The sequence below is a fragment of the Lissotriton helveticus genome, chromosome 7 (genome assembly GCF_964261635.1).
Source record: "Lissotriton helveticus chromosome 7, aLisHel1.1, whole genome shotgun sequence".
Lineage (NCBI taxonomy): Eukaryota > Metazoa > Chordata > Amphibia > Caudata > Salamandridae > Lissotriton > Lissotriton helveticus.
Window position 1 is genome coordinate 1,720,008,885 of NC_136068.1, and position 72,089 is coordinate 1,720,080,973.

The 72,089-nt window shown below is 44.8% G+C and overlaps 1 protein-coding gene across 1 annotated transcript; it reads left to right on the plus strand.

Moving 5' to 3' along the window:
- The first annotated feature begins 21,549 nt into the window (after positions 1–21,549).
- LOC144770698 (neural cell adhesion molecule 1-like) lies at positions 21,550–56,265 on the plus strand. Its single transcript, XM_078655428.1, has 9 exons — positions 21,550–22,001; positions 37,239–37,325; positions 39,252–39,470; positions 40,814–40,960; positions 44,245–44,379; positions 47,511–47,628; positions 48,428–48,591; positions 50,666–50,864; positions 53,808–56,265. The coding sequence occupies exons 1-9, from the start codon at positions 21,950–21,952 to the stop codon at positions 53,866–53,868; spliced, it is 1,182 nt and encodes a 393-aa protein (XP_078511554.1). The 5' UTR covers positions 21,550–21,949; the 3' UTR covers positions 53,869–56,265.
- The last annotated feature ends 15,824 nt before the right edge of the window (positions 56,266–72,089 follow it).

A 72,089-nucleotide genomic window follows, 5' to 3' on the forward strand; every position in this document is an offset into this window, starting at 1 on the left:
GAGAGAGAGTCAGTCAGTGAGAGAGAGTCAGTCAGTGAGAGAGAGTCAGTCAGTGAGAGAGAGTCAGTCAGTGAGAGAGAGTCAGTCAGTGAGAGAGAGTCAGTCAGTGAGAGAGAGTCAGTCAGTGAGAGAGAGTCAGTCAGTGAGAGAGAGTCAGTCAGTGAGAGAGAGTCAGTCAGTGAGAGAGAGTCAGTCAGTGAGAGAGAGTCAGTCAGTGAGAGAGAGTCAGTCAGTGAGAGTCAGTCAGTGAGAGAGTCAGTCAGTGAGAGAGTCAGTCAGTGAGAGAGTCAGTCAGTGAGAGAGTCAGTCAGTGAGAGAGTCAGTCAGTGAGAGAGTCAGTCAGTGAGAGAGTCAGTCAGTGAGAGAGTCAGTCAGTGAGTCAGTCAGAGTGAGTGAGTCAGTCAGAGTGAGTGAGTCAGTCAGAGTGAGTGAGTCAGTCAGAGTGAGTGAGTCAGTCAGAGTGAGTGAGTCAGTCAGAGTGAGTGAGTGAGTCAGAGTGAGTGAGTGAGTCAGAGTGAGTGAGTCAGTCAGAGTGAGTGAGTCAGTCAGAGTGAGTGAGTCAGTCAGAGTGAGTGAGTCAGTCAGAGTGAGTGAGTCAGTCAGAGTGAGTGAGTCAGTCAGAGTGAGTGAGTCAGTCAGAGTGAGTGAGTGAGTCAGAGTGAGTGAGTCAGTCAGAGTGAGTGAGTCAGTCAGAGTGAGTGAGTCAGTCAGAGTGAGTGAGTGAGTCAGTCAGAGTGAGTGAGTCAGTCAGAGTGAGTGAGTCAGTCAGAGTGAGTGAGTCAGTCAGAGTGAGTGAGTCAGTCGGTGAGAGAGTGGGAGAGTTAAGTCAATCAATGAGAAGGAGAGAGTCTGTCAGTAAGAATCTGTCAGTGGGAGTGAGTGAGTCAGTCAGTGAGAGTGGGAGAGTCAGTCAGTGAGAGAGTCAGTCAGTGAGAGAGTGGGAGAGTCAGTCAGTGAGAGAGTCAGTCAGTGAGAGAGTGGGAGAGTCAGTCAGTGAGAGTGGGAGAGTCAGTCAGTGAGAGAGAGTGGGAGAGTCAGTCAGTGAGAGAGAGTGGGAGAGTCAGTCAGTGAGAGAGAGTGGGAGAGTCAGTCAGTGAGAGAGAATGAATGAGTTAGTCAGTGAGAGTGAATGAATGAGTCAGTCAGTGAGAGTGAATGAATGAGTCAGTCAGTGAGAGTGAATGAATGAGTCAGTCAGTGAGAGTGAATGAATGAGTCAGTCAGTGAGAGTGAATGAATGAGTCAGTCAGTGAGAGAGAGTGGGAGAGTCAGTGAGAGTGAGTCCATCAGTCAGTGAGAGAGAGTGGGAGAGTCAGTCAGCGAGAGAGAGACAATCAGTCAGTGAGAGAGTATGTCAGCGAGTGAGAGAGTGTGAGAGTGAGTCAGTCAGTGAGAGAGAGTGAGTCAGTGAGAGAGAGTGAGTCAGTGAGAGAGAGTGAGTCAGTCAGTGAGAGAGTCAGTGAGAGTGAGTGAGTCAGTGAGAGTGAGTGAGTCAGTGAGAGTGAGTGAGTCAGTGAGAGTGAGTGAGTCAGTGAGAGTGAGTGAGTCAGTGAGAGTGAGTGAGTCAGTGAGAGTGAGTGAGTCAGTGAGAGTGAGTGAGTCAGTGAGAGTGAGTGAGTGAGTGAGTCAGTGAGAGTGAGTGAGTCAGTGAGAGTGAGTCAGTCAGTGAGAGTGAGTCAGTCAGTGAGAGTGAGTCAGTCAGTGAGAGTGAGTCAGTCAGTGAGAGTGAGTGAGTCAGTCAGTGAGAGTGAGTGAGTCAGTCAGTGAGAGTGAGTGAGTCAGTCAGTGAGAGTGAGTGAGTCAGTCAGTGAGAGTGAGTGAGTCAGTCAGTGAGAGTGAGTGAGTGAGTCAGTGAGAGTGAGTGAGTCAGTCAGTGAGAGTGAGTGAGTCAGTCAGTGAGAGTGAGTGAGTCAGTCAGTGAGAGTGAGTGAGTCAGTCAGTGAGAGTGAGTGAGTCAGTCAGTGAGAGTGAGTGAGTGAGTCAGTGAGAGTGAGTGAGTCAGTCAGTGAGAGTGAGTCAGTCAGTCAGTGAGAGTGAGTCAGTCACTGTGTCGTCCAGACATTCTGCAATACCTGGCCGAAGAACCCTAAATTGGACAAAACCGGTCCTGGGTTGCTTGTGTTCCGGTTAAGGGGGGGCCCTGGCTTGGTAGTTCAGGCTCAACTGTTCCCACTAGTACAGGGTCAAGACTGATTTGCATATCGCTGGACCTGAGGTGCAATGGTGTGGAAAAGGAAGATGGATTGGGGTGCGGCCCGAGTAATTACCAGTGGCTGAGATTAATTTAAGCATTCCATCTATCACTTTTTGCATACTTGATTATTACGTGGAACTGACAGCTGTCTTAGAGTCTGCATCTGGAGGACATGTTACTGTGTCAGAAACGTGAAGATATATCATCCATCGTAGGACAAGGTAAGATAGTCAGTGAATCTGGCTGCTGGCACTAGTGAGTTAGCCCAGGTAATAGATACTTTGCAGTGGAGCTTTTTGATGTGTAATGGAAAGAAGCATACAGAAGGTATTGAAGAAAGCAACAACCTTGCATGTCTAAAGGCTACCGAAAAAGGTATGGCGACACTGGAGTTCTCATTCACAGTCAAGGCCCAGCCGAATGACACTTACCCTGAAAAGACACAGGACATGTCTTCTAGCCACCGTTTTACCTGTGCTCTCCAACATCCAGCAGCACCTGGTCTCTTCGGACAACATATTTGAATTTTGTAATGGAAGCCTTTTCTTCTTTCGAAACACTGCTTTAACTTTGTATTGAAAAGTGTGGGAGGTGGAGAGTATTTTAATTGCAGCCAGAAACCTTTTTTTCTACAAATAATCATAAGGCCCACAAACAATTGTAATGACTTTAATGATTCTATAGGCCATCCTGTCACATACCCCTTTCATCCCTCTGTCAACTACATCACTGGCTATGTGCTACTTTTGCCCATTCCCTAATCAGTTACTGCTCTCTAGTGCCAGTAATTCTGCTAAGTTGAGATCACTCGCTCCACTCTTACCGCAGTCTCTCCCTTCGTCGAAAAAGCGCTTAGATGCCTTATCAGGGGTAATAATCGCTATATAAATCAATTACAATACAATACAGTGCATGAACTATCATTGTATTAATGTATAAGGCATGTATTGCAACGTGTAAACTTTCTGATGTGGGGGTAGGAAGGAAGAGTGGCAAAGGAAGGAAGCAGACAGATGGAAGTCATGAAAGATGTGCAAGAAGGAAAAACAAAAGGAAGAATGTAAATGGAGAAGAGATTGATGCAAAGGCACACAAAGAATTTGAAGAGAACTTGGGAAAGCAGAGATAGGGAGTACAAGATTGGAGTGGAACATGGTGAAAGTGAAAAGAGGAGAAGAAATGAGTGAGAGGCAACGGAAGAAGAGCAGTCCTAGAGGAAAGAGCGTGAATAGAGAGAATGAGGAAAAGAAACTGAAAAATGAAAAGCAGTGAGAATAGGGGCAACAGAGAGAAAGGGGAAACTCGCAAACAGAGAAGAGCATGAGGGGGAGAAGGATAGAAGAGAGGTGAGAAAGAAAAGCCGAGTGTAGGAAAAATTTAGCTATGCATTATTAAACAGATGTATGGTTGAGGGATGACACGGTAGTAGCATACTTGGCATGCTGCAATAGTGGCTAGTTGTGCTGTTCAATACACGCAATAGTAATTATTTAAGTGGGTTAAGGTCTGCTGAATTTAAAATATATTTCTGTAGCATCACCATAGTTGCGCCTGATGCGAGATAATAAAGTGCCAGTAATGCCATCGGGATCAAACTTTGGTGGAGATCGGGTTCTGAATATTGAAAGAGTTATATTACATGATTAGGCTAGAAAACACATAATTCTACTGCCATCTCTTTCAAAATGAAGTCATTCGGACAGGCTTCCACGTGCACCTTAGAAATAATTAAGCACAAAACTATAACCCACCTGAGTCTGCTCCACGGTTGTGTTGAGATGTGAACAAACATTACCCCCCCTCCCCCCCACACACACATTTGCTGCAGTGTCTTAAAGTGCCAAGCACATCTATGCAATCTATTCCTGGTTCCATTCGCACATTTTGAAGATCGACAAAGTAATGAAAGCACAGAGGAGCAGTGGACTCCTGCTTCCACCACCGCTCCCAAACAAAGCGCTACATTTTATCGCCGAATATTAAAGAGTAGCGGGTTCCCGCCATTTGAAGGACAAAGGGCAGCGTTTTCCGAGGAACCCAAAGTGCGAGAAGACGTGGCAAAAATCTAACCCATCTTACTTGCTGCCTCTTCCCCCTGCCCCACAGCTAAAATACCGAAAAAACAGACGAAATATCTCTTCTTTGCCTCTCCAGTACGGTCTCCCCGAATCTGTACACGGTGACGAAGAAGAACTTTCTCTGCTCCCAGTCGGTTCCTGCAGCCTGCGCCTCAACTTCCGCTTCCGTCCGATGCAGAGGAGGCACTACTGTGTAGTTCAGGAAATAGAGAAAGGACTACAAATCGGTATTACGGGTGTGTAGTCATCAAGCACTGGCAATGACAACTGTGTTTCAGCTGACAGAGCTAGGTATTGTGTAACGTGCTAATTCTTCGGGCCATAGTCAGAGTGGCATGCAGGGGCTCTAGAAGGGGTGAAAAACCAAGAAAGCCCCATTAACAAGCGAATGGTCTTTTAAAGACCCGTGAAGTAATGGGGGGGGGGGGGGGGGGGGCGGCTGTATGTGCCCGGGAAGCTGTTTCAGCCTGGGCTGCCGCACAACACTTGCATCGCACCCTCTCTCTGCCTGCCATTGCGATGCTTCTGAAAGGGAAGAATAACACGTGCATGCGTTTCATATGTCCGATCCCGCAGCAGCCACTTCCAAAGCCCATACATGACAGTAACCAGATTCAAGACCCCACTGCCCATTTGCTGCGGACGAACCGCCTGCCATATGCTGCAAGTGACAATATGAAGAGGCTGCTCCCATTGAAGTCTAGGGTATCCTCATGATATTCAGGGCTGCAGTTTCCGGTTGCAGCGCTGCTATAATGAAAACATTATTGGGTGGCTGAGAAAAAAAAATACATGCGGCTTCCGATTACTGGCAAAATCCTTCCCCGTAGCAACGTAATTCTAAAAGCTGGCAGAAATTAAAACATAAAAGAAGGAATTACCATAGCCTTCCCTTTCAAAACAACCGGGCGCCGACTGATCATTATAATGCTCCGCAAACGGCACGGAATACTGAAGTAACTTTTGGCACTACCGGATGTGCGCTGTGTTTCACCGATGGGATCACGCTTCATATTGTGGGCCAGCAGCCGTTATGCAAGCTGGTGACACTGTGGAGTGTCCCGTCAGTTTCTTGTAACCTCTGCCCTCACCTTTGGGCTTCCATTCTCACTATCTGCGATGCCGAAGAACTCGTTCTAAACCACCGCCCCTCTCTCTCTCCAAAGGAGTATCTTAATCCAGTTTTCAGTGCAATAAAGAGACCAGCTCTGCAGCTCCCTGAGCTACCTCTGCGGCGATGTCTGTCATCCATACAGTATTTTACCTAGCTGGAGTTATTGTCCACTTTCACTTAACCGCAGCCAAGTTGCACTCCTGAGCCAGCAGCGCTCAACATCGTGTAAATATTCACTCGTACACATTGAAATGTCACTCAAAATTTCACTGAAAATATGAAAATGTCACTCGTAGTAATCTGAAACCTTGGCAGCTATGTCCTTTCATTGAATAGCGCTATCGCGCCGTAACATCAGTGGTGCAAGTTCAAAAATTACTTTCAGCGCGGCCACGGGCGGACGTAAGTTTTTCAGGTACTAGTATATCAAATCAAATGGGCATAATTTCACCCATTCTGTGCTGAATTTAGCAGTTCCTCCAGCTCAAATGAGATTGTATTTTTCCACCCAATCTCTAATCAGCAGCGTAATTAATTTCTATGGGAGTTTAAAATTGCTGCATTTCTACTTGTGGTCTGGGGTAAGACATTGAAGTCCAGCCATGTCGAGTGCCCGGAGGCAGGCTTCCGCAACCAGATGCATGCAGCTGCACAGACAACACTGGTACCAGAATCTCAGTTTTCATGTACCAATTAAATAGTTTCTTTTAACATTCTGGTAATTTCCTCGACAAAGCAGGCCCCAAAGGATTTGCTGCTGCCGGTCGGCGCTCTGGCCGAGTTAAATTACAGGAAGACCGACGCCTATGTTCGACCTACTGACCTTGACACACAAGTGGAGGTTAGGGTCCCTCCATTTCTGGTGCTTTGCAACACTTTTAAATTCTTTTAGGGGTTATGTTGATCAAATGCGTGTAATTATATTTATATAAATATTTCCCTCATCTTCATTGCTTGATTTTACTAATAAGAAAGTGCCACTCATAGTCATTGTCATTGATATGTCACTCTTAATTACACTGAAATTGTAAAAATGTCACACATAGCAATCTGAAACCTTGGCTGACCAGAGTTACGGGTTGGCTCGGGCTGTAAAAGCTGGTGCATGAGCACAATTAGAAAATATTTTGTGTCAGCATACAACAAATATCATGTTACATTAAAATACGGTGTCTTTACAGTTCAAATAAATATATCTCTTTTATATGCTGAATTGTGGTAAATCATATTATTTGTTATCTTTTAAACGTAAAAGTATACTGAGAAACATTGAGTTGTCATAAATGTACAATGTTTAATAAATACTCAATTTCAGTAAGGCAGCATACTACACTCTACTTCCTGGTGCGTGAAGACCCCATTAGTATGAAGCAACATTTATTTGTATGTAAATGAAAACTTGTGCATTAGCTAAACGGCGTTCATTGTTCACTAATCAACAAGTAATTCTTAAATTATTATTAAGGGTAGAAAGGCTCTTCAAGTAATAAGCAAGCCCTCCTCAAACCATCAGGGCCAGTTTAATTTGGTGAGTGCCTCTGAAGTAAACAGATAGTCATCTTAAAAGCATCCTGAAATCATCAGGAACCATCTCATCTTGAGACGTCATCGACTGCTAATCCTCTGATTATAAGAAACAATCACACCTTGTGGCGTCATCAGATACTCATTTTCAACTCATCCTCAAATCATCAGGTTCACTTTCCTAAGGTCTGCTGATGACCTCAAGAGCTTGATGATGTCTGACGATGTGAAAATGACTTCTAGAGTAGTTGGATAATCATTCAATGACTCTGGGATGGCTTCTAAAGTAATCCTGTTTGACCTGGGAGGGCGGGAGAGGTATAAGTACCTCGCCCCCTCATCCCCCCCCCCCGCCCGGAAGTGACGGCACAGGGGGACCCACTCGGGTCCCCAAACACTACACTGCTGGCAAATGTGCCATCCTGTGGCACTAAGGGTGGCCGCCCTCTTAGGGGGGCCCCCTTTGTGGGCCCGGAGTAGCCTGGCAGTCTAGTAGGTGAGACCTGAAAAAGGAGGCAGTAGGTACAGATACTTCCAATGGCGTCGGACTTCAGCACTTACATGTGCTGTTGCCTTATAGTTTTCTGATCGTGACCTGAATAAATTAGTCATTCTTTTTAGTGTAAACAACTGTCTGCTGCACAAGAGGCCTTTTCCTCATATCTTGCAGGTTTCTTTGCATGTAGAAGTGATCCGGAAGCTGGACCCAGCGGTGCGAGGAGAGCTGGTGATGGGTGTGTGTGTGGAGTGCGGATTGGCGCTGGCCTGAAAGGCTATTCGTTTAAGTATTACCAGAAGCAGCGCTAAGACGTCTCTTTGCACCCGACCTTCAAGGCGCTGGCCGACCGGCATAGTTTACACAATTCTGAGACAATTTCCCTGCCCCTGGTCTGCACACAGACAATGCAGGTCACTGTGCATATAATAATACCGCCATTTGTGCACATTTCGGATCTTTCTGGATTCATTAACAGTTTTCATTTCCACACACAAAGCGCTCCATGACAAAAGACCCGAATACCTCAACGACCGCCTCTCGTTCTACACCCCCACCCGCCAGCTCTGCTCAGCCAGCCTCGCCCTCGCCACTGTTCCACGGACCCACAGAACCACCGCTGGAGGAAGATCGTTCTCCTACCTGGCTGCAAAGTCATGGAACTCACTCCCCGCACACCTTCGACTGACCCAGGACCATCTCACCTTCAGGAAGCACCTCAAGACCTGGCTATTTGAGCAATGACAGCGCCCCTCCCTTTAGCGCCTTGAGACCCTCACGGGTGAGTAGCACGCTTTACAAATGTATTGATTGAGTGATTGAGAGAGTTTATTCTATGCATTAATTGTCTTTCTGCACAAACATATTTTCTGATATTACTCACCCTGTTTTAAGGGGGTTGAAAAAGGTAGAAGGTGAGTGTGGGGCTCATTAAAGGCACAGCTTAAACTCATTCAATGCATGGCTAACATAACTTAAGATGTGGCCCAGTAGGTAGACCCCCAAAATCGGATATATTAATACCCAGATCTATGTCTCAAAGTGAAAATAACCGAACTCAGCAAGCAGCTGGGGCAACCCAGAGTTAGCCAGCTCTATTATGGTACTACTGAATTCTGTTGTATTTGGTATCAAAACTGTGCTTTTTCATCTCTGCCATGATTTTCATGTCAAGGGTGATCCTTAGAGGTTTCCACTGAGATGCGTCAGTCTCCTTGTGCCTTGGGGGTCTTGTCGAGCCAATTGCCACCAAGACAGCAGTCTGACCTCCTGCTGGGAAGTGCTGTCATTCCCAGAGATAAAAGGCCTGGGCAGGAAGGAAGTCACACCTCCAGCCTTCCAGGATGGCTATTGAATGGCACATCAAGGCAGTGAGCCCCAAAGGCTACACCGCCTCTGATATGCTAGGGACTTGTCCCCGAGCTGAGGACAATGACGGCACTTCCTCCAGGCATTCGTGCTGCGAGCAGGCGGGAAATTAGCTAGCCAGGAGGCATACACCCCCAAAAGTCTAGCCACACCTGTGGGATGAGCTGCCTGGACTGTACAGCTTAAGATGGGTTATCCCATCTTGAGAAGTTCCAAGAATAGTGGGTTCTGGGTAGTAAGGTGACATACACCCCTGGATGTGGCCACCTCACCCACGGATTAGCTGCAGGACCATTAGTCCATTGGCTACTGCCCCTCACTCTTCTCAACCCCTCTAAATATAGGATTTAGGAGGCACCCCTGACAACAGAACTCCAGATCTGCTCTGACGAAGAAAAGGACAAAGGAGAGACACATATCTGCACAAGGCAGGGCTAAATAAAGATAAGGCGCACAGTTCTGCACCTGTGGCAACCTTCTTGCAACCAGTGGACTACGACTCATCACAGACTAGAGACCGGTTCTAAAAGGAAGGTGATCCCCTCTGCATCAGAATGACATCACCAGAACTCCCTAGGGCTAGGGGTACTAGTCTCCTGCAGTTGGCAGGCACAAACTGCCCTTTCAAGACCAAAGAAGGACTGTCCACCGGGCTCCGCTGAGGACCAGTCTGAAAGTAACCAGACAGGTGCCTTGTCGGAGGCATAGTCCTGATCCTCACCGACTCTCAACCCTCTATTGCGTTCCCAGGACTTCTGGAAGAAGATTTGTTAAATTGCTGCATTTAGCGTGGCCAAGGTTTGTTGGTGGGCTGACTGACTACTTTACTCAATGCTCCAATAAGAGGGAATCATCCTGCAACTACAACCCTTCACCTCTGTGGCGCAGTTGTCAAGTGTTTGCATCTCATTTCTGCCTGCATTGGTACACTTGGTAAAATGAACCTCTGCAGCTCCCTTTCAGCACCAAGGATAGCCTGGTGCTCCTCTCCACCCAAGACGCCAGAGCTAGGTAGAACTGTTCTGCCTGGTGATTCCTGGTATAGGGGCCCCTCCAAGCTTTACCTTCAAGAGGCTCCTCTGAACTCAACTTGCAAGTCACCCAGAGTCACAAATACTGTTTTTCAGCAACCGCAGCTCCAGCTTTTCAGCACCAACAACAGCCCAGTCACCTCTGCGCCCTGACTCCCTGGGCAAGGTAAAATTGTTCTGACTGTCGAAGCTTGGTCTGGGGACCCGTAAGACCTTAACTCCAAGTGGGTTCCTTGAACTCACCCAAAAAGTAATCGAGTGTCCCATAGTGTTTTCTCTATTGACCACAATGGTAATCTATGACAGCTTTGCAAACTATTGATTTAATTCTCACTGTAAAATCTATAACTCCGGTTATACGAATAGTATTCACTTTGTTTTGGTGTCTAAATTTATATAAAAATAAGCTCTATTGTTATAAATTGGTGTCAGACTTCTTTTGAGTTGTGTCAATTACTTATCATCCATGCTGGTACTCTAAAATGCTTAACTCATGTTCCTTTAAGTAAGCCTGACTTCTCTTTGCCACACTACTAGGACTGAGCTAAGGATTACTAGTGCAAATCTGAGGTCCATATTTGGGTATTGTGTTAATATTACATGGTAAGGCCTCTCACCCATACAACGTAATATTTCCACCTTGCAACAATGATTAAATAATGTAAAGCACACGCAGGATACGACTTCTTTTTAGGTCTTGCCTACTACTGTCTTCTGTAAGACGTATTGTTACCATTCCAGGGGCTTAGAGCTTATACATTTCTTACCATTGATTGGCTTCATCATCACTCTTATTTGCTTTATTTTTATTTGTTAGCGTGTGTGGGCTTTCCCTCGTTTTCATGTGTGTTGTCCCTCCACTGGAGCAGGGTCACACTACTGTCTCCTTACACTGCTCACTTTTTCAGTCTCCAGTTTTTTCTTTTTCCACTCCGCAAGAGTGCATGTGTTCCCTGCTGTCTCCCTAGTATGCTTCTCTTCCCCTCTCCATGCTGCTCTCCCATGCATTTCTCCCATGCACTCCATTGTAATGCGCTTGCCCTTGGGTTCTCCCCCACCACTTGTGCTGTTTTCTAGTCTGTGTGCTTTAATCCCCTCCCAATTCATAATTGTCTCTTTGCCATTTGCTATCTTCTCTACCCCACTGGATCACTCAGTTTAGGGTCCCATAGGTTTAAAGAAGCCTAGAGTAGCTAACATTGTTTTCTTTGTCAATGGGAGTCTGAGCAGATGGGCATTGCTGTATCAGCATCCAGGGAATTAATGATCTGGGAACCAGCATACATTGATTCAAGTGCATGCATATTGACCGTGGCTACCAAGACCTCTTCCATAATTATTCCATCTGTTCCTTTCCTGGGAAGGTTTCATGCACCCTAAGCCACCATAACTTTGAAATGGAAGTCAGGCTTAGGAGGTAAAGTTGCCAGACTCTTCCAAAATAGCATTGTCTCATATCGGGGAAGTCTTTGTGGCTCTTTAATTCTTGAAAGACCCCCCCACTGAAAGAAACACGTGTCCCACTCATTGCATCATCAGCAGGGTAGGTGTGGCAATCTTTATTTGCTGGGTCTGACACTCTTCACAAAAAACTGAAATTGATTATACTTTTTGCTTCCTTACATTTCTTCAGTATCCACGGGTAGCACCACACCAAAATACAAAGGGTCGCCGAAGTGACATCCTACACCATGCCATCTTGTGGCATCACTTAGTGGGTCTCTTGTCCCCTACTTAGGCCATTGGTAGACTCCTATTCTCTGCCAAGGGGATAGGGAAAGGTGGACATGGCTTTGCACGTTCTATTTACTTCCTGTTTCTGTATTCATGCCTTTTGAGACAATGTGCAGTGACAGGAATAACAAAGGACAAGCCCGGGTTTTTAGGTACAACCCCTGGCACCATTCGTTGCCAGTCATGGCAGAATCCTGTGGGTAATGCCATTGCTAAACATATCACTCTCTAGCTCCCCATTTCAGGGCCAGAACGGCAAATGTGAGAGCAAAATGCTGGGATATTACTTTGTAAGAATATCAGATGCTCAGATAGGAGGATCAGGGGCTACTCAAACCTTAGAATTTGTTTTGCAGTTTTATATAGCAGAAATTTGGTCAGAGAGCATCAGAATGCTTTACAAGAGAACCAGATGGTACATATTTTTAGGCATATGGAGATTAAGTGATTTGCCCAGAATAAGATGTTGAGCCGAGGCTTGAATTCGACCTAGTTCCAGAGGTAGCAGCAACAGCCACTTGGCTACATTATCTCCCTATCTCTTCCCCTTTCACGGTTAGATAGGCTACGCTAGGCTAGGCAGAGTACCACACCCCATAATTTTGGGTGAAGATTTTAGTTTTTTGTGATAAGGATAGATGGCACAGCCTTCGCACTCCTCAAGTCCTTCCTGTCAAACCGGGAACAATTTGTTGAAGTGGAGGGTATCAAGTCTCACTACTTTAGGCTCCCATGTGGGGTGCCACAGGTTTCGTCCCTTAGTCCAACCCTATTTAATGTATCTGTTACACCTTTGGCCAGGTTGATTAAATCTTACGACTTCGAGTTGGTGTCATACGCAGATGACACCCTCTCCATCTCGAGTAAAAACCACGATGTGGCTCTGAACTTCAATGAGTGTATATGACATTTGAGCAGATGGATGTCAGAGAACTGCCTCAAGCTAAAGACAAATAAAACCGAAGTTTTATAATTTGACAGAGACACATCTTTCTGATCCACAGACTGCCCCCAGCCCGCCTGAGACTCGTATTCACATACTGTACCTTAACACTCGGTCTCTCCCTCAACATCACATCGACATCTTCCTTCTGCTCACGGCCGAGAACCCAGACATTTTGCTGCTCACCGAGACCTGGCTGTCTGATCTTTCTCTCCCTGACATTCTGGCTGCCCTACCCCCCAATTATTACCTACTGAACGCCAATCGGGCGAATGGCCGCCGTGGCGGTGGGGTGGCAGCAGTCATACGTAAAGACTTACCTTTCATCACGTCTTCGTCACTATGTCTCTCTGACGTCGAGAACCTTGTGATCAGCCTACCAACTGAAGCCGGTGCCCTGACCCTCATTGTCCTGTACCGTCCCCCCACCCCTATGCCCTTGTTTCCTGCTGCTCTCTGCGAGCAGCTCTCCGTATTAATGACCTCCTCAGCCCGTATTGCCATGTTTGGAGACTTCAACTACTGGTTTAACCATGCTGATGCTGGCCCCCATGCTTCCGAACTGTTCGAGGCTCTTCTTAGCCTCAACTTGACTCAGCATGTCACTTCCCCCACTCACGTCGGGGGTAACATCTTAGACCACATCTGGACACAGGGGGTGTCACTTTCTGGCCTGACTATCTCCCCCTGCGTTTGGTCCGATCATTTAATGATCGAATCTTCCATCCTCGTAAAGGGACTGGTCAGGCCCTCTTCACGGCACGGAGGAGCCGCTCGGAAATGGAAGACTCTTGATTCATCTGCCTTCCTTTCCTCTCTTGCCGAGACCCAGCCTTCAACTCTTGACACCCTAGATGTCAACACCATGGATGCCAACATCTCCCACTGGCTCACGATGGCTAGCGACCTATTCGCACCCCTATCCTGCTTTCCTCGAACACGTCCTAACAACTCCCATAAATGGTACAATCCTGCCCTGAAACAGCAACATCTCGAACTGCGCCAATTGGAGCGCAGATGGCGGCGCCATTATCTCAGCTCTGACAGGGAAGCGTATGTGTTCGCGCGGATAGCCTACAAAAAAGCCATCATCACAGCTAAGTCGGCTTTCATTTCTGACAGAATCTTAACTGCCCCCAACAAACCTAAAGAGATCTTTAAGGTCCTCGGCGAATTAACATCAGACGCCAGGACACTTCCGATTTTGCCTCCTTCCTCAGAGTCATGTAGTGCCCTAAATGCCTTTTTCATAGACAAGATCATCACAATTAAAAATTCCATCCCCCATTCCTCCCCCCAAGTTACTACAGTACCCTCTCCTGCCAATACCTCCACCCTGTCCCGGTTCCCTACACTCGACCCGGAATCTCTCGCTAAGCTGTCTAGCCGCGTGAAATCTGGTTCCCCTAAGGACTGCTGCCCCCCTTCTGTGCTTCGCGATATTTGTCATACTCTTCCACATTGCATTCTTCCTTTACTCAATTCCTCCCTTGCCTCTGGTATAGTCCCCAGGTCATTCAAGGAGGCCGTACTGGTACCCCTGCTGAAGAAACACGGTGCAGACCCAGCGGTTCTGGCTAACTACCGCCCCATCTCCCTCTTGCCCTTCCTGTCCAAAATCTTGGAGGCTCATGTCACGACTTGCCTCTCGCAATTCATCGAGGAGTCCAATTTTCTAGCGACCAACCAAGCCGTCTTTAGACCCGCCCACTCCACCGAGGCTGTGATTGTGGCTGTGCTGGACAACCTCAGAAGCAATGCTGACAAAGGACTACCCCAGGCACTAGTCCTACTTGACCTCTCGGCGGCATTCGACACGGTGGACCATAACATCTTAATCCATCGTGTCGGATCCGCCGGTGTCTGTGGGGCCGCTCTGTCCTGGATTAAATCCTTCCTAGAGGAGAGGTCTCAGGCAGTCAGCCTGGGTCCTTTCAGCGCTACCAGTGTCCCGTCATCTTGCGGGGTCCCTCAAGGTTCCTCCTTGTCACCCCTCCTTTTTAATTTGTACCTCCAACCCCTCCTTCACTCCTTAGGCAGGTGGGACGTCACCGTGTTTAATTACGCGGATGATCTGCAAATTATTTTCCCCCTCACCTCCCCTGATGCTGTTACCAACTTTCGGACGGCCATGACGCACATCCAGCACTGGATGAATCAAAACCAACTAAAGCTCAACCCAGGCAAAACTGAGCTCCTACTTCCTGGGAATAGTGCCCCTTATTGGGGCCCCCAGTACTGGCCCATCGAGCTCGGCACACCTCCCTCTCCTGCTGGCTGTGTAAAGAGCCTTGGGATTATCATCGACTCTGGGCTCACCCTTAAGTTCCAGGTGAGTGCTGTAACATCCTCCTGTATGTTCCAGCTATACAGGATACGGAAAGTCGCCCACCTCCTGACGCCCGAAGCCTTGCTGCAAGTCTTAATCGCCTTGGTGATGTCTCGGCTGGACTTCTCCAACTCAATATACCACGGCATCCCCAAATCCCAGCTGTCTAGGCTACAGATTGTCCAGAACCAGGCTGCTAGGCTGGCCTTTAACATCCCCAGATGGCAGTCGGCCAAACCCCTTTTACGTCAACTCCACTGGCTACCAGTCAGTGAAAGAATAGTCTTAAAGGTCCACTGCCTGGTATTCAAGGCTCTTACTGGTCCCTCTCCTGCTTTTCTTAAATCCCTCATCACTCCTTACTGTCCCTCTCGCACCTTGAGGTCCACCCACCTTCGGCTCTTAGTTGTCCGCCGCTTCAAACTCACCAGATCTGGGGGTCGCAGTTTCTCTTGTCTGGCTCCTAAGCTCTGGAACTCCCTCCCACTTTCACTTAAGTCCTCCTGCTCCCTTCTTTCTTTCAGGAAATCCCTAAAAACACTACTCTTTTCCCATCTGCATTAATTCTTCTTCTTCAACCTTAGGATCCGATTAGCGCCAGGAAACTTAGGGTGACAGTGCGCTCAAGAAATACTATATAACATAACATAACATAACAGACTGGTGGCCAGGGGAGCTAGGTCCTTTTCCCATTCCAGCCACAAAGGCTAAAAACCTAGTTGTCATTTTTTACACTACTCTGTCCTTCTCCCACCAGGTGAACGAGCTCACCTCATCCACCTTTTTCACTCTGAACATTTTTAGAAAATCTTTCTGTTTATACCAACACATTTTCAGAAATCAGTGGTGGCAGCACTGGTTCTATCTAAGCTGGATTACTGTAATGGGCTTCTGGTTGGGGTAAACAAGGCACTACTGGTGAAACTGCAGGTTCTTCAAAACTCTGCAGCCCGGTTGCTTTTCGGCATATCCAAATATTCATCCACCAAACATGCCCTGAATACTCTTCACTGGCTACCTATGGAAAAACGAATCAATTCCAAGGCATTGTGCATCGCCTTTAAGGCACTACATAATCTAGGCTCCGCTTATCTGTTGGTTCATTTCCAATTAAATATTTCATCTCAAACTCTTCGGTCCGCTTCTTTGAAACTGGTGAAGGTACCGAACTTCCGACTCCAAAGATGAGGCCTTAAAAGCTTTATAGGCATCACAACCAGACCGTGGAACAAGCTGCCAATAAAGCAAAAAAACTCACCTGACCTGCTCTCCTTCAGAAAAGGCCTAAAGACCTGGCTATATACCTTACAGTCTCTAACCTTGTCCTAGAGCCTTCAGTCAAACCATTAGTATGTTCATGTGATTAGTCCCCAAGCGCCTGGACGCCTCAGGGTATTAGTTGCGCTATATAAATATATTAATAAATACATAAATTGGCATAACCAAGACAACAGGAGTGATTTCTCATGAACCTCCCACAATACAAGAACACTATGATGTCTCTTTGGCATTCATATATTTTGGAGATATAGAGCATTCTGTGCTGCAGGAGCAACTACAGGCTTTGCGATTGGCTGGGCTGCCTGCATCATGCTTCGGGAAAAGATTTTAGCATCAGCGTAACATTAATCAAACATCTTGTGGTATTTGTATTCATGTGGCAGATACAGAGATTGTTTGAAGGACTATCAATGCACATTACTGTCAAATGAAGTTCTGCTCCATCCCTTATGGACATGAGAAAATGTTTTAAATTGGGCCAAGGTTCTGCAAACATACAGAACAAAGCCTTTGTTGGCCCAGCAGAGGAAAGAAGAGATCCTTGACCTAGGTTTTCGTGCAATAATTCATTGCATTCATGGATGTGTTGCCCTTTGGTTGCTTAATTGGATTAGCCCACATTATACCAATGATCAGTAAAAGAAGAGACCATCCTTAAGGAAACTCTTGACCCACAGTATCCTATGACAATCCTTAGCTCATTCTCAACAAAACGATTGGTTTGTCAATACAAACGCAAAGATTTGGTGGGAGAAACTCCCATGTACCAGGCTCAACTCACTGGAACTATGTACCTCTCACCTCGATGCTTTCAAGAAAAGGTACCTACACAACAGTGATTAAAACAATGGTGTGTTTTGGCTTCGCACTTATTTAATCTGGTTTTCATGGATTTACCACAGGCACTTGACGCAGTTTACTCTTACCCACTCAAGCTAGATTGCCAACAAATTTTCAATTTGTTATATGCGGATGATGTCATACTGATAATCCAAACACAGGTTGGCCTGCAGTGTCTCATTGAAGAACTCTCAAGATATGCAAGTGCACGGCTATCAATCACAAAAAAACATGATAATGGTGATGAAAAAGAGAAAAAGGGATAAATCACATGGATACATACACGATCAGCAGCTGGAACACGCATGAGAATGTAAATATGTAGGTGACCTATTTGATGATAAAAGTGTAACTTTCTACCTCACAAGCAGGAGCTACTATGAAAAGTTAATGCCTTAACTGGTGCTTTCCAAATCTTAAAAAGATCTATGGTTGGCCTGAGAAACCCTCAACTAAAGTTTTTTGTTTTATATAGCGCAAAGGCATCAGACCGCTTAACATGAGAGCCACTAGCGTTACAGACAGACACGTTCATTTTGTTAGGCATGGGGAGATTGTCATTTGCTCAGAATCACAGGATGTTGAGCGTCCCAGCCAAGCCTTGAACCCGGTTACCCAGCTTCGAGGTCGACCCTCTAGTGGTTAGGCCACATCCTTGTGGCAAGGTTGTCGTTGCTAAACTGTTACCAACTTTAACATATGGCAGCAAAGCCCTCCAGAGGCGGGACTCGCAGTCCTCAATACATTCATTCCAAAAACCAATCAGCACCTTTTCCCGCTAGTGCTTCTCCTGCCCACATTCGGCTGATAACACAGTCAATTGCAAGGAAGGGGGTTTATCTCAAAACCTGGAAGAAATGGATGACCTCCATTGACAATACTTAAACAATACTCTGTGGCTAGAACTTCGAGAAGCCAAAGGGCCCCAGCCAGGATGTATCTAGAATCTGCCATCAGTACCCTGGGGGTAGGATCTCTATGTGATCTTAATGTCTCTCCTACAGTCTTTAAAAATGTAATCAATCTCTCAATGAGGAAGCTCTCTGCAATTGAAGCAAAGCCTGTCAGCAAAAAGATCACCCAGTGTGGGTTTTAAATGACTATAACATCCTGATGCCACAGAACCACCTGACAGCAGGCTGCGCTCTGCAGCGATAGAGGAAATTCATGGGATTTCTTTTTGGCCACTTACCCGCTCTCTCTCACACTTTACCGACTACCGTCAGGAGTTCAAAGCGGCCGCCACTTGGGTAGGTCAGATGTGGATGACACGGTCAATCTATTGTGTATCTGTCCCAAGGGCCTATCGGACAGGAGGGCCCTCTTAAGACTGCCTTTTCACAATAGAGGTGTGTGCTCCTGCAGACAGGCTGTCAGTGCTTTCTTCAATTCCCTCGATACCATCTAAATTGCCGTTTTACCAAATTTTTAACAAAAGTGGATCAAAATGTAAGGCCTCAGAAGCTCATTTTACTACTTGACTTTTAATGTTTTACTGGAATTCTACCTTTTTACGAACCATCGGCCAGATTCATTAATGTCCCATTTTGCGAGTCCTTAATAGCGATTATTAAGGAATCGCTATTAAAGACTCGCAAAACGGGATTCATGTAGAAATCGCAAAAAAATTGCGAATCCTACAGCTTCCTTATTTGCGATTAGCAAATTGCTAATCGCAAATAAGGAATACCTCCCCATTCATTCCTATGGGCCTAAAGGCCTATAGGAATGAATGGGGAGGTATTCCTTATTTGCGATTAGCAATTTGCTAATCGCAAATAAGGATGCGATTTCAAGGGTGCCAGGGTGTCCAAAGGACACCCTGTAGCACTCCTGAAATGTCAATGTAGACTGATGTTGCGCACACACATGTCCAAAGGACATGTGTGTGTGTAACATACAACTTAGAAAAATGCACTAATGTGCATTTTTCTAAGTTTTCGCTATTTACCACAAAGTCAGACTTCGCGGTAAATAGCGGATAAAAATAGCGAAATCGCTATTTTTCAAAGGTTCATTAATAGCGTTTAAGGAATCTCTAATTGAGATTCCTTAAATTCGATCGCAATTTGAGAAATTGCAATTATTTGTGATTTTTCAAATTGCAAGTTCATGACCCATTGATGAATTCCAAATGCCATTTTTGCGGGCGCAAACGGCCGAATTTTGCGATTCGCACCGTTTGCGCTCGCAAAAATGCTTGATGAATCTACCTGCATATCCTTTATTTTTAATTGCCATCTATTGTGAGATCAATTGCTTTTTATATGCAAATATTTTAATTATTTATGCCTAGCAATAAGATCATTCAATCAATCTCTTCTTAAGGCTCAAAGAGAAGGTCCTACGATTCAGCTAATAATCGAATACCCAGCACTTCGGCTCAGTTTACAACTTGATGAGCATGAATGAAACTCCAACCCTTCTGTATCGCTCCTTCTCCATTGACGCTTCTTGTTGTAACCTGATCCATACACCGATTGTTCCCCTGAGCATCATTCGGGGCTTTTCCACGCAAACGGTAAAAACAGGATTGCAAGGAGAGGCAAAGAACTAAAAGGTGATTGACGGGCTGCTTCCTCCTGAGGTCATAATGTCATTTCCTCTACTCATAAACTTATTAATAAATGAACATACTGCTTGAATCTCTTCCAGAGAGATTTGGGTGGGTGGGTGTGTTGGGCGGGCTGACGGACGGACATGGATTGCTAGATAGAGAGATTTGGGTTGATGGATAGACAGACAGACAGACATGGATTGTTAGAGAGATTTCGGTGGATGGACAGACAGACAGATAGGCATGGGTTGCTAGCTAGAGAGATTTGTATGGATGGACAGACAGGCAGACATGGGTTGCTAGATAGACAGATTTGGTGGATGGATAGATAGACAGACAGACATGGATTGCTAGATAGAGAGATTTGGGTGTATGGACAGACAGACATGGATGGCTAGATAGAGAGATTTAGGTGGATGGACAGACATGGGTTGCTAGATAGAGAGATTTAGGTCGATGGACAGCCAGGCATGGGTTGCTAAATAGAGAGATTTGGGTGTATGGATAGACAGACAGAAATGGATTGCTAAATAGAGAGAATTTGGTGGATGGACAGACGAACATAAATGGATTGCTAGACAGAGATAATTGGGTGGATGGACAGACAAGCAGATGTGGATTGCTAGAGAGAGAGATTTAGGTGGATAGACAGACAGACAGACATGGGTTGCTAGATAGAGAGATTTGGGTGGATAGACAGACAGACAGACATGGGTTGCTAGATATAGAGATGTGGGTGGATGGATAGACAGACACACATGGATGGCTAGATAAAGAGATTTGGATGTATGGATAGACAGACAGACATGGATTGCTAGATAGAAAGAATTAGGTGGATGGACAGACAGACATACACGGATTGCTGGACAGAGAGATTTCGGTGGATGGACAGACAGACAGACATGGATTGCTAGATAAAGAGATTTTGATTGGATGTATAGACAGACATACATGGATTGCTAGATAGAGAGTTTTGGGTGGATGGACAGACAGACAGACATGGGTAGCTAGATGGAGGGATTTTAATAGATGGAAAGACAGACATGGATTGCTAGATAGAGAGATTTGGGTGGGTGGACAGACAGACATGGATTGCTATACAGCGAGATTTGGGTGGTTGGACAGACAGACAGTCATGTATGGCTAGATAGAGACATTTGGGTGGATGGGCAGACAGACATGGATGGCTAGTTAGAGTGATTTGGATGGATAGACAGACAGACAGACATGAATTGCTCGATAGCGAGATTTGGGTGGATGGACAGACAGACAGACATGGATTGCTAGATAGAGAGATTGGGTGGATGGAGGCAGATAGATAGATATATTTAGGCGGATAGGTAGAGATAGATAGTTTGATAGGCGGATAGATAGAGATAAATATATAGATACATAGATAAATAGATAGACAGATTTAGGCGGATATAGATAGATAGGTTTAGGCGGATAGATAGATATAGACGGATTGATAGATAGAGATAGATAGATAGCTTTAGGTGGATAGATAGATAGCTAGAAATAGATAGATAGATAGATAGATAGATTTAGGTAGATAGATAGATAGATAGATAGATAGATAGATAGATAGATAGATAGATAGATAGATAGATAGATAGATAGATAGATAGATAGATAGATAGATAGATAGATAGATAGATAGATAGATAGATAGATAGATAGATAGATAGATAGACAGATAGATAGATAGATAGATAGATAGATAGACAGACAGACAGACAGACCTACGGAGGGACAGAGGAGAGGCAGACACAGAGCTGGATCTAAAAATACATACCATTGGGATGGAAATATATTTAGATGCAGATAGTTTGTTCCTGTCCATAGATAAAAGGTCGTGGCCGCGCGCCAGAAGAGCCCTCCCCCGTCTGCTCTCACCTCCTCCTCCTCGCCTGGCCCCGGAGGTGGTGCATGGGGTGGGGGGCCTCGATGGCGCCAGGGGGGCTGCTGCTGCTGGAGTGGTGCACGTGCCGAGATCTGGGTCCGATAAGAGGGGCAGGAAGGGGCCGTGGGGCAGGGCTCGGGGTCAGGGTATAAAGTTGTGTCCGTGGAGGCAGCAGGGTCCACAGCTCAGAGCACCCCCAGACTCGGGCAAAGACCCCCTCACCTGCCCGTGGCCCTCGCATCTCAGGAGCGACCATCTCACCGGAGAGAACCTCATCCCACAGCGGGGACCAGGGACCACCTCACCGCACGGAGACCCCCACGAAGAGACTCGCATCTCCAGAGAGAGAGAGAGCATTGCCGCGGAAAGAACACTTCACAGTGACCACCTTGGCGATCAGACACCCCACATCTCCGGACAGAGACCTCCCGGCCGGCTCGCACCCCACACCTCCGGACACCCTTGAAAGACTGAGACCCTCCCCCTCGCTAGAGAGCGCCGGCCGCCCCCTGCCTTCGCCTCAGACCCTCACACCGACCCTTGCCCCGGAGACGACCATGGCACCGGCAGCAATGGCACTCCTGGCCTTCCTCATCATGTCTTCCTCAGGTAAGGAGGGCACCTCCAGCGCTGACCACTGCACTAGGGGCAAGAAGGGGGGCACCTCCAGCGCAGACCACTGCACTAGGGGCAAGAAGGGGGGCACCTCCAGCGCAGACCACTGCACTAGGGGCAAGAAGAGGGGCACTCCAGTGCTGACCACTGCACTGGGGAGAAGAAGAGGGGCACCTCCAGCGCTGACCACTGCACTAGGGGCAAGAAGAGGGGCACCTCCAGCGCTGACCACTGCACTAGGGGCAAGAAGAGGGGCACCTCCAGCGCAGACCACTGCACTAGGGACAAGAAGAGGGGCACCTCCAGCGCAGACCACTGCACTAGGGGCAAGAAGAGGGGCACCTCCAGCGCAGACCACTGCACTAGGGGCAAGAAGAGGGGCATCTCCAGCGCAGACCACTGCACTAGGGGCAAGAAGAGGGGCACCTCCAGTGCAGACCACTGCACTCGATACGAGGAGTGGGCACCTCCAGTGCTGACCACTACACTGGACAGGGCACCTCCAGTGTTCACCTCTGCACTGGAGCTAAGGGGGGCCACCTACAGTACTGACCACTGCACTGGGAGCAAGAAGAGGGGCACCTCCAGTGGTGGCCACTGCACTGGACACAAGGGGAGGTCCACTTCCAGTGCTGACCACTGCACTCGATAAGAGGAGTGGGCACCGTCAGTGCTGACCACTGCACTGGACAGGGCACCTCCAGTGTTCACCTCTGCACTGGAGCTAAGGGGGACCATCTACAGTACTGACCACTGCACTGGGAGCAAGAAGAGGGGCACCTCCAGTGGTGGCCACTGCACTGGACAGGGCACCTCCAGTGTTTACCTCTGCACTAGAGCTATGAGGGGGGCACCTACAGTGCTGACCACTGCACTCGATAGGAGGAGTGGGCACCTCCAGCACTGAGCACTGCACCGGACACAAGGGGAGGGGCACCTCCAGTGTTCACCTCTGCACTGGAGCTGGGGGGGGGGGGTAAATCCAGTACTGACCACTACAGTGAAGATAGGATGAACACAAGCACTGGTGACCTCAGCAGTGGAGACAGTTGCAGCCTCGTCTCGACTGCTGACCTCTGCACTGGTGATAGGAGGCACTGGAGAGCGTGGAGGGCTTCAGTGCGGGGCTCTTGTCCACATTGCAGTGCTGGTAAACCAGTGCTGACAGCAGAGCTATAGATTAAGGGCCACCTCCAGTGCTCATCAATGCACTGTAGACCAGGGGCACTGCATTGCAGACAAAAGACACCATCACTATTGACCTTTACAGTAAAACCTGATGTGCACCTTCTGTCCGCGCCCCTGCAGTGGCGAGAAGAGAGCATTCCCAGTGCGTATACTGCACTGCACAGAAGGGTCAACTCCAGTGCTAACCAGTGCACCAGAGAAAGAGGAGACCTTCCAGATAAATTAATTGTAGAAAATACAGGCGACACTTCCAGGGGTCACCTCTGTCATGCTGATAGGGCAGAGAATGCAGCCCACTGCACTGCAACGAGGGGGACACCCCTGCGCTGGCCACTGCATTGGAAGAAGGCGCCTCTCCAGTTCCACTCACTAGGCTGGGGATAAGAGACGCCCAACCGACTGAGATAACTCCTGAGGAGTACTGCAGTGCTAGACACTTCACTGGAGACGGGGTGCATTGCACTGCACACAATTGCAGACAAGGGGACTACTGCAGCCCTGTCCACTGCACTGCAGGCGAGGGGCATCCTCTGTGCTGACTACCACACTGCGCACAAAGGCAAATCAAAGCTGACAGGTGCAGTATGGACAAAGCACACCTGCAGGTGGACTGTTGCACTGCTGAACAGCGACCACTTTCTTGGCCGTCTGCATCCAGTGCTGATCACTGTCCTGCAGACAAGAGACCCCTCCAGTGCTGACTACCACACTGCACACAAAGGCGAATCAAAGCTGACAGACAGGTGCAGTGTGGGCAAAGCACACCTGCAGGTGGACTGTTGCACTGGTGAACAGCGAGCACTTCCATGGCTGTCTGCATCCAGTGCTGATCACTGTCCTGCAGACAAGAGACCCCTCCGGTGCTGACTACCACACTGCACACAAAGGCGAATCAAAGCTGACAGACAGGTGCAGTGTGGGCAAAGTACACCTGCAGGTAGACTGTTGCACTGGTGAACAGCGAGCACTTCTATGGCTGTCTGCATCCAGTGCTGATCACTGTCCTGCAGACAAGAGACCCCTCCAGTGCTGACTGCCACACTGCACACAAAGGCGAATCAAAGCTGACAGACAGGTGCAGTGTGGGCAAAGCACACCTGCAGGTAGACTGTTGCACTGGTGAACAGCGACCACTTCCATGGCTGTCTGCATCCAGTGCTGATCACTGTCCTGCAGACAAGAGACCCCTCCAGTGCTGACCACCACACTGCACACAAAAGACGAATCAAAGCTGACAGACAGGTGCAGTGTGGGCAAAGCACACCTGCAGGTAGACTGTTGCACTGGTGAACAGCGACCACTTCTATGGCTGTCTGCATCCAGTGCTGATCGCTGTCCTGCAGACAAGAGACCCCTCCAGTGCTGACTGCCACACTACACACAAAGGCGAATCCAAAGCTGACAGGTGCTGACCGTTGACCTCAGTGCTGACTGCATCCCTGTAGACTAAGGTCTTACACACTACAGCTGCACCGAGGGGACGGAGCTGCAAGGCTGTCCTTTTAAGATCATGGTTTAGGGCGGGTGTCCACCGCAGGTCCAGGAGGGCCGTGTCCATGTCAGATTTTCAGGGAATGGCTGGCTATCTCCACCGTTGTATTTTTATTTGATGCCCCGTAAATCTTAAAATGACTCCAGCTGTTCTGAAGCTGCCTTGAACAGGCCTGGGGTATGGCATCTGCCACTCACTCACCGTGTGCCCGTGGTCAACCACACAAGCACTTCTCCGGTCACTGACTATATGCTAATGTCAGCTACAGTCTTACGGTTTGATTTTCTGGACACTTCTAGTATTAAAACTCTGCTGTGGTTTCTGCCAAGGGCTACATTTTGTTGATTCTATAGTTGAGGAGTGCCTATGCAGAATTTTGTTCTCTAACCCCATTTAGTCATATCAATAAAACTAGACCACTTTAAATGAAATAAACGTATTTTAGTGCAGTCAAGCCCAGGAGTGGCTGAGCAGAGATTGCATCACACACATACCCTCTCCACTCTAGGAGAAGTCCACACAGCGGCATATCCAGTTAAGTAAAACCTTTAATGTGCAGCCTTTTGAGTGAAGGCCTTGACACTTTCTGACTTGTTGGGTGAAGTTGAACTCTGGTGGTGAGACTTAATACAGATTATGACATACAAGCACAGATCTGTTTGCGCATCTGTACAAAAATTCGAACTGTGAGTATAAATAATGTCCTGGTATGCATTGTGTCACAGTTACTTCACGCCTGTAGATCAAATGTACTCCTATGGACAACCTGCGAGCTGTGTTACCATGAAAGCGCATGTTAACATCCACAAACATGGACGTTTGTGCTGTGCTTAATTTGTAAAAGAGTATGTGCCGGGCCCAAAGTTTTGTTTGGAGACCTGCGGCCGGCATTATTGTATGCCAGAGAGAGGATACCAGGGCTACGTAGTCTTGCTTCCAGCTCGTGTATTGTATCCACCTCCAGACACTCCTTGCCTCTTTCTTGCAGATTGTTTTGTCATGTTTTCCCCCGTCCTTCTTTTCTTGCTTCTTTTCCCCTGTTGTGTTTTTCTCCCTCCTGCTCTGGGTCAAAGTCTGAGGAGAAAAAGATATGTATTGCTTCCAAAAATGAGTGCCAGCGGGCCCCAACCACCTGCAACCCCCGGGTCAAATTAAGCACCGCTTTGTGGTTGTTTCCAGGTGCACTGGGGCTCCTTTACCGCCTTGATAAGTTACTCCTACAATAAGTTCAATTTTATGCTGGGATTGGAATGCATGAGTACACACCTCTGAATTTCATGAGAATGTAGTGTACAGATTTAAAATTAAAATGGTGAAAATATACTTTTGTCCGTTGCCACCGTGCGCGCTCCTGCATAGAGTCTACAGCGCTGTTTGTGTTCATTTCCATTCCAGGCGTTCTCCAAGGGATCTTGTGCAGGCAGACACAATGGTGCAGAGAAAAGAAAGCGTGAGTGGAAGAGAGAGAGAGAGAGAGATTGTCAGAGCAAATAGAAAGCGCAAAGTGAAAGCTGGCAACATGTTATGGAAAGAGTTAAGGAAGAGAGATATACGGGTAAAAAAGTGATCCCATGAGAAAAAAACTCAAACAGGAAAGAGAAAGAAGAAAAAAAGGAAAGAGGAAAAGTAAGAAACAAAAACGTGAAAGATCGAAAAATACAGGAGACAAGACGCAGTGTGACTTCCTAATCTCTGGCTGTTTCCCAGTGAGCAGGTACCTGGCACGGCCACCGCTCTCTGTCGGTAATATTGCATGTTTTACAGCCCTTGGAAGCCCTTCGTTTCCTTCAAGCAATAGAACGAGTGCCCTCTGGCTCTGGCCGGCGTCTCTGCTCTTGTATCCGGAAACAGGCCGTTTCCGCACTTTCATCTAACTTTCTAACCAAACCCTGGACCAGGCTAGGAAATCTTACTTTATCTCAGTCACTTAAGGCGCCCTGACACCCTGGACTCTGCCTGGCATGCGACTGACATCTCCCCAGCTCTGCTAGCTGCATTACCCTGTGTTCAGTGTGATGTGATGTGATGTGATGTGATGGGTTTTTTATAAAGCGCAGGTTGCACTCCAAGGAGCATCTTTGCGCTGTAGAAGAGATTTGGTGATCCTGGTGATTGGGGAGATAGAGGGGTATCTAGACTAGGCTTTTACATTGCTGTTCAGAGGGAGTGAAAATCCAGGTTTTGAGAGTCTTTCTGAAAATTGTTTCTGTGGGGATTTGGCGGAGATGAGAGGGGAGAAGGTTCCAGGCCTTGGAGCCTAGTACCGCCAGGGATTTTCCTCCTTTCGTTTTGAGTCTAAATTTCGGAATAGTGAGAAAGTTAGCCCCTTGGGACCTGAGGCATCGTGTGGGACTATAGTGCTTGAACATTTTCTTTATGTAGATTGGTCCATTTCCATTGAAAGCCCTGAAAGTGATCAACAGTACTTTAAAGAGCACCCTTTTGTGGATGGGCAGCCAGTGCAGAGTGTTCATTGCTGCTGTGGCTGAGGTTCTCTTTTTCCATCCTAGCATTAGTCTGGCTGCAGCATGTTGTACAATTTGTAATTTTTGGCAGACTTCTTTGTTTGTCCCTGCATAAAGACTATTACAGTAGTCGATGCGGGAGGTAATGAGGGCTACAGCGACTGTTTTCCTTGCGGAGATGGGAATGAGGTCGAAGAATTTCCTGAGCCCTTTAATAATTCCTAAACAGGTCCCTGCTACGGCAATGGCTTGTTGTTTGAAACTCAGGGAGGGGTCAAATCTAATCCCTAGATTACGGACTGAGGAGGCAGTACTGGGGGGAGCAATGGCATCCTCAGGCCACCAGGATGTAGGATTAAAAGTGTTTCCTTTGCCGAAGGATAAAATTTCCGTTTTCTCAGTATTGCACTTAAGATGATTTAGATGCATCCATTTAAACGTGGCAGTAAGGAAATTTTGGAGCTTTGTCTCGGCTTCACGGGTGTCATTCTCTAGCACCAAAATGAGCTGCGTGTCGTCAGCGTATGCGATGGTATCTATGCCAAAAGAAGAGATGAGGGTGATAAGAGGGGCCATATATAGATTGAAAAGTGTAGGGCTCAGGCAGGAGCCCTGGGGGACTCCTGAGCCTACTAACTTTTCTTCTGACCTATACTGTCCTAGGATCACCACTTGTCTTCTATTTACAAGGAAACTTTTTACCCAGCACAGTGCAGTTCCGGTAATTCCTGCCGCGGCTAGACGGTCCAAGAGAATGGTATGGGACACCGTATCAAAAGCCACGGACAGGTCTAGCAGAACCAGGACTGCTTTCTCTTCCTGATCTAGTGCTGCACGGAGGGTATCGGAAGAGAAGATTAGGGCCGATTCTGTGGAATGCTGAGCTCTGAAGCCAGCTTGGTTGGGGTGCCAGATGTTATTGGCTTCCAAGAATGCAGTAAGTTGTTTGTTGACCTCTTTCTCAGTAAATTTGCAAAGAGCTGGGAGTAGAGAAATGGGGCGGAGATTTGTGAGGGTGGAAGGGTCTGGTAGTGGTTTTTTTTGCAAGGGTTTTACCGCTGCGAGTTTCCATTCCTCGGGGACCAAACCGTGACTGAGTGAGGAATTTATGATGCTGTTGATGAGTGGGTTGGCAATCTCTATTAGTGAGTGGAGCACCAGCGGGGGACAAGGGTCGAAAGGGGAAACTGATTTAGTTTTGAGGATCTCTATTTGAGATTCTTCAAGACTTATAGGTTGAAAGGAGGTCAGGGTATGGGTTATTATGCTGGAATTACTTGCCTTGCTCTCCTCATGGTTAATCGGTTGCGAGAAATCTTTGATCAGCGTTAATATTTTACCCTCAAAGAAGTCTGCAATGGTGTTGCAGAGGGTCGTTGAGGGGGGGATGTCTTTCTTCAGGGTTTTAGGATTGGTAAAAGTATTTACAATGTTAAAAATTTCCCTTTGCTTGTTATTGCTTTTATTAATGGCTTCCGTATAGTAGTCTTTTTTGGCCGTTTTGATCAGGCCGTGGTATTTACGACGGGCAATTTTATACATATCTTGATCAGTGTCTGTGTAGTTAAGTCTCCACTTTCGTTCGAGTGCCCTAACCTTTCTTTGTTCCTCTTTTAGGGTGAGAGAGAACCACGGGGCAGTGGGTCTCTGTTTCTTCCTGACCCTTAGACAGGGAGGAATAGACTCCTGGCCTTTTATGAGGGTGTAGATCCATTCCCTAAAGGCCTGGCTGTCCTTGTCTGGAGCTCCTGACGGAGTCGGTCTGGATTTGTCTGCTCTTGTTAGGAAGTCTGATTGCCCAATCAGATCTTTCCAGCAGGGTACTATCATGGCAGGCCCTGATGAGACAGTGGGCCTCTCAGACCTTGGGTTCCGGCGCAACTGCACGTGCTGCACCAATGGGAGCTGCGCTCCCACTGAGTTCCTTCTAGGACTCTGTGCATCACTTGGGTCAGTCTGCACTGGGGGGGTGTGTGTTTTAGGGCGTGGGCGCTGAGTCCAAACCATGGGCCGCCCTGGGAAGGCTGACTTGTTATGGGACGCAGGGTCCCCGAGTCCGAGAGAGGAGGCAGATTGGAGATCTGAAGACAGGTTCTTGCAGGAGGACGGTAGGGCTGGGGCTAGGCGGTCACATCTCTGAATCATGGCATACACACGGCAGCGTTGTATAGGCCCCATACACGTGTAAAACTCCTTCCTGGTAAAGAAACACCAGCAGTAACTGCATCCCTGTGCAGCTCTTTGGGCTAAATGTACCAACAATGTTTGCTGTGCAAACAGCCCGATTTCCAGAATCAAGCTGGTTGCTTTTTGTGATGTACAAACTCCAATTTGAGATTTAGTAACTTGTTACCAAATCGTGGTTTGGATTTGCGAACAAAAACAGAATTGCTATTTGGAAGAGGCGTGTGCAGGGCGTTCCTTCCTAATAGGAATCTGAATCGAATGTACTAATGTTTTGTGATCGAATTGTGATAGCAAAACATTTTTACTTTATCACCAATTAACATTGATGGTAACATATTCACAAATGGGAAGGGGTTCCCTTGGGACCCTTTCTCCTCTGAGAACATTTGAAAAACTATTTTTTAAGAGCAGACAGTGGTCACACAGGCAGTGGTACCATGGCTCACTGCCCACTCTAAAAAATTTAAAATGAAACCTTTCTTTTTTCTTTGACATGCATCGCATTACCTTTAAGTAAAACGGGCTGCATTTGGAAAAAAAAATATTACTTTATTTAAAAGCAATCACAGACATGATGGATACTGACCCCAGCAGGCTACCATTCCTGTGATGTCAGCAAATCGTAGTGGGTCACAAATTGCAACCAACCGCTTTAATATTCATGAGGTGCATGTCTTCTGTCCAATTTCAGCAGTGGCTGCATTAGCCCACTGTGCTGTCTTACCAAGACATTTCAAACGAAAATGGCGTTTTAAAACTAAAAACACAAAAATAACTAAAATGAAGACTGACACAAAGAAAGTAAGAAACACTGAAAAGTTAACCACGGTAAGACACATCTCACATCACTTGTTTATTTATTTATTTACGTAATTTTTATAGCGCAACAAATACCCTGGGGTGTGTCGGCGCTGTGAGCACAGATTAGACTATTGTTTCTGAAGCTTTAACAACAAAGTATGCAGCTGAGACTGATTATGCACATGAAACACACTCTCTCCTCGGCAGTCTGTCATTCACCCTGATATGTACGTTCCCTTTCTCTCCCTCTCGCCCGTTTCCTCTTTCTTTATATGTCCTGCGTTCTTTCTCATTCTCCCCCACCTCACTCTAACCTCTGTCTCTCTTTCTCTCGTGCTCTCCCTCTCTGCACTCCATATCCAAAGTCTCTCTCTGGGGGCTGTTTTATTGTTATATCAAGTTTATGCTCTTTGTCTCTCTCAGCCATGTGTGCTCTCAATTGGATGTGTGCTTGTTCTCGTCCCTGCATGATCTCTCTTTTTCCTCTCCTCTTTGTCTTCTCTCTGTTATGTGCTGTCTCCTCTCCTCTGTGTCTTCTTTCTCTCTCAGTTGTATGCGCTCTCCTCCTCCTCTCCTCTGTTTTCTTTCTGTCTCAGTTGTGTACTCTATCCTTTTTCTCTTCTCTGTCTTGTTTCTCTCTCAGTTATGTGCTCTCTCCTCTTCCTCTCCTCGGTGTCTTCTTTCTCTCTCTGTTGTGTGTTCTCTCCTCTATGTCTTCTCTTTCAGTTGAGGGCTCTCTCCTCTTCCTCTCCTTTAAGTCTTCTTTCTCTTTCAGTTATGTTCTCTCTCCTCTTCCTCTCCTCTGTGTCTTCTTTCTCTCAGTTCTGTGCTCTCTCCTCTTCCTCTCCTCGGTGTCTTCTTTCTCTCTCAGTTCTGTGCTCTCTCCTCTTCCTCTCCTCGGTGTCTTCTTTCTCTCTCTGTTGTGTGTTCTCTCCTCTATGTCTTCTCTTTCAGTTGAGGGCTCTCTCCTCTTCCTCTCCTTTAAGTCTTCTTTCTCTTTCAGTTATGTTCTCTCTCCTCTTCCTCTCCTCTGTGTCTTCTTTCTCTCAGTTCTGTGCTCTCTCCTCTTCCTCTCCTCGGTGTCTTCTTTCTCTCTCAGTTCTGTGCTCTCTCCTCTTCCTCTCCTCGGTGTCTTCTTTCTCTCTCAGTTCTGTGCTCTCTCCTCTTCCTCTCCTCGGTGTCTTCTTTCTCTCTCAGTTCTGTGCTCTCTCCTCTTCCTCTCCTCGGTGTCTTCTTTCTCTCTCAGTTCTGTGCTCTCTCCTCTTCCTCTCCTCGGTGTCTTCTTTCTCTCTCAGTTCTGTGCTCTCTCCTCTTCCTCTCCTCTGTCTTCTTTCTCTCTCAGTTGTGTGCTCTCTCCTCTTCCTCTCCTCTGTCTTCTTTCTCTCTCAGTTGTGTGCTCTCTCCTCTTCCTCCCCTCTGTCTTCTTTCTCTCTCAGTTGTGTGCTCGCTCCTCTCTTCCTTTCCTCTGTCTTTTCTGTCTCAGTTGTGTGCCCTCTCCTCTTCCTCTCCCTTCTTTCTCTCTAAGTTGTGTCCTCTCTTCTCTTCCTCTCCTCTGTGTCTTCTTTCTCTTAGTTGTTTGCTCTCTTCTCTTCCTGTCCTCTGTCTTCTTTCTCTCTCAGTTGTGTGCTCTCTCCTCTCCTCTGTGTCTTCTTTCTGTCTCACTTGTGTGCTCTCCCCTCTTCTCTCCTCTGTGTTCTTTTTCTTGGCTGTGTGCTTTCTCCATTTGCTCTCCTCTGGGTTCTTTCTTTCCTAGTTGTGTGCTCGCTCTTCTCCACTGTATGCTTTCTCTCTTTCTTCTATGCCATCTCTCTCCCATGTGCTCTCCTATTCTCTTCTTTGCCGTGTAATTTTTCTCTTCTCCTCTCTGTCTTTTTTCTCCCCTCTGTGCTGTCCCTCTCTCCCTCCCCAGGCTATTCTCTCCTATCAGTTATGTTTTTCCATCTCTCTTTTTGATACTCTCTCCCTGCGTTGTGCATAGTCTCTCTCTCTCCTTCTCTCTCCTTCTCTCTTGTCTCTCTCTCCCCCCCTCTCCCCCCCAAACAATTTGATATGTAATTCCTGCAACAAATGTCGTGTGAAAGACTCTTTAAAATTCTTGAATATTAAAAAAAAGTTATTTCCCCAACATGTGTTTCAGTCTTTAATAAACTAGAGCATATGACTATGGTGGATGCCATGTATTGAAATTAATCGTTAAAAAATACATTAGGGAGGGGAGGAACTGTGCCTGGGCGCTTGGCCTGGCTCGGGGTTGCACGAGCCAGAGTCACACGTTTGGCTCAAGCAAGACTCACGCCTGAATATATGATGATACAACGAATTCCGTTGCAACGCATGCCTTTACCACGCATGCGTTACAAAGGAATTCGTTTAGCACGCATAAACCTTTCACCGACTATTTGCGTGGTGACGTCATACGTCGTGAAGAGAAAACGGCATTTTTTTACCGATTTCTCTTAATCGACTCTGATGCCGACGTGACTTAAGGTGAGTTGTTTTATTTGGGGGGGAGACCCCCCCAAGCCCCCCCTTTTTTTAACTTTTACCACATATGCCTTTACTACAAACATTGTAGTAAAGGCATGCGTGGTAAAGGCATTAGTTGTAACCACGCATGCGTTGTACTGCATGCGTGGTTAAAGATTTCGGGGAAACGGCTTCGTTGTAAAAGGCGTTTCCCCTCACGCCTTACCCACCTCCAGCGGCGAGTGACTGAATCCACCACGTGCCAGGCTTTCCACAGTGACTGACTCCATCACATGCCAGGTAGTCCATGCCACGTGCCTCTCAGAGAGCCTGACTGCCTCCACCACGTGCCAGGCAGTCCACGCCATGTTGGCTCGAGAGCCTGGCACGAGGCAGCCTGGCGGTAGCTCAGTCCTGTCAGCCCGGGGCATTACCCAGCTCCCTACGGCCTCGTTCAGCCGCGGGTAGAAGCCAAGTTTTCCGGACTTGGGCCTAAAGCCAGGACCGTCTTCCTGTTGCGGGCCCAGAACAATACAGGAAGGCATTGGAGTCCGCACCGGAAGCTGCTTCTATTAAATGTTTAATAACAATCTCCCCAAAGCTCGGGACTCATCCTCTCTTGAGCCAAGACAAGAGCGTCGCATCTGCCCCGGGCTATCAATAGCAGCATCTATTTTAAGACGCCGCCATGCCCTATCTCCCCAAAACAATGGTGCTGACGAGCAGGGCTTCACCGCCAGGAAGGTCCACTCGGGGCACGGCCAATGTTTGCCGCAGTGTTTTTGTTTAGCTCTAAACAATGCTATTTTGCTACTTGGGTGATTTGGGTGAGTGTGTGTGTGGGGGGGTGTGGGGGGGGTGGGGGGAATGGGGGAGCCTGAGCCTGCCTTCTCCCTGTCAATCCGCCTCCTCTGCGTGATTAGGCATTGGGAGGGGATTCACCTCAATGGAAGGGAGCTTAAAGTGATGATTGGCCCAGGATCACACAGTGGGGCTGAATGAGAGGTTGGTGGTAAGTGAAAACCCTTTAATTTCTAGACCAAATGTTAAGTGGGAAGTGAAATCCACCGGCTCTGCACCTGCCCGGTGAGTTCGAGTGCGAAGCCAGGATTGGCACTGAGGGCACCTGCCTCCATGGACAATCATTTAGTGACCAAATGGCATCTTCTCACCTCTTCCTAAGGACAAGAAGTGAAAAAGAATGACTGCCCCTCTGGGCTGTTACAGTAGGCCCTGTGGTACTATGTGAGGCTTTACAGTATGAAACACAGTTCACCTAAGATGTGCCCACCCTCTTCCGGTACTGACTCTCATGGCCCTGAGCTGCACTCAGACTCTGCAGTCAAATGACAGCTTCGGAGCCAGGTGCCAACCTCCACCTCCTCGCGTGCTCTGAATACTGAGCGTCAAGGCAACACGCGTGCCATAAGATGGCCATCAGGAGCATCTCTCACTGGCTCTTTGTGGGGCGTCACTCTTCGGTCCCTTCTCGGCTACAGGGGCCACATCAACTAAAGATGTCTCAAAGGCCATCAACAACCACAACATCTGCTCTTGGGATGGTGCCAGGGAAGTGCATTAGCTTTGAGCCCCAAGCAGATAGAGTCAGACAACAAACTCCTTGTTTTGCCAAGGGGTGCAATCCCAAAAACTGTTTGAGTTGGTGGTACACAGCTTGGCATTTTCTGGGGCAATGCAAAATATGGACTGGACGGAATTTTAAGCTCCTAAGCAAAAGAAATCATGGGCCTCTTTCAGGGCCGGACTGGGAACCAAAACCGGCCTTGGGAAAGTGCTCGACCGGCCCCCAGGGGGCTGGGGTGCAGCCGAGCTGTTTGCCAGGGCTGGTTTTGGCAGATTTGTTAAAGACATTGTAGTGGGGAGCGCAAAAAGTTACGCTCCACTCCCGGATGCACAGTATAACAGGATATCATATCCTGACAATACGATATCCTGTTATACTGTGCATCCGGGAGTGGAGCATAACTTTTTGCGCTCCCCACTACAATGTATTTAACTAAGTGCATTAGGGCAAGCACTACCTAGATTGCACGTAAAAAGGACTAGGTGGATTGATTGATGGAATTTTCGAGAATTGGTGTGCAGACCACCTTCTTTGTATTAGATTTGTTAAAGAGGCTGATATTGCAGCTATGCCGCGAAAGAGGCCCTTACCAAAAATGGCCCCCCAGAGGCCCAAAACCGGCCCCACCCTGGCGGCCCACCGGGGAAATGCCCGGTGCACGCTATGGCCAGTCCGGCCCTGGCCTCTTTATGTTTTTAGAACCAAGAGATTTGCTTCTAGCCTTTCAAGTATCATGTGCCAAGTCCAGTGATTTCAAGATATTATCCTAGGGCCCTCCGAGAAGAAGTCCTCTCCAGTACTTTGTTGAACTGCTTGGCCTTTTTTAAGGGACCTGAAAGTTGAGTGATAGGAAAGGAGAGAGGAACTCCAAGCTAATGGTATATTACTGCTACACCTTTCCTCTGTAATAACAAAGATCTGTCCTTTTTAAATACAAAATACAAAACTCAGCGGCCTGACTCATCCTCGACCTCCCCAGACGAACCCTCATAACCTCACCTCAAGAAGCTACATTGGGTCCCGATACAGAAGAGATGCCAGTTCAAGATGCTGACTCACCCATACAAGGCCCTGCACGAAGAAGGACCAGCGTACATCAACAAACTCATGACCTGCCACCAACCGACCAGACCCCCTACAATCTGCCTCCCTCTTCCTTACACACACACCCGCTCAGATCTGCAGAGGAAACAGCCGAGGTCGCTCCTTCTCACGCCTGGCGGCCAAAGCTTGGAACAACCTTCTCCTGCACTTCAGGACCGCCCCATCGCTCCAGCAATTCAGGAAAGGAATCAAGACCTGGCTGTTCGAATGAAGAGATCACCACAGAGCAGCTAGCAACCGCAGCGCCTTGAGACCCTCACAGGTGACTTGTCGGGCTTTACAAATCACTGATTGACTGATCTTAAAAATGTTCCCTTAAAGACAGGCTGGCAAACCCAAAAACATTTCCAGACTGCTAACCAGGATTGGATCAAATATTTTGTTGAGGCCGAACAAACAAAATGGGGTACAGAAATGAAAACATAGAGAAGATGATAGACAGATCTCCTACATTGCATTATATAATAATTACAAGCGGGGGCCATAACGCAACAAATATCGTGAAGGGAATGAAACGTCACAGGAGAGACTGTCGAGAAATCAGGAAGCATAACGACTCCAAAAATGACCAAAGCTTTAGCCTCGAATAAGAAACCCATGGGTGATTGATGTGCCACAGGTCACTCACTGCATGAGCTATGTATGTTGAGGGACATATAGGTTACAACATATGATCTGTGATAATGAGGGATGTTCATTGTGGTCTGCGTTAATATAATAAAGTTGTAATTCGGTATTTTAAATAGTTCAAATGTTCTATGGTATGAATGTATCCAACATTATTAATATAACTTTGGAAAATCAAAATCTTTTTCCACGTATGGACAGCTCCTAAATCTTCCATATCACTTTTCCTGTGTACACATTACTCAGTTCGAGTGCTGTACAAAGTGTAACCTTCCACAGCTACTGTTTTCAATATTTAATTGACATGTTCAACAGATTGGACTTCAGTTCTGCAGCATTCATCAGATTGTGTAAAAATGTACAAAACCTGTCAATTTTGTGAATTTCTTGTTTTTTAATATAAAACAATGACGAGCGTAAAAACATGCAAAAATATTTTTGGTATAAAAATAGAGCAAATTAAAACATGGAGGTACTTTTTTTCACTGGCTGGCAATTTCACTGGCTGGCTTTCTCAAAAACATTTTAGCGGTTAATTGGACAAGAGGAAATATTTTTTTGAAAATGTTATTAAAAAGAAAACTTTCAATGGAATTGATGTTATGCACCTCTAAAATTCAGGATACTGACAAAGGCTGTCCATGTGTCAAAGGTGCATTGTTTTAATATCATGTACCCTAATTGTAAAATTATTTATAGAGGAACATGGGAAAAGTAGGTACTGGTAATCTTCATTACTCCAAGCCCTAGTCTTCCTGTCTCCATCACCGTCACTCTCACCACCCTCCAGGACAGTCCTAGGTCAGGGTTCTGTATTTTCACTTGGTATTAGAGTAGGAGGAGCTTCGACTGAACAAGAGATTTATGGGTAAGTGGCGTGGATAGAGAAGACATCTTTGTTTCTGCTAAAGTGACGGAAGAAAGGGTTAGTGGGATCAGGACCAGGGTAGGCTATGCCTTGGTGAGGAATTACCCCATAAAGAATATGATGATAAAGATGACCCAGACGATAGCCTTACCCATGTACCTCCACTTGGGCAAACTCTTACAACAGTGACATATTGCAGTGGCCCTGGTCTTGCGTGTTATGTTGATGTGACGGAATATAAGCTCCTCGGGCAGCAGTGGGATTGCGCCCCCATAGTCAGGTCTCTGTGTGTTGAGTGTTGCTTAGACTCTGGCCTCGTGTGGACTGTGCTGACAAGCTGTGTGGGGTTTATTTTACTCTCTTTGTTGTTGGACTCTTCTCCGGGGCTGACCACTGGGCTTGTTATTACCACCAAGTCCTAATCTTCTGACTTTGTTTCTATCTACAGGTGTCCATAGCAAGAAATTCGCCGTCAGCATCATCCCGGCCAATGGAGACATTCACCTGGGGGAGTCTGCATTCTTTCTCTGTAAAAGTAAGTGTCAGTTTTTCTCTCAGCGCCATCCCTGGATCCTTCACCGACTTTTCCGCCTTCTCCTCCACTCATTTCAATTCACACTTCTCTCCTTTCTATTCCTCAACATCTTATCTTGCCTTGAGTCCATGGTAATACGCTTCTATCTTAGATACAGATTCCATCCTTCGGAATCCTTGAATGGATGCAGGTGGTGACTATAAGGGGCAACACTATTCCCTTTTGTGGGCAAAGTGGAAGCACCGGTCACCTCCAGACAAGTAGCTCTCATCAACATGAAGATCACCATCAATTTATTTATTTATTTATTTTGTGTATTTATTGAGCGCAGTCCTGTCACCCAGAGGGCATCCTGGCGCTTGAACTAGAGCAGTGGCACTATTCACTTACACAGCAGTTTTAGGGAACAAGTGCGTTTTTAGCGCTTTCCTGAACGGAAGGTAGTCACTGTGGCTTCTCAAGGAGAGTGGCAGAGAATTCCAACATTTGGCCGCTGCCACACTGAACGAGCGGCCACCCATCCTGACTCTCTGAAACCGCGGGACCACCAGCAAATGCGCAGAAGAAGAACGTAAAAGTCACGGGGCAGCGTACCAAGCGAACATGTTCTGCAGCGGTATTTAATTTAAATAGTTGGAACCAGCACCAAGGTCACACATGCAACAAAGATTGAGGGGGTGAGGAGTAGGGCTATCTACACAAATAGAGGACCAAGTTATCTGTGGGCAGGGGCTGTATAATAATCATGTAACAACCTGAAAGTCCACCCCAGACGTTGCTGCACTCAGAGGCCAGAGTAAGGGACAAACTACATGGCAGGGACAGAAGGGACTTCGCTTTTTATAAACCCCTCCTTTTGTCGCCTTCTGTTGCCCCCGTTAGCTTCCCAGCTACGCAGGGGGAGCATGCGCTTCACCTGAGGCTTCGGGAGAGCTGCCATCCTTGCCTCACGCGTTCTCGCTTTCCCTCTTGTTCGTATTCCTCATGTTGCTACCCCACTCTTTCTGCCTCTCCTTTCACACAATGAACCCCCAATTGCCCACTTTCGCTGTCTGCGATCAATCACTCACCATCCCTTGTGTTGGTTCTTCATCCTTTCTGCTCCTCTGCTTAATTTTCACTTCTCTCTTTCTCGTTTGTGTTTAATTTTAATTTAATTTAAAAATGTATCATACAAAAAAATTCTTCCTTCTCCACATCCCTTCTCTCCTCTTTATATGTTAGCAATGTTTTACCATGCTCAGTTCTGCCTTTATTTGTAAATCTCATGGTGAGGTTTTCCCGGATCCTCGGCTCCACTTTCTTTTTTTGCCTTCTATCCACAATTTAGGTTGGCAATGTCCTACTTTCACCCCATCCCACTCTCGTTTGCTTTGGTAATTATCTTCCTTTACTCCTTTATTCTTATCACCTCTATTTGTTTTTACTTTTATTGGTCCCTTTTCTGATTTGTTTCTCGTCTTTGAAATAATGAACTTAGTAGGTATTCCATATGGGTTTTCTTTGTATTTGCTCTTTAACCTTTACTCTTCTCACCTCTGCCTAGTTTGTCTTGGTAGCTTTCCATTCTCTTCCCAATCCCTCTGCCTTCCTGTGTTGGCACTGCTCTTTTTCCATCCTTAGTGCCTCTGTTATCTTTGACTTTAATGGTCTTTCTTTGTCCTAGCTCCTTATTTTCTTTGTCTCCAATAGTCTTTCTGTGTCCTATACCTGCTCTTGTCTTTGTCTTTAGAGATGTTTCTATGCCCCATCATCTTTGTCTTTAATGATCTTTCTTTGTCCTACCCGTCTCTCGTCTTTGTGTTCGGTGGTCTTTGTCTTATCCCCTCTCTCTTCTTTGTTTTTAGTGATCTTTCTTTGCTCCATCTCCTCCTCCTTTGTGTTTACTGGTCTTCCTTTGCTTAAGTAACCTTTGTTCCTCTGCAGCTGCTGGAACTGGTGAAGCCACCTTCCAATGGTTCAAGCCGAACGGAGAACAAGTTGAGGAGGATGATGAGGATTATCGTCTGAAGCCTATTGATGAGAGTTCGGTTGGGATCAACATCACTGTGTCGCGAGCAGATCAGAGTGGCGTGGTCTGGTGCCGTGCTGAATCAGACGGCGAGAGTGAGAATGCCGAGCAGAGTATCCACATCCGCGTGATCCGTAAGAACACCCCTTGAAATTGAACCATGGCAAAACATCTCCTAGACACAGTTCATAGGGCCAGACTTGTCTATAGGGAAAACTCGATAAATCCCAGAAAAGCAGAGGACAGTGATACAGAGGGGCATATTACCAAGCAATAGCGATAATTATCGCTATTGCTTGGTTAGAGACAAAATTTTACCGCTGAGCTGCGGCGATTTTTATCGCAGATAAACCTTGGTATTACCAAGGTTTATCGTAAATGCGATAAAAAACGGCCGCAATGCATGAATATCGCTGAAAAGTCAGCGATATTCATGCATTACCGAGCTAATGCTCTTAGCCATGTTATCCACCTCCCATTGGATAACATGGCTAAGAACTGCTCAGGGCAGGTGTTAGCTTTTGGAGATATTCGCGCTTAGCGCGAATATCTCCAAAAGTTGGTAATAGGAGATAGCGATGTTAGCGACTGTTTCCAGTCGCTAACATCTTGGCACGCCCACTTTGCATATCATTAGTGATAAATATCACTGACATGCAAAGTCGGGCCCAAGATGGTCGCTATCTCCTACTAGCTGTCGCTAACTGGTGTTAGCGACAGCTAGGTAATAGGGAGATAATTTTATTTCCGCTTTCTTGGCTTTTAAAGCCAAATAAGCAGAGATAAACCCCCTTGATAATATGCCCCAGAGTTATTTAAATGTCAGTTGCACCTGCCATGTGAGTCATACAGAAGTGCCCACCTTTTCGGAAATTTCCAAATTTCCCTGGGATCCATATGATTGTGATCTACAGAGGTGTGATCATAATAAATTCCCTCTGTTGATTTTTTATGGTTTCTAGTTTTTGAGCTCTGGATTTTGTCTTCTGTTTAGTTTCATATTATTCTGTAATACTGCATGCCCATACCATACGCCTCTCTCGGCTGTGATCTTTATGGTTACTTTATTATATAGCCCTACAAAACTCTTGCCTTGCGAGAGGCTTCAGCAAAGTTTCTATAAACTATAAGTCAGGGAAAGGCCGTGTAGTAGAATGATATGATAGAGCACGTGGAGAAAGAGAGAGACAAAAAGGAGAACAATGAGAGAGAAAATAAAAAGAAACAACGGAGAGAGGAAATAGTGTCAAAGGGTGGGTGGCGATTGACAGCGGCATGCCTCAGAGGAAATTGACATGAGGGTGTTGATGTTATTGTATATCAGATTAAAGGCTTACACTGTAGAAGAGCCTCCTACTTCTGTACGTCGCCCTTGGCTCTATGTTCTGTTTGACCTGTAGCCTACCATACCACAGCTATACGCCTACCTCTGTCTATGCACCCCTCACCTGAAGTGTCTCCTCTGCTGACCCCACAGAGCGGCCCACCTTCACTTCGAATGAAAACACCTACAGAGAGATTGAGCAGGGCTATGAGGCTGAGATCCGCTGCAGTGTGACTGGGATCCCCATGCCCACCATCACCTGGATCCGCAACGGCAAGGACGTCGCACTGTTCAAGGATGGTGAGTGGTCCACGTAAAGCACTATGATGATCATTCTACCTGAAATGCTGTACAAAGGAATAAAGCACCATAGTAGGTCATTAGCAATAGAAAGTTGACATTAATCAGTTGCGGAGGTGATTGGCGATGAATGAGGCTGCACAGATGCATAATTTACATTGGCGACAGTGGTAGAAGTGGTGCACTGGTGTGTGACGTTGAAGGAGTGCAGTTCAGGCCTCCGAGGAAGTGGTGCATTGCATGGTAAGATCATTGAAATGTTGCATTACAGAATACAAAGGTTGGGTGTGTTACCTGGTGACATGGAAGGGGCTCTACAGAGGGACATGGGCTGGGTGCATTGTAGGGAGGTGTAAATGCATTGAAGGTGTGAATTGCAAAGTGACAAGGCAATGTCATGGAAGGAGTGCATTGTAAATGTAAATGTAGGAATTTGTAAAGCGCACAGCTACCTCCACCGGAGGTGTCCCGGCGCTGTCCGTATACCGCTTAGGAACCCTTCCTGGCTTTCCTGGGAAATGTCCACTCCTGGGCACCCCCCAGGTGCAGCCAGGCATCCCAGCGCTTTTGGGGCCGTTGTGGAGACTAAGCAAGCTATTGCCCAGAGTTGCAGCGTGGGACCCATGATCAGAACTGAGGCGAGAATATCCAGTCTGGGGAATTAATGAGCAGGAGACCCGCCGAGGCGGGAATCGAACCCTGGTCCCTGGCCTGCATCAAGGTCTGCCTGCTCTAACTATTGAGCCACACTTCTCCACGGGTGACATACAAAGCGTGCATTGTATTTTTGCATTTTGAGGTGTAAGGTTTAACGCGATTATGCGCCTTGCAGACTGACACGCAGGTTCTGCATTTCAAGGGCAATATTCACCTCCCACACCTCATACCTATCTCTTCATTGCTCTGTACTTCCTCACCATTCTCCTCGGTTTATACTGTTTACTTCACCCTTATGGAATGTCCTCACTTCTTCATTACTGCCTTTTGCTTTTTCGCCTGTAAGTAAAGCTGGCTGGGTTCTCTTGCTCTCTGCATCCACTATAGTTATTGCTGCCTGATTCATTGTGATGAAGATAAGTAAGGAGTTACTGATTCTTCAGTCAAGGTAAATGGACAAAATGTATTTTCTATTCACAAAATCCTCCTGCACCAGTTTTTAGATTTCATTGTCCTGTGTTTTCCAGGTCACTCTGTGACCATAATTCGGTGGAATTCCATCTGCCTGCTGTCTGACGCCCTAACATTTTGTTTTTTAATGCCCGTGTTGTTGGATTCTGTTTTAATTTAACCGCATGCGTGCGGGCGGAATTCCGCCCATACGCTGGGATTTACTCATTCCCATGTTTCATGACGAGCTGGGCTCGTCATGAGCGTGCGAGGAGGCTACCTCATGACGAGCCCAGCTCGTCATGAGCATCGAAGGGGTTAAGACCTAATGGCTATCCTCATGGCCATTGCACCGAGGTGGCTATGCACATGTTCGCACCCCCACTTTTGCAAGTGTGTGCTGTGCTACGAGGCGCTCGAGAGGCCTCAGGCTATTGCTGCCATTCTCTGGAAGATCCTGCAATCTGAAAACTAGTTCTCTCCTGATGTGTTCAGTTCCATAAACTTAAAACAAAATGGTAGCAGTAGTTTGAAATAATTGCTCTTTGTGTTTGTGCAAAGCTAAGGACAAAGGGCCAAATCTAATAATTTTTTTAAGCAGTTTGAAACTCTCAGGGGCATATTAACAAGAGGGGGAGATAAAATTATCGCCGCTTTAGCGTCCGTTTTTGGGCGAAAAGCGGCGATAATTTTATCGCAATATTAGCAAGGACACTCTAGCACGTGTTTTCGTGATTTAGCACCCGCTTTGCATCGCATTGTTAATGAGATGCAAAGTAGGCGTGCCTCAATAGACTACATGGGAAAATTTTTACAACAGTGCCCCGGCCGGCGTAGCGATTAAATCGTGCTAAATGGCCATTAACGCTGGATTTTAACGTCTGCTAAAATCCAGTGTTAGGCATACTTTGCATGGGAGGTGGAATGTGGGGTTACGACAACAGGGTCGTATCAGCAAGGTCATCGCTGTTTTGCAGCGATGTTGGGACATTTCCCTGCTATAGCTGGAATTTTCATCGCCAATGCGCTAAGCGTTATAAATACAGCCCTAGCTTGGCAATGAATTCCAGCGATAGCCGGCAGTAGGGAAACTCACGCTAGGCGCGGCCAGCGATAATTATCACTGCCGCTTGTTAATATGCCCCTCAATTCAAGTCAGGAGGTTTATGACATCTAAAAAGTTATTTTGTATGTACTAAACCCATTTTAGGAGTCAGGAAAGTTTTACCACCTCTAAACATGGGTTTTGAAATTGATATCGAATCACAATTTGGAAGAGGTGTGTTGAGGGAGTCCCTTCCAAATTGCAATTCAGTCAGGTAAGTATCATTGATTTGCCACCAGAATTCGTAGACATTTTGGGTCTTGGAGCAGCATGCCCTTGCTGGTCATGGGGGATTTAGCCCCTGTGAAGGGGAGTTTGTCCCAGTCATTCATTGGTGGATCTTTAGGTCTTTCCTGAACTTACAGTAGCTTGGTTGATCGAATGACGATGTATCTAGTTGGTTGCGGAATTACATTTTCAGCCTAAACTCTATTTTTAATTGAACCTCTGACCCTTGGCTGATTTCTACAATGTGCACACCCCTGTCTGGCTCCTACGATCTGTTGATAAACTATTTCCAGTCTGTGGTCTGAAAATACTATAAATTTCAACCTGTGGTCTGTTTTACACTATTGCCGGCCTATGACAGACTTAACACCTCCAGCCTGTGTTTTTGTAATGTTATATAATCATGCTTTGGCCTTCTTATACTCTACCCTATGGTTGTGGTCGTTTAAAATGTATCTTCAGCTCTTGTTGTATAATGCAACTCCAGCCTGTGGCCGTAGATGCTTAAGCAGTGTACGGTTTGCAATGCACCTATAGGCTGTATCCTGTTTATAAGGGATCAGCAGTATTACAGTATCTTAACATTATGGTTTATTGTAGTGCATCTCCCTGGAGTGGCTTGATTATACTTCATCGTTAAGGGCTGTTCATACTGTATTTGCATCGTGTGGCCCATTTCAGTTGACTCTTTAACCCATGGTCTGTTATATTGTATTTTCTGCCTGTGACCTGCTCACAGTGTACCTGTAGACAGTGGTTTGTTTATACTGTTACAGTGGCTAATTCATCGTTATCGTCCTTTATTAACGAGTGTCGCTGTCTCTTCTGCACCCATCTCTCGCAGCTCGAGTATCCGTCAAGAATGGGAACTTGCGGATTACTAAGGTGCAGACCTCTGACGCCGGGCTGTACAGCTGCAGAGCCAGCATAGAAACCAGGAATGAGGTGGAGCAGAAAACCTTCACCCTCTCAGTAAATGGTATGTCCGGCCCCTGCAATCCTGAATACTTTTACTTATTATTTAGGGGTGAGTGAAATTGAGTGAATGTTTTTTATATGTAATATCCATAATATTCGCAAGAAATATGGGTTTCACTTATATGACAAGCGGGTGGATGTCTGTACGAAAAAGGAAGGAGAAATATGCCCTGGCACACAAAAGGCATGCAAGATCCTGACAAACTAATGAACCAGTACCTGAAGAACTATAAGGGACAAAGAAACTGATAAGTCAGTATCTGAAGAATTATAAGGGACAGACACACTGATAGCTCAGTGTCTGGAACATTTTAACAGACAGAGAAACTGAAACTCCATTCCTAGAATAATTATAAGGGACAAACACACAGATTACCAGTGCCTGAAACATTATAAGGGTAGAGAGAAAATGATACTCCATTGTCTGAAGAGATATAAGAGATCCACAAAAAGATGAATAGTGCCTTTAAAATGATAAGAGAGACCAATATCTCCAGTGTCTGAAGAAGTATAAGAGACAGAGAAACTGATACTCCAATGATTGAAGAATTATAAGAGACAGAGAAACTGATACTCCAATGATTGAAGAATTATAAGAGACAGAGAAACTAATAATCCAGTGATTGAAGAGTTATAAGAGACAGAGAAACGGATACTCCAATGATTAAATAATTAGAAGAGGCAGAGTAACTGATACTCCAGTGTCTGAAGAATTATAAGAAACAGAGAAACCGACAATCCAGTGCCTGAAGAATTATAAGAGCCAGCAAAAAGATTAATCAGTATCTGAAACATTATACTGGAGAGAAAAACTGATACTCCAGTGTATGAAGAAATATAAGAGACCGACAAAAGATGAATAGTGTCTTTAGAAATATAAGAGAGACCAATACTCCAGTGTCTAAAGAATTACAAAGGACTGACAAACAGAAGAACAATTTCTTTAGAATTATAATGGATAGAGAGATTGATACTCCAGTGTTTGAAGAATTATAAGAGACACAGAAACTGATACTCCAAAATCTCTAAAATTATAAGGGACTGATAAACTGTATGAACCAGTGTCTGGAAAATTATAAGGGGTAGAGAGACTGATACTCGAGTGTCTTAAAAATGATAAGAGAAAGAGAAACTTGCGCTCCAGTGTCTGAAGAATTATAAGAGACACATAAACTGATACTCCAGTATCTAAAGAATTATAAGGGACCAACAAAAGGATTAACCAGTGTCTAAAGGACTATTAGGGGCAGAGCTAGAACTAGAAACTGCTGTTTCTGAAACATTATAAGGAATAGACAAACAGAGGAACCAGTGTCTGAAGAATTATAAGGATCAGAGAAATTGTAATGCAGTTTCTGCTGAATTATAAGTGCCAGATAAATAATTAGTGTAATGACTGCAGAATTACACAGGACTTAAACCCTCATAGACTGGGATCTTTAGTATTACCCATGGCAGAGAAAATGGTAAACCAAAGACCACTGAATTATATTGTACATAGAAACTGTTAGACTAGGCTTATACCAATTACACAAGGCAAGGAAACTGGAAAGACAGAGGTCTGCAGCACTACATGGGACAGGAAACCAGGGAACCCAGCTTCTGCTGTACAAGGTAGAGGTGTAACATACAACAATGTCTCACAAGGGTGTCGATTGGAGGTCAATTACAAATAGCACAATTACCTGCTGAGAAATAAATCAAGAAGGGAAGAAAACCAGGGAGACAAGATTCTTTGCAATATAAGTTGTATTGGTGAACTAACATATTTGACATATTAAACTTCATATGATCAAACATATGGAAAGGCTGCACTTCATTACATTGAATGACATGTAACCTGTTGGATACTGTGCACAAGTGCTTGTGAAGGATTGTGATGGCACGAGTCACACGTGATGTGGTATGTACAGTGATAGTGAAGGGCGCAACGAAGAACAACTGAGGTTCAAAATTGTACAGAGTAAGGATACCCAAACAATAAATGATAATGAATACAGAGGTCATGAAAGTGGGGTATCCTTGAGAGGGGCGCTGAGAATTCAGCTGCAAAGGTTGACGGCGTTTCGGCCTGTAGGGATGTTAGGCCATCATCAGGACCAGGTTACGATAATTTATGTGGCAGTGGCAGGGGGGCGCACTGTCAAAATTCCAGGAAGGGCAGGATCAAGGGCAATTAGAGGCTCTGCCAAGTGTATTCGACCTTTAATTGCCCTGGATCCTGCCCCACCTGGACTTTTGACAGTGCACCCCCCTGCCACTGTCATATAAATTTTCGTAACCTGGTCCTGATGATGACACAACAGGCTGAAACGCTGTCAACTTATACAGTGGAATTCTCGGCGCCCCTCTCATGGATTCCCCACTTTCATGACTTCTGTATTCATTATCATGTATTGTATGGCTATCCTTACTCTGTACAATTTTAAACCTCACTTGTTCTTCGTTGTGCCCTTCATCATCGCTGTACATAGCACATCACGTGTCACTCGCGCCATCACAATTCTTCACGAGCACTTGTGTACAGTATCCAACAGGTTACATGTCATTCAATGTAACGCAGTGCAACCTTTTCATATGTTTGATCATATGAAGTTTAATATGTCAAATATGTAAATTCACCAATACAACTTATATTGCAAAGAATCTTGTCTCTCTGGTTTTCTCCCCTTCTTGATTTATTTCTCAGCAAGTAATTGTGCTATTTGTAATTGACCTCCAATTGACACCCTTGTGAGGCACTGTTGTATGTTACAGATGTTTGCCCTACTCTCCTTAGGGTTTATGGGCTACCTCCTGTAGTCTGATACTGTGTACAAGGTAGAGGAGCAGTCGTTCTAGTGTCTTTAGAACAGCAGGGGACAGTGTATGGGACAGAGAAACCCATAAATACATGCAGAATTTCATACCACCAGGAAACTTTTAGAGTTTGGTCTTTGAATTTACACAAGGCTGTGAGATTAAAAAGTCTGGGGTCTGCAGAATAGAACATGGCTGAGAACGATTATGGTCAGCAATTAAGTGGGTGTCTTACATCTTCTGTTAAACTCACATAATCTCACCAAAACATGTACATAGAAAGTTGTATTTTTGATTGTCTATGTAATAATGATGTCTTGTATATGTCCTCAGTTCCCGCAAGAGCCCACTTCAAAACCAACTCAACAACAACCATGGGTGGAACCAACAGCACTGCATCCCTGATCTGCCTGGTTGCTGGACACCCCAAGCCCCAAATCACATGGAGCAGGTGAGCAAAGTTTCGTTTACTAAGGCATGAATTCACATCAGCTTCTGAACCATTCACTTCCCCAAAGTACTTAGGTCTGGCATTGTTCACTAAGCACGGCTTTCTAGCTGGGTTAACCCTTTCAGTGGCATTGCAAGGCTGCTATGGACCCAAATTCAAGCAAGTTACTTCACCAGCACCTTTCCACCCTTCCACCCTCATTCAATGCACCCCTCTGCCAACCATAAATGTGTTAGTTCTAGGTTTCATGATTGATACAGGTTCTGTTCATGTTTAAGCTCTTTAAGAACCGTTTGTGGGATGGTTGTGTTATAAATCACAATGTGTCATTCATATTGGGACTAACAGGAAAGGATTTAGAGATATTTCATTAGGGGATTCTGTTAATAGCATACCAGCATTGGCTTTGCCACCACTCCATGAGAGACCCAATGACATGCCCAGTGGAGGCTTTGCCAGTGAGTGTCTCCCAACTAACACCATGATATACAGATGGGGAGCTACTAGATGGGCAGACAGAAATTATGACTTCTTTTTTGAGAAGGATTATTCAAACTGGCCGTCTCTAAATCAGGGGATAAGTCTTATGGGCTTTGGTGCTTCATATAGAAAATCTGCACAAAGTAGAAACATATCTCATGTGACCATTAGGGAAAAAGGGCCTGTGAACAAACTAATCAGGAGGACATCTGTGTCATGTGTATTTTGTGACATGAAACCTATAATATTAGATACAGATCATAAGTAAAATTCCTAAAATATTTTGGAGAGGAAATGAAGGCTTTCCTGTTTGTTTCAGGGCTGGCAAACCTGTGAGCGCTGTCGATGGGAAGTATGCCTTTAATACAGATGCAAGTGAACTGCTGGTCCAGAATGTGGAGAAAGCTGATGAAGGAAACTACACCTGCACAGCGCGTAACAAATTACACCAGGACGTGGCCACCATCTCTCTTGAGGTTCTGGGTAAGAATGACCGTGCAAGAACTAGTGGAAAATAACTACATCTGCAGTCTTCCATGCCATCCTAAGAGGGGTTTGGATGCAACCCCATAGTCAACTCTGTGAATAGCTTTAATCTAGCAAACAACTTCAGCATTACAGCCTCCATATCTACCATGTCAATTTCCTCCATGCTTGTTCAGCATGAGATAGAGGTAACTTCTGTTTCATGAAGTCTGTTCTTCACCACGTGAGGTAACACTGATATTGAAGGGGCCACGAGGCAATTAATTCTGCACATCCCCACATGTTTTAACATATGTAGAAGTGATCCACTGAAGTGGTCCCCAATAACATGAGGTAGCTTGGATATAGTGGGTCTCATTGTCTTTAGAATCTGTCCCACAGCATGGCTGAATACAGAGAGTTTTGTTTCATTACCCACTAAGATAGCCTGCATGACAAGGTATAATCGAGACAGAGAGCTCCCCTGGTTTGTTGACTGCGCTTCACCTTCCTGTGTGATCTGCTGATAGAAGTATCTCATAGTCCAAGTGGGGTCTGCACCATACCATGGTGGAGTATTGGGAATACAGAATGTTGTGATAGTTTATTGACTCTAGGGGTTATTTAAAGTCTGTTGGATGTGGGACACCTGTCGAAAATGAGTATGTGTGGGTATACAGTCTAAATAAGGCAGACAAGACACATGCCAAATCTTGGAGCATTTACCTCACCCGCCAAGCTTTATAGAACTCCTTTTGTCTCTCTCCTCATACTGTAATATAGAATTACAAGGACACCACTGTTTATTGACTGCCCTGCCCATTATTCATGGCATAACCGAGGATATGTCTGCAGCAATCCACCTGCGAATCCATGAGTAAGGGAAGGCTAGTCCATATGGTTGTCTGATATAATACCGATGACAAAAATATTGTGTGAACAGAATATTGAGTCAAAAATATTGAGGACTAAAATATCAATAAGGTAAGTGCAAAAAGGGACATATAGATTTACTGTTCTTCACTCCACACCTGTGTACCTTGAAGATACATAAATCGTCTAGATACATATATGTGGAGTTAAGTATAGTAAAACTATTTTTACTCATAGAAATTTCCCTTCAAAATATTGTTGTCCTCGATACACCTTTCACACAATATTTCGACCATGCAATATTTTTGACTCAATATTTTGTCTAAACACCATCCATATAGAGCACCAGCATGAGGAAGATACATTTATCACATGACCATTCGGAAGAAGGACACCTTTGATGCACCCTGACTCAGGCCACATTTAATGTTTGGGGGGAACCAATATCATACAACTTGTGGAGAAAACTCTGAATGTAGAGTACAATCCACCGCTAAATTTCCACCACCATATGAATATTTTTGAGGAGGAAATTGAGCCGGTGGGTTCTGCCTGAAATTTAGCATTTCCTCCAGTAGCTGGAGGATTTTCAGTTACCTACAGGCTCGAAATGAGTTCACTTGCCAGATAACATATATAGGGACACAAAGAAGGAATGGTCAATTTACTTCACCCCTCCTCACATGGTGTAATATAGTGAGATAAGACACAGACCCTCCTTCTTGGCTGACTTTGTCCTGTACCTAGAGTAACATAGAGAAGGAAGGGTAACCTTGTTTATTGACTGTACCCCTCCTCACATGGCGTAACATAGTGAGAGAAGTCCCTCCTTGCTGGTTGAATATTTCATTTATCACATTGGGTTTGCCCCTCACTCCATGCTCTACCACAGAAGCAGAAGAGCATTATAGTCTATCAGGTTTATTCCTCTAACCTTGCCTGTGACACAGAAGGAAAATAACTTTCTGTCAACAGTCTTTCCTGCCCACCAGGTGGAACCACACTGACAGTGAGAAGGAAGGGACTGCTACATGGGGCACATAGCATTACATATAGACCAGAAGGATTTAGGGTTTAATAATTCTATCCCCTTAAACTCATTGAGTTTATCCCCTTATCAGCAAGAGTTCTCCATACACCAGTAGGTAGAGCCCCTTGCATTTGCCAGGGATTTGAAAAGTGAGCCGAACCTCCTTAACTCTATTATCTGTCTCCACAGAACTCCAGCGGAGTGTCCAGCCCAAGGGTGTTGGCGCAGGTGGCATTGTGGGCATCGTGATGGTCATCTTCCTTGTGGTGCTGCTGGTGGTTGACGTCTCCTGCTACTACACCAATAACTGTGGTGTCCTGATGTGCCTTGCAGTGAACTTTTTGGGGAAGCACCCTCATGGAGGCAAAGGACATATCCTGGAAGACAGGTAGGGCAACCGGTAGCACATTGAGAAGGTAAAGCTGTACATAGTTGATTAATGGTAGTTCTCGAGGATAAGTACTAAATGTGTGATTCCCACTTAGTTATTGTTACACCGAGTTATTGTTACACCAATGAACTTCTTATCAAGTGGCGTGCTGGTGTCATTAGCCCTAGTGATGCACATGAGACATGGCCATTTCTATGCTAGAGCAAGTCACCTCATCCTTTCATCCTTCTGAGGTTGAACAATGAAGAACCATAGAGTTCAGATAATAATATTAACATAAGCTATTCCAGTAGCCTGAAGGCTGCTACCCTATGACATTAAGTACTGTGTATATTTATTTATACATCTACTAAAATGAACCCAGACCCCGAAGGGCAGCAGAGTGCTGTATGTTTAAAAATAACTGCAGGGAGACTAACCAACTGGTTTATGATGGGACAGGAAAAATAAGTGACAATTATCATTCTGTACATAAGCTGGCCAAATACACATGATTAGAAGACCACAGCCGTTTTTAATGTTCACATCATTAATACACTGTCAAAGGATAAATGACACCAACAGTTATAATTACAATTATTATAACAGCAGGAGGAGTGAAGTTTCCTAGAAATCATACCCTGCTTATTAAATGCTAAAACGGTACAAAAGGGGGTGGTGATGGACGGAGCATCCGAACCAATCAAACACTCACACCCAGTCTAAAGATCTGGGTTTGATCCATCACCGTTCTTTAGCCCACTTTGCCACCCCAGTTCAGACATGGCTATATGCAAATCAGTCTGACCCTGTGCCTCATGGGAACAGTCCAGCCCGAACTGCCCAGCCATGCCTTCCCTGGACCGGAAACAAGCTTCTGAGGACCGGTTTCTGGCATTCCAGCCGTCTTCAGCCTGGCTTGCTTGAATCCAGTGGCAAAGTGAGCAAGGGACTCACGTCTGAGCATACCCTGCCACACCCATTACATGCTAAAAGGCTGCTACAACCTCAGCCCCAAAGGGCAGAGGGAGTGTTAGCCTAAATGTAATACTATTTAACTTCTGCATAAGCGGCTCTGTTAACATGAAGAATAGTTCTCCGTCAGGCGGGGTCACTTTAACTACTTTCCACCAGGTGACAAAATGTTACCACCCTCTCCGACCTCCTATGAGACCCCAGTTAGCTGGGCAGCCACTACCCCCACTGATCATTCCCTGTGTCCCTGGTCCCCCCTTTGGGCCATTTCACCCTCCCTGAATCTAATCCTTTCAAAGCACAGCAAACACTCACTTGCTCTTTCAAAGAATTACTAGGAATCTACATACAGCTGTTCTCTTCAAAACAAATCCTGCACCAAAAACCCACTGGGAAAAGGACAAGGCAGAACACTTTCCTGAGGCACCCTAATGTGACCACTAGTCTGTGCATGTTCAAGATGACATCCGCTGGCTGGGAATCCAGCAGTAGTGTGCTGATCTGCCTGGAGAACTGGCCTACTGTTTCGCCTTTGGCCAGCACCCAGCTCATTGTACCTCATACGCCTTTAGACCACCTGGAAACAACCTTCGTAGACTCAGAATGGGTCTTCGGGCCAACTCCACTCATATTACAGCTTGCACAGAAACCTCCCTTGTCCATTCAGACCTTAGAAATGTTATGCATGTGTGTATGCTGTAATTCCCAATCAATCATACACAGAGTATGGATGTCCCCACCCCAGCAAATGGGACCATTGTATTGACAATAGGTATCTTATCCTTGTAGAGGCAGTTCATAATTTTGAGGTGGAGTCTCACACCAACACCTCTGGTTCTTCATGAAGTGGCCTAAGGCTGCTACCACTTCCAAGGCTGTCCTCTTCCACCCCTCACTTGTTCTGCACAGTCTTCATGACAATCTTCATGATACTGTTAGACTGCCAAATGGACAGGGAGCATTCACTTTCATAAATAATGCAGACCGGCTAAACCGCCCCTAACATCCATTTTATGGGTGGAAATACTTTCCCATCCCACTGGGAGGCCATAACAAGGTAAATACAATCTTACATAAATCTCTGTAATAAAGTGTGATATTACCAGAGCCTCTTTCTGCAAACACTCATCATCGTGTGATATTTTGCCCTTCTCCATGGCCTTTGCTATAATTAGGCTGGAAGCATGCCAGCTGCCCATGATTTTGCTTTCTGCTTTGTAAATGTCCCTTTCCAGAATGTGATGCTGCATATTTGCTTAAATACTCGTGTCAACCCATGTATTCACTGCCTCATTCTCTCCTGGTGGCTCTGGAATAAGGTATTTAATTGCTAAATCATCTAGTGTGGATGCCCAAACGTCTGGATGTCTTATTAGAAGGATTCATATCTTCATCCCCATCTGGTGTCAGCCTTCAGAAAGGGTAAACCTAGGCCTGGGCGGAATTTCAATTCCGCCAGAGAAATAAAAATAATTTCAGTAATTCTACCTCACTCTTTGACGCAGAGTTACCAATAACAATGCAATTATGCCCACGAGGACACATATAGCAAGTGACTGCTCGCCCTCATTATTCGTGTTCTGTTGCAATTCGTGCTATGCTTAACACAAAATACATCCTTGCGTCCATTTTGGAAACAAGTGTGCATTTTGAAATAGAAAATAGCGCTAAATGCTGGAAGTATGTTGGGAGAAAAACCTACGCCAAGTGTGCGCTTTTAGAGAGCGCAAGCAGCTGCTATTCACATTCTGTTGCATTTAGTACTATTTATTAGTACAAAATGCATCCTCGTATCCATTGTGGACATAATGGGTAATTTAAAAAAAAAGAAAATAGTAATAAATGCAGAATTACGCGAGTAATTCTGAGTAACCTCATCGAGGTTTTGGGTAATTCCGCATAACACAAAATTACGCTGACCCCCTAGGCAAAACTAGATTAAAAAAAAATAGAGTGATTCACATGTATGCTTCTCTTTTCTTATAGGAAAAAGAATGAAAAGCCAGCTAGATGCGCGGTGGTCAATGTCTCTGGCATCGAAGCCTGATATCTCCTTTGGAGTTTAAAAGAACCATCAGCCTCCTGCCTTAAGAAGGACAGGTGTTATTCAGAGACTCAAGTTGTGCTTCTTGGACTAAAGTGCCTACATCGGTCTTTGTTTCTTCACTGCTGCCTAGGAATCTGCAACTTCAAAGTGACAAGATGACCTTAGACTGCATGCCATGCCAGCACCTGGATACCCTCACGGGTGACAAGTAACACTCTACACATCTACTGATTGATTGATTGATTGATGCCACTGACGCTGACCTTCATGTGTCCATGACCATTGCCAAAGATGTCAGCAATACTCTGCACAAGCCTGTTAGCTATCTGAGCCTCGTCTGCTTTTTACAATTGAAGTTGGAAGTCTTATATACAAGGAGCCTGCCATTGTTGTCAGCCATGTTTATATTCAATGCAAGTCTACCCTAATCTGCGCAAAACAACAGGACCACTTGCTGTTATAGATGGCAAGGCTGTATGCAAGTCTTCCGGCCATCGGAGTCTGCAATATTCTATACAAGGTAGTCATCCTGTATATATGGGCCATTATCACTGCAGTCCACAATATGGTATACAAAGCCTGTGGCATCAGTGCCAGCCTGTCTATGTACAAAGGCCTACTCAAAGAAGCCTTCAATATGATGTACAAGGTGTCTGGACATCTGTGTCATCCATTTTCTATACAAGAGTCCTAACCATTGACGCTTGAGATACAGCATTCAAGAGTGTCAGCCTTTAGCATGAACCTCACTCTGGACAAGGTCCTGGCTATCAGAGTCACCCATCTTCTAGTTAAGGCCATTGTCCACTGGACAAGCCACAGGACGGCTAGTCCTACAATATTCCACAAAAACCACAGATGAGAAGACGTTTATCTCCCAGTTCACTCTGGCTTCATTCAGCTTGGTGGCTGGAAGAGAGAGGAATTGAGAATTATTTTTAAATATTTACTAACCATTATATATTTCCTTAATACTGTACATGCTAAATAAAAGCATACATGTGCGCTGTATTTGGCCTCCTTATCCCCTTTCCAGGTTTGGAGACCAGGTTGCAAACATATCTTAGACAACCCACAGGACACGTGTTCCAATGAAACCTAGAACTGAAGTGAATTCAGTCTTTACATGAAGCTTAGACCCACAAGGGACAATTAGGGGGAGGGTTAATCATAGTTACAGACGAGGATCAAAACTGGGACAACCTATTATCTATTGTGTAATTTGCTTGGAAAAGTGACTATATTTCAATCCCTTCCTCTTGTCTTGAGTTCAACATTGACGAACAGGCTAATGTGTCTAATTCTTTTGTCTATTATTGTCAAATCCCTACAAATATCCCTAAATATTTGGCCACTTCTATGAACTATTTAATAGCATGCATGGGCTGCTGTACTTTGGCATTGTTTAGTTATTAACACAGATTTTCTGGTTAATGTATGTACGTATTTTACTTACTGTTTTCTAATCTCTATAAATATCCCCTTGGGTCTGGTCTCATTTCTAAATCTATCAAAGAACAAAACATAACCCTGGCACAATGCAATTTTTCTAAACAGCACAATCATAATATGGCCATAGGTATAGAATGATATAGCACTTTTAACGTAAACATGTCCACTCAGAAACAAACTTCTCCATGGTTGCTCCTGCTTTAGCCTAGGCGCTGGGTAACCATAGTGGACCCGAGGCCTACTCTTACTGTTGGGTCTTCCACTACAAGGCCTGTCCTATAACACATCCATTCCAGAGGTCTGATCAGGAATCACTTTCTCAGAAAACCCACATGCCCAGAGTTCATTTCTGCCCACATCACCCTCTGGGACCCCTTCCCTTCACTTCATCCAAACTTTTCATGTTTTACTCTAAAAAAGCCCACTCTTCCTGGCATTATACAACCCACATTGTATTGTAAATAGTTCCAGCATTATTTTCAATCTTTTTTCATGTTATTGTGCTGTTAAAATTAATTCACCTACAACAGAGATGTGTGAGTACGTTTAGGGACAGGTTTGGATTCAGCCAGCCCAACTCGCCTGCTTCTTCTTATTCATTTGATAAAGCTATATAAATATTTTATATTAATTTTTGTTATATTTCCGTCAACTAAACGTTTGATTTGTGAGTTCAGAGGTGGTAAAGTGCTTTCCTTTCCTTCCTAAGAGGTTTGAGCACATTCAGTACTGAGGCCTGTTTAGGTCTCAGTACGGTACAAGGAAACAGGAATTATTGGACCATATAACCTTTTCTGTTCAATTGCATACTGAATATAAAACGAAAACACCAGTTCTTTGGTTATGAGATTTCATGTATATAGATGTTTTTTCTGTGAATTGTTTAATGTGTAAGCTAATTTTATAAAATGTAAAACAAAAAATAAACATCATTTTGATACTGAATTATTTGCAGTTTTTTAATTACAAGGATGAGAAGACAGTCTGCTAGAATTGTTTTAGGAAGAAACATGATAATATTCTCAAAGAAGTCTTGAGTTAATATCAGGAAGATATAAAAACAGGCGGGTTGGAAATTAATTATCCAATGACAAAACACGTGTTTTGAAGAAGTTTCACATCAAGGATAGAATAGTTGTGTTTTGTGAATAAAGACTCTTCATACAAAACAACAACTCTTTTGTGGTGGAGTGCTCGGAAATTAATTTCTTTTGTATGGACTTTGTCCTCTTTGAAGAAAATATTGTGGCTTTCTTCACCCTGGAGCACCAACATTCTGTTTTTATAGTATAATAAAATGTACTGTACTGCTTTGTTTATTGTTATTACTTAGTTTGTGTGCACAGCTTCTACCCAGCAACCAAACTAATTTTACCTATAAAATAAAATATGCCTCAAACATAGCCTATCTGTCACATCTAAAGAGTGCAAATAATGAATTTTCCCCACTTGTTTTTGTGTAAATATAGCAAAAGATAGAATGAGTTTGGGCCATTTTTCCCTTGGCCCAAATGCTATTTCCTTCATCCCTTTTCACAAAGGAAATAGGATCCAATGAAATTGCGTGTTTTTCTTTTTTTTTTTGCACCAAAGTTTTTGTAAAACGGCTCCACTCATGAAGACATAGGGTAAGACATAAGTAAACTATAGATAAGAGCTTTGTAGTACAGTGACAGGAAAGGAAATTTGGTTGGTTCATTGATGTATATGAGTCAGGCATTTGAGCTCAGTAAGGGAAACTTACTTATAGCAAGGCTTAACCATATAAAACTAGTCAGTGTGCACAATAACTGAAAAAAGTTCAGTCATTTTAACCACAGTCTTTAATGACATGTCTGAGTAACCAGACACTCCTAAAAACTGTTATTTTCTCTGAGTGCTTAATTAATTCACAAAAGAAGCCCATCATGTTCAATATATGTCCATCCCAGAACCTCATAAGTGTAGGTTCAATTGTCTTTGCACTTGCTTCTATCCCCCCGCATGTTTTAAATGCAGATAGGTATCAGCAATTGCCGTCGATGCTGAAAAAGCGTTCAATAGGGTAGATTGGTCCTTTTTATTTGAAACTCTTAATTGGCACGACTTCGGTCCCAAAATAATTTCTCTTATCTCCATGTTATATTCTGCCCTTAGAGCTTCGGTGCTAGTTAATGGTTGTACTTCCTCCTACTTTCCTTTACAACGTGGAGTCCGCCAAGGTTGCCCTCTTTCCCCTCTTCTTTTCATTCTAGCTCTTGAACCCTTTCTATCTTCTATCGGTAATAATGAGTGTATTTCCGGATTTCCCTAGGGCAATCATCATTTGAAACTTTCTGCTTATGCAGATTACATCTTACTTTTTATCTCCAACCCCAAAGTATGTATTCCTTCTTTATTACAAGAAATATTTTCTTTCTCCCTGGTCTCTGGCTATAAGATTAACTCTGATAAAACAGAAATCTTTCCTCCTACGAAATTCTGCATTCAACATTCTTTTTCTTCAATAGGGATTCTCGTGGAATAGATTAAAAATGAAGTATCTAGGAATATGGTTTTACAACTCCATCAATTCCTAGGTCAAACTACATATGATAGAAACTCTGTCCTGCATTGACAAAGTACTCTCCTCTTGGAATCCCCTATTTCTCTCGTGGATGGGTCGACTCGATCCCATTAAAATGATGATTGCTTCTATCTTGCTTTATATTTTTTCTATGATTCCTATTCTTGTTCCGTCTTGTTATTTTAGGAAGATAGATTCTCTTCTCTCCACATTTTTTGGGAAAAACAAAAAAGCTAGAATATCTTTATCACTTCTTCGGAGGACTAAATCCAATGGAGGTGTTAATTTTCCTTATTTTCTAAACTATCATGAATCCTTTTGTCTCCGGCAAGCCTCTAAATGGCTCCTCTCAGATCTCTCCCCCTTTACACCTCTATGGCTTACTAATGAACACTCTTTGCTTCTACCCTTTTCTATAAAGGAGGTGCTGGCCTTTTCAGCCCAAAATCCTCAAACTTCTCTTCCTCTATTCAAACATACGTGTTCCTTACTGAAACCACAGACCCAACCAATAATTAACTAGAAGGAATCCTTTTTAAGTTCACCATTATGGCACAATTTCCTTATTACCATTAATAACGGGACCCTTTTTTGGAAATCCTGGAGACTGAAAGGAATAACTTGGGTCAATGACCTATTAGACGGTACGACCCCCTGTTCATTCCCTCAGTTCCAATCCTCTTTTAACTGTCCTTGTTCTTTTTGGCATAGATTCTCCATTTTAATGGCAATCATTCATGATATATTCTATTCTCTTCCCTCAATTCCCCTATCTTTTGAGGAGAATTCTCTCCTAATGTTTCTTGTTACCCTTCCTAAAGCCTCTCTAATATATAGGCACGCCTTGTCTCCGGATCCTACTCGACCTAAAAGTAATGAATGACTAGCCTGGGAATCTGATCTGGGTTGTGAATGGAGCATCACCTTCCGGGACAAATTCTGGAGCTGATCTCTCAAAATCTCTAGATCTGCCTCTGTCACTCAATCTTTGTTCTTTCTATATCACAGACTATATTTTACTTTTATATCTATTGCCACTTTTTCCCACCCTACTAACACGAACTGTTGGACATGTGGATCCCCCTCAGCTGATCTAATGGACCTTCTCTTCCTCTGTCCTAATGTTATTTCTTTTTGGAGAAAAATCTCGCACTATATTTCTCTTATATTTAAGATGCACCTTCCCTTTTCCAATGTCATTCTTTTTTCTGGGAGTTAATTAGACTCTCTGGACCTCCCTACTCATAAGCATGGTTTATTTGACCTTATGCTGCCTCTTGCCTTTCAACAAATTGCGCTTCATTGGAAAAACTCACTAAAACTTTCCATTCAACACTGTTGGAATAATCTATGCCACTACGATCAACTAGATAGGGATGCTGTTTTCTTTGTGCTGCCACTGTTTGCTGGGTACTCCAAGCCCCAGAACTTGTCGCGCTCCCAGGAGGGAGGAGTGTGCATTTGACCAGCGCTTTGAAAAGCGCCAACAACACCATAGCGTGGGAAGTGCGCTGGCTGTGCCCCGGCCAAGGGCGGGCCTGGCCCGCACCCGTCAGTGACAGGAAGAGGCAGGGCAGAGCCATCTCCCTTGACTTTGGCACACGATACGACATAAGGTGCTGAAGTGATCCGTGCTTATCTCGTCCAGCAGTCAAGGTTTGTACTGTTGATCTATCACATCTGAACTCCTTGATTTTTATCTGGGACATTTGACTATTGACGTTGATATATTGACATTGGCGGATCTGTTGTGGGTCTGTAGCGGTTGCCTGCAGCTTAATAGCTGTTAGTTTTTCCAACCTGGTTTTGCTTTTATCTCTGTAAATGGGAAAAAGGAAACAGCCAAGTGGGGCTGCCAAATTGCAGAGCAGTGAGAACCCTCCCTCTTCCGTTCTGAATTATATCACAGGTGCAAAGGGGGTATTGGAGAAACAAATCATGAGCGTGGAGGAGTCTTTAACAACTTGCACCAGTAATTTTTCGGATTTAACTCCTACTGGCACAGTTAGAACTATCACTCCTAACCCTGCTTCTACTCCTGATAGTGTTGATAGTGCTGTTAGTTTGCAGGTAGCTGGGCAGAGGGAAGACAGGAAGTGTTCCGAAAAAAACCCTAGTATTGCCCTTCCTGATATCCAACCGGCCAGTCAACCTCCAAGTTAACGTTTTAAAACCCAGTCTACCGTTGTGTCCCAGGCCCCGTCAGTGTCTCTAACTGTATTAAGTGAAGAAGGTGGAGTAGGTGTGAGTGGCCAACGTTCTAAGAATACCCATAAGCAATAATTGACTAAATAATCAAAGAAAACAGGGATTGAACACCAGCAAGCAGATTATGTAGCCCTGTTTGCCTTAGTTCAATCCTTATCCGAGTCAGTTAGGGATGTATTTAGTTCACTGACAGAACAATTAAAAGGGATAGAGAAGAATATTCTTTCCCAAATAGATTTGCGGGTAAATTATCAGTCAATATCAGCAAATCACCAGCAGCCCGAGCAAATTATAGATAATAGTGTTCTAGATCTAGCCTGTTCAAGCATCAATCCTATTTCTAATGCTCAAGGTATATACCAACCTTACCACACAGTGACTGACAGGACAGGGGACATGGTCAGCGCTGATTCAAGCACCAACCGGTCACATGGTGGCCCCATCTCCCTCCTCAACCTTTACTACCTGACCTGGGCCTAATTACTGCTCCACATCCTATTTAATGCTCTACATAATCCAATTTGCACTGATCATGTAACTACTGACTATGCGTAGTTTTCCGGTTTCAAAAGTGGACTGTCTAGCGCTCCCACCTGCAGCCACACCTTATGTAGTAATTTTACCTAACGTCCGGGTGCTTCTAACTCTGTACATGAATCATGAGAATCTCTGAGGAACAAATCCTTAAATTGGTTGAAATTGAGGGTAGGGCTTGGGGGGGCACTCTTTACTGCTCTGGAAATGATTAGTAGGGTTAGATGGGTGGGAACAGGAAGCAAAACCTTAGAGGGTGACTGTGTTGTGCTCTCATTCACTTCTCTCAATCTTGTGAAACTTATCTTTGAGAGAGCCAGTCTCCCATCTCTCACTGTAGTGCTAGAGGCACTCTTGTGGTTTGACACCCGGTGATGACCTTTAACTTCTATTATTTTAACTGACTTTAGTGTGTTATTTCATCCTAATCTGAATGTACGACGGTCCTGCATATGCCTTGCTTCTCTTCTTTCTTGTAATCTTGCTGTCTTTTAGTGGGAGTTGTCACAGAGCAGAACAGCCTTGTCAAGAGCAGAAAGTGTCGGATGTGCATTTGAAAGCGTGAAAGGGAGAGAGAATTGTGGAATGTACTTTTTGGTCTCGAAGTGCAGTGTTGTGGGCAGTGATGCACACATGTGCTCGGTGTTGTACATTGGGAGATGAAGTATATGAATCTATAAGCAGTTGTGCACAATTCTGCATTGTGTTGTACATAGATGAGAATTATGAAGTTCTTACAATTGGCTTTGACATGGTCTCATGTCATCTTGTTTTCCTGACTTTACCTTGCTTCAGCTTTTCTGCGTGCACAGCCGCGCTTGCAAGTTGCTTGGGTTATTCACGTTCAAGGTCTTCTTGTTTTTATGAGGGATTGTTATGTACTCTGAAAGGCTTTGTGAGCTTTGTCAAGATAGAGGCTGGAACATGTGAGATTTGGAGAAGGGGACATGAGAACTCCTTCCTGCCATGGGAATGCTTACTTGGAGCCTGGCCAGTTCTGGTAAGACGCCTCTTGTCCGGGGGTAGGTCTTTCCCGTACCTTCTAGTGTGTTTAAAGCTCAGTGTTGCAGACTTAGAAACCGGGGGTTTGGAATCTGAATGGAGGCAAACGCGTCAACCTCAGAGAGTGGACCCTGGTTGCTGAGGCTCCCAATCATGGCTGTTAACTTCCCCAGTCTGAGATGCGGTGTTTGCACCAGGTGTTGTATTGAGTTTTGATTATTGCCATTGTGATGTGAGCCAGTGGCTGTGATAATTTGATGTGTTGTCTTTGTGATGTGTGAGTGAGTTTGCTTTCTTTGTGATGTGTCAGTGAGTCAAGGTGTACCTCTAAAGTTCTCATTTGATCTGTTCAGTGTATATATCTTTCTGATCTTTTGCAAGACAAGTCAGTGGCTGTGATCATTTTATGTGTTGTCTTTGTGATGTGTGAGTGAGTGTGCTTTCTTTGTGATGTGTGAGTGAGTCAAGGTGCACCTCTAAAGTTCTCCTTTGATCTATACAGTGTATATATCTTTCTGATCTTGTGCAGGATGTCCAGTATATTTGCTTGAGTCTTATCTCATATTATTTGCTGCTTGTTTATTCATCAATATTATTCATGCATTATATTTACCAAGTGTGTTATTATTGCTTGGATATAAACATATATATCTCTTTGTGTATTTGAATCTTGTACATTTGGCAGCATCTGGGAAAGATTTTCTATTAGAGAGCATTGTGTAAAATAAAACCCCAAGCCTTTTCTAAGAGAGAGAGTCCTTGCATTTTGTAAAATAAAACCCTTTTCTAAAGGTGTTGTTTGTTTTGTGTTATGTCTTCTGCTTCACCTTGTGGATTTGGGCTACCGTCTGGAAGATTCTGTATTATCTGATAGGCGCAAGCGAGACATCAAAAAATTCCAATCATTACACTCACCTGAAAGCAGATTATGGTTTTACCATTTGGTTTCTTCTATCAACCTTCCGCCCCCCTAAAACTGCTGCCTCAAGCCATAGGCCCACATCATCTGGGGAATCGGCTAGAGTGACAACATCCAATTGAAACCCATTACAGGCTTGATTGTCCTTCCACATTAAACAGTGTGGATTGACTAAAGAAAACTGAGAAATTAAGCAGGGAGAATCAGAGTGGTTTTGTGACCGCCGTGGCGCATGAGAGAGGGCCACAATCAGAGATAGACGAGGCATCTGTTCCTTTAGATATTCCCGGGCGTGGTCTTGTGGATGACCCACTAGTTCCGCTGTTAGCATCTACGGGGTTAAGTCTCCTGCCACAGCACTTAATGTTCTATATTGGAATGTAGCTGGTTTACCCATAAATGTATTACGAATGTATGGATGGATTTCACGTCCAAGTTTAACATTCTTTGTTTACAGGAGATTTGAGCAGTGGAGCCAATCAACTTAAATGGTTTTAAAACATTTTACAGCCCAGCGTTCGAGTCCAAGCACAGGCGATTCAAAGGGGGCCTGTGTATTTATGTCTCAAATATGTTGGCTCCTCTAAATACTATAGTGATTGTATCAAGAGTATTTTATCAAATTGTGTCTTTTCAAATCTCTGCATACGCAACTCTGGAAATTGTTAACTTTTATAATAATGCATGTACATCAGATATTATTACAGCTCTCCACCAACTAGATCATGACCTGGAGCAAGCCTTTCTCACTAATTGTTGTGATTCAATTGTCTTATGGGGCGGAGCCTACAACATACGTACATGCCCTGTGTTAATTAATAAGGTGTGTGATAATTGAAGGGTGTGCATAGGATGAAAAAGAGATCAGGGATTGACAGTAGAATTTTCAAAGTTCTTTATTAATCAAATCTGTAAGTTGATTCAAAAACGAAAATTTCAGCCAACGCATTTCGTTCTCATAGAGAACTTCGTCAGGGCTGAAAGTGATAAGGACAAACATCAATATACACAATGAGAAGGATGGACAAAATTAACAGCAATTGTACATGAAAAAAAGGGGAGACATGTGAAGGACATAAATACCATGTAAAGCAGATCAAACATAAATATGAATATACATTACAATCACAAAATATACGTAATACAACATATTAACAGACATGTAAAACGTAGACACATAAAGTGTCTTTGACCATTTTTACCCTGAAGTAACATGATGTATCCAGATGAGCATACTCATTGTCTCAATCACCCCAAAATAAAAATGCATATAGTGCATTTAGCTAATGGTCTAATGGAGTGACAGACACAAACTTTGGGGCAAGCAGAGCATTCAACATTAATACATTCAAATAACAGACAAATTGGTTTAAAATTCAAAAAAGAAATAGAAACAGGACATCGTTAGGAAACAAATAGAGTGGAAAAAATAAGAGCGAAAACTTAATACAGTAAGGAAGTGAATAGAAAAAGAAAGATCTTACGACTATCTAAAGAAACTAGGAGTTTTCAGCAAAAAAGTCTCACCTTCTCATGGTAATAACCCTTCTGAAGGAGAAATTGAGTTGATCTGCAAGCGTTGTAAAAAACGCATAAAACCTGAACTGAGTGGGAACCAGGTGACTTCTTAGTATTCTGAAAGGGAAATATGAATCAAAAAAAGTAAATCCTATTTAAAAGCAGTAAAAAGAGTGGGTGATTAATGAGAATCCTAAGTGTTTATGGACAGAGATAGAAAAAGAGGAAGTACGTCTGACCTCTGTGCGGCATAGTTCATTTGAAGGTCACGGTCCCACTCTCAAATAAATGACATCCAATAGGGAGATTAGACGTGTCGTGAGTCTAAAGTGACAAAAATCAGAGTTGTCATAATATCATTAAAAATGTATCAGAAGGGCAGTAGCCATAAGTGTTGAGGTCACATAATTTACCTGTGTGGTAAATACGCAGACACACAATGTGGTAGATGCTCCAGGTAGTAACTTTGGAGTAATGAGGGAATTAAACCGCGGCCAAATTGTGTGTAGCGGAGGGAAAAGGAAAATTGTTAATATAATCTTCTAAAATAAGAAAGAGAAAGACTCGCTTATGCAGTTCAATGAGAAGATTGTGATGGTGTGCTAAAAAAAACGAAAGGAGAAGGGGTTAAGGTCCACTGGAAAAGATAAAAAAGCAATAACGCAGGCGAATAAACGAAAATGGCTATGGGAAAGTTAATTGCGCCTCAAACAATTGTAATAGATTGTAATATCCAGGGAGCACTGTGGCCAGTGTCATGGGATTAGAAGAAATGCCAGAGAAAGCTGCTAGCAGTAAGTGTAGGGTCTAAAATCGCATACATGTCCATAAAGCAAATAGGTAATAATTGCAAAGCCAAGGATCCGCTGTGGTTAGTATCTTGGAAATAAAAAAGGCATTCAATATTGGTCATAGTATGGGCTGTGCGTTACACCGCGTAAATGTCAAATAGTAATCAATCATAAAGAGTATATAACGAAACCATGTAAAGCAATAGGTTAAATACGGTGAGGCGTGTATGGCCACTTCCCTTGTCAAAATGTGAAGACAGTAATGCCAATTAATGCTGTTCCCGTTTAGCGCAGCGTGTTACATCACCTATAAGGGAAGTTAGAGATGGGGAAGCCCGTATAGCTGCTTCTATGTCCTTGCTTTCATTTAAGATGTTATCAGTGGGCGCGGCACATTATGTCGTGTATCAGTTAAAAAAATAAGAACAAAACGCAATTAGTTAGAATTTAAGGACAGCGCTATGGATTTGCTGTGAGCGAATGATATTGTTAAAGCGGACTTCTAAACGTGCTTGAGGTCAGTGAAGTAAAATGTGGAAGAGAATAAAGAGTGCTTACCTGAACGACCAAGAAACAACGTCCGGGGTGCCGAAGGAAATGAACTCCCATGCTGCCCTTCAAATAGTGTGCTGTAGGGACATAGCCACATCTTGAATAGAAAGACTAGAGATAAGCCGGTAAAAAAATAAAAAGGAGATGTGTGTGCTAAACAAAATAGTCTTCCATTCAGAGGATGACTAAAGCTAACTCGATATATTACGATCACAATTAAGTAAAGGCAAAATTGAAAAATTCAAATTAATTAAGAAAAGGAGCGGGGAGAGCACAAAGGTAAAAAAAACATAAGACAGGAAAAGAATCCCGACGTGGGCGTGACTAACGCGAGGTGCAAGCATTGTAGAAGAAAGACAGTCATTCCACAAAGACAGTCATTCACATAAAGATCAGAAATCTAACATTTAAAATAGCCAATGAATAAGTGCAAGCAATAATTAATGTTAGAGTCAGTCGCAAGAAATGTATATAGTCAAAACAAACAATGCGTAAAAGAGTCAAGGGAACATTGCGCAACCAATGATTACAAGAGTCAATAGATTTTAGAATCAGTCTAAAGAAATCAGTAGAGTCAAAAGAGCCATGCGCAACATGTTGTATGGGGGATGCGGGCAATAAGTATCAATATGGGGCAGGGCCAGAGTTACAGTAAGCCCTGTATGTTTGGGGGATAAAAAATATTACAGCTAGCCGAAACCTTGAGTTAAAAGAGACGGTTGGAGTATAAAATATTTTAATATCTCAGTGCAAGGTACTCAATGAGTGTATGTTGCTTTACAGAGACTACCATCATATGTAAAGTGCACAATTATATGTATATAAGGTGGTTCGCTAAGAAATACCTATGGGGATAGATGTTAAAGTAGAAGTAGCCTCAAAAGAGATACAGCTCGGCAATCAAAATCCTCATGAAAGGAAGAATATTCAGAAAGAAGGTCTGAGAAGACAGAAGGGGGAGATGTGCATATTCATCCCTAAATGCAATCAACAAGAGAGAAAGGGTCAAAAGGTCACTCTTGTACCCCTTAGCAATAATGTATATCAATCAACAAAAGAGTGACAATGTAAGCTTAGACGGCGACAAAAGTAAAAGAAAATCAAGGAGTAGTTAGTTTCTACCACCAGAACAAGTACATAAGTAATAGGGAGATAAAGTGAGCATGCTTAGTGAAAGAAAAAGAACCCTCAGGCACCAACGGAAAGTCGGTAGCCAGTTGTCTTCATTAGGAAATTAGTATCAAAAGATGTGATAAGCTAAAGTGAATTAAAAGGAGTGTGGTCTACTCCCCAAACCGAAACATTCTTTTAATAAGAGGGTAGCTCTAACTCCATTAAAATCAGTGATAGCGGACGTATAAATGGTTGTATTATTTTGAACCATAAAGTCCTATGAATTAGTCAGAAGGAAGGAAAGAAAAAGTAGGTCTACATGTTTCTGCTAGTGAGCCAATAGTCAGCTCAGCATTCGTCAGGACCAAAGAAGTCCTCACTCCGCGGTTGACGCACGCTAAGGCACCAGAACCAAGGGTGTGGGACATAAAACTATACAACCTTATGTGTGATAGTTGCACAGGTGTTGTCTCCTATGGCCTCTCCAGATTTTGGGAGACAGGGAATTCTGTAACATATAAATGAAACCGCAAAAAACAAATGTAAAGAGTCATGCATAATAGTTTGAAATCATTTGAAAACGGATGTATGACGTTACAACGCATACTTTTACAACGCATACCATTACAATGAAACTTTTACAACGCAAAAACTTTTACAACGCATACCTTTACAACGCAAAATTTTACAACGCATATACCTTTACAACGCATACCATTACAACGTAAGTATTGGTAAGTATATAATAATTTTTTTAATTTAAATTAACTAAAAATATTGTAATATAATCTAATTTTATTTAATTTTATTTAATTAATTTAATTTAAATTTAATTTAATTTTATTTATAAAAAATACCCCTGTACCCCAAAAACCCAAAACTGACCCTTTACCCAAAAAACCCAAAACTGACCCTGAACCCTAAAAATACCCCTTTACCCAAAAACTGAAAACTGACCCTGAACCCTAAAAATACCCCTTTACCCAAAAACTGAAAACTGACCCTGAACCCTAAAAATACCCCTTTACCCAAAAACTGAAAACTGACCCTGAACCCTAAAAATACCCCTTTACCCAAAAACTGAAAACTGACCCTGAACCCTAAAAATACTCCTTTACCCAAAAACTGAAAACTGACCCTGAACCCTAAAAATACCCCTTTACCCAAAAACTAAAAACGGACCCTGAACCCTAAAAATACCCCTTTACCCAAAAACTGAAAACTGACCCTGAACCCTAAAAATACCCCTTTACCCAAAAACCCAAACATATAACATTTTAAAAATAATTATATACTTACCAATACTTACGTTGTAATGGTATGCGTTGTAAAGGTATCTGCGTTGTAAAAACATGCGTTGTAAAGGTATGCGTTGTAAAAGTTTTTGCGTTGTAAAAGTTTTGTTGTAATGGTAGTGCGTTGTAAAAATTGCGTGGTAAACTTTGCATACCTTTGAAAACACATTCGCTCACTCCGAAATTTCTCCCACCAGTCTATTTCATTTTAAAGACTAGATGACCATTTCGCATAATATAAATGCGAGATACATTTATTTTGTAACTTGTAATACTGCTATGAACCTAGCAGGGTGCTTGGCCTAATTAGAGCTCTCCCTAGCGAGAGTAACTAGGGCTGCGAGCTAGTCTGACCGATACTATCACTTGCTGGCAAGAACACGCTGTCGCTGTGTAATGCGTTTTTAAGGAGCTTTTAGATCGAAAACTATTTTTATTGTTTGGGGGATTGAAATTGTTTATTTCAGTGGGAATATTGATCAGGAACACTGACACCTCTCCACACGCTATTTTCTCATTTCCCTGCCTCGCCCAGCCGGTCTTTTGATCCGGTGTAGGCGGCGGTGGGCGCCATCTTTGGTGTGGCTAGGGGGTGCGCTCTAGTCGCGCCGGCCTCCCACCCTCCTCACACCCTATATAATTTGCAGCATGTCCAGACGGCGCAGCGGGCTGGCGCAGCGGGCGCGCGCCGAAGCCGCGCCTAAGCCAAGCCCGTCTGCGCCCGTCCGCGACCGGACTCGGCCCAGGGCCATAACCCCTGGCCCTCTAGTGCGTTATTCTTCCTTGCAACTAAGACAGTTGAACCCTGGCCACTCCCACCGACATTATATCATTCGCCCTCTCTCCACTGCTGTGGGCGTTACCCCCATCCCTTGCCCTGGGTGTCAATACCAACTTCCGCAACCTCGTTTGACTGGCTCTTCAGCCTCAGACCCCCCTAGCAATACTTTTTCTCATGAACTGCATATCACTCAACCCCATGGTTGTCGAGCAGCGCTCATTAATACGCGCTCCCTTCCATGCCACAGCTTACAGATTAGCGAGTTTATTCTCGCCCATGAGCTTGACTTCCTTTTTGCCACCTAGACCTGGGGATATGCTGGTTCAGGACCGGATTTCTGCCTGGCAACCCCTGAGGACTATAGTGTCGTTAGGCATGACAGACATATAGGAAGAGGTGGCGGACTTGCCATTATTTATAAGAATCTGTATCGCACCACACTTGATCCTATACACTCCACTAACTGTGAAGCAGCCACCTTTGCTATTAATATTAATCATAAACAAGCCCTCAAGGGAATTTTGGAATTTTGCTATATCGACCTCCCGGGCCCCGAAATTCTTTTCTTGCCACACTTTCTGATTTTAACCCCTTCCATGCTCATGACGGAACGGTTCCGTCATCAGCGTCGGTGCTCCGGTGCTGATGACGGAACATTTCCGTCATGAGTCAATGTGATTTATGACCCTTCAGCACTGCAGCGAAATTTGCGCAGCACTGAAGAGGTTAATGATCACATCATAAGTTCGCCGGAATACATGATATTAGGAGATTTTAACTTCCCTCTGGAAGAACAGGGCAACCACGAAACCACTCAACTCACTGCTGATTTCCTAACCTTAGGACTTCAACAATTGGTGAAGGGAACCACACACCAGGCGGGGCACACTTTAGATGGCCTGTTTACCAACAACTCAGACATCTCTGTACTGGATACTCTTCCTCTTACGTGGTCAGATCACAGGGCCATTATCTTTGGGATCCATACCCGGCACGCTAACCCTCCCCCTTCCAGGCCACGAACAAGGTTAGGGACCCGTGCTTGGAAAAATGTGGATATCCATCAGATGCTAGATATCCTGACACTATCCTCTCCTATGGGGATAACCAATCCTGCTTTATCAGCCTCCGACTTCCAAGACTGGATTCGGAACGCTGCTGATCAGGTGGCCCCGGAGAAGCTTATGCGACCTAACAGAATATCCCCATCGGCGGCTTGGTATACCGAAGAGCTTAGGCTCCACCGACAACACTGCAGGAACTTGGAAAGGCGCTGGAGGAAACTTTACTGCCCCATAGCCAAGCAGTCCTACAAAGACGCCCTGACAATATATAAAAAGGCTATCATTGCCCGAAAAAGTGCATTTTTCTCGGCTCAAATCGAGAATGCCAGAAACTCTGCAAGAGAATTGTTTTCAGTGGTCACCACTTTGTCCACCCCCTCTACGGGACCTGGGGTTGAACCCTCTCAGTCTTTTTGTAATGCTCTGTCCAGCTTTTTCACTACTAAGGTGGCAGATATATACTCATCCTTTGCAGGGAACGTAGGGACAAGATCCAAAGTCTGCAGTGTTGAAGATCCAGCCACTGACCATGATCCCTTCTCGTCCTTTGCTCCTATTATGCAAGATCAAATCTGCAGACTCATCTCTACTACCAAGTCTGGCTCCCCCTTACACCCCTGTCCGCCTTCAGTGATGGCTAACCTCAGCGAGGTAATCTCTCGTCCACTTATGGAAATTTGTAACACCGCATTCCAAACTGGTCGCTATCCAGGTCCTTGGAAGAAGGCCGTGATCAGACCTCTTCTGAAGAAACCCTCCCTGGACCCCACAGCGCTGGCCAGCTATAGACCAATAGCGTGTCTCCCCTTTCCTGCCAAAATATGCGAATCTCTGATGAATAAACAACTCTCAGAGTTCGTCGATACTTACCAACTTCTCGACGAAACGCAGTTTGGCTTTAGGAAAGGGCATGGAACCGAGACCGCTTTAATAAAGGCCTCAGACGAGATCAGAGCCATTATGGACCAGGGAGGTGCGGCTGTCCTGATCCTTCTGGACTTGTCCGCAGCCTTTGACACGGTCGACCATGCTATCCTGGTCGACCGTGTCACAGCCCTGGGGATAAACGGTACGGCTAGAGATCTTATTTCATCTTTTCTGGCCAACCGTACCCAGACAGTGAAGTTGGGTAACTTCTATTCTCCTGTCTCTGCACTCCCCTGTGGAGTTCCACAGGGTTCCTCGCTAAGTCCAACGCTATTTAATATCTATGTAGCAGACTTAGCGAGGGTAATAAAGGCCCATGGGTTGCGACTTACATCTTACGCAGACGACACCCAACTGGTTCTGGCGATCCACAAGGACGGCCCAGCGGTGGCAGCTAATTTTGAAAGGGCCTTGCTTGCTGTCAGTACCTGGATGTCCTCCAATTGTCTGAGGCTTAACTCAGACAAAACCGAGGTCATGACCTTTGGTAAACTCTCCCCGGACTGGTCTTCCACTTGGTGACCTAACCAGCTGGGCTCTCCACCTGTCCCAGGTGAAAAGGCTAGAAACCTGGGAGTTATCTTTGACAGCAAGCTGTCTTTTAACCTTCATGTCAACAAGGTTGTGTCATCTGCGTTCTTTATTCTAAAGAAAATTAGGAAAATACTGCCTTACCTCCCCACCTCAGCTGGGAAGACCCTGGTCTCCACCCTAGTGTTTTCCAAAATCGACTACGGGAATGCCCTCTTCCTTAATACTCAGAAACTCGTTCTATCTAAGTTGCAGTCCATACAGAATGCGGCTGCAAGAATTCTTCTTGACATCCCCCGCCACCAGCCAACCACTTCAGCCATTCGTCATCTGCATTGGCTAAGAGTAGAGGGCCGTATTATATTTAAGGCCCTCTGCATCGCCTCCAAGGCAGTGCACGGCGTCGGTCCAAAGTTTCTGATTGAAGCGTTCCAGTTGTATAGCCCCAAGAGACAGCTGAGATCCGCCAACACCTGCCTGCTTCCGGTACCTCGCACGAGAACGGCAACTTGGGGAGACAGGCGCTTCTTGGTTGCCACACCCAAACTTTGAAACCTTCTGCCACTCACCATAAAAACTGCCCCCAATTTGATGAGCTTTCGGAGGCTCTTAAGGACATGGTTGTTCAACCAGTAAGCCTGCTGCTCGGTCTTTTTATCCGCCACATGCGCCGAGACACCTTCGGGTATTTGTTTGCGCAATAAAAATCTCGAAAATAATTAAATAAATAAATAAATAAATAAATAAATAAATTAACCAAACTGGTCCATGCCTCAACAAATGCACGTGTTGCTTTTACAAACACGTCATGTGGCAAGTCAGTAGTTAACATTTAAAAACTTGTTCTGGTGGTAGAAACTAACTACTCCATGATTTTCTTTTACTTTTGTCGCCGTCTAAGCTTACATATTCATCCCTAGACAACATCAATACAATGGAAACCTTGGTATAAAATTCAGAAGTGTGATACATCAACATTTCAGGAAACA

What these genes read in the sequence shown, in the direction of transcription:
- LOC144770698 (XM_078655428.1), top strand. Translation starts at nt 21,950, where the DNA reads ATGGCACCGGCAGCAATGGCACTCCTGGCCTTCCTCATCATGTCTTCC. An exon ending in TGCATTCTTTCTCTGTAAAA is followed by an intron (nt 37,326 to 39,251) that starts GTAAGTGTCAGT and finishes GTTCCTCTGCAG; the next exon opens with CTGCTGGAACTGGTGAAGCC. An exon ending in CTTCACCCTCTCAGTAAATG is followed by an intron (nt 44,380 to 47,510) that starts GTATGTCCGGCC and finishes ATATGTCCTCAG; the next exon opens with TTCCCGCAAGAGCCCACTTC.